At 35.7% G+C, this 72,089-nt stretch overlaps 1 protein-coding gene, 1 long non-coding RNA gene and 1 pseudogene across 2 annotated transcripts; all 3 read left to right on the forward strand.

Moving 5' to 3' along the window:
- Positions 1 to 5,715: 5,715 nt before the first annotated feature.
- LOC134246700 (uncharacterized) lies at positions 5,716 to 31,780 on the forward strand (the record flags this gene model as incomplete). Its single annotated transcript, XM_062729061.1, has 4 exons — positions 5,716 to 6,373; positions 7,646 to 7,684; positions 28,420 to 29,953; positions 30,026 to 31,780. Coding segments are annotated over 4 exons (3,678 nt in total), but the record flags the coding sequence as incomplete, so codon positions are not given.
- Positions 31,781 to 51,801: 20,021 nt separating this feature from the next.
- On the forward strand, positions 51,802 to 52,563 carry LOC134246702 (uncharacterized). The gene is made up of 3 exons (XR_009987682.1): positions 51,802 to 51,981; positions 52,279 to 52,331; positions 52,474 to 52,563. It is a non-coding gene; the product is annotated as an uncharacterized LOC134246702 (long non-coding RNA).
- A 10,601-nt stretch (positions 52,564 to 63,164) lies between these two features.
- Positions 63,165 to 65,717, forward strand: LOC134246701 (uncharacterized; annotated as a pseudogene).
- Positions 65,718 to 72,089: the final 6,372 nt, after the last annotated feature.

Below are 72,089 nucleotides of genomic sequence, written 5' to 3' on the forward strand. Positions count from 1 at the left end.
CATTCTGATTTAATATAATTATACACGACGAGAATTAAGATCTATTCAATACCTATAGAAAATTATTTAATTTCTAAAGAGGATAGTTTTATTTTAAATCAGTAATGAAAATTGAAATAAAAATTCTAAATAGTTTGTTCTTTCATTGAACTTCTTAAATGAAGGTTATTTTATAAATATGTTCTCTTGTATAACTTTATTTATGGAATATACAATTTTTTAAATGATGAAAGAAACACGAATCATCGTCTTAATTCAAAGGAATTTTCGGTCGGAGACTGTGTGTGTACATGCTCGACAACAGCCCATTGTTCCCTTTAGGTACAAAACCGTCTCAATTCACAATTTACTTTTTTTCTATTCCACTTCACGCATTCTATACGAGTTTACCAAAACTTATGTGATAAATCAAATTCAAAATTAAATTAAATTAAATAAAATTCAGTTAAATAAAATAAAATTAAAATTGAATTGCGTTCACGGTGCTGAAATATTAAATTAATCACACAGAAATACACATCTAGTTATTTTAACTGTTTGAAGTTAATTATTTTGATATACAGCATGTAAACACTTTTGAAATATTTCTATATATATATAGGAACACATATAGGAAACGGATTAGTATAAGTTTTTGAAACTTGTTTCCGAATCCTTTTTGATCTTTGTAACTACTTGCCTGTATTTCTTGCTCGTCATGTTCAAATAAAATATGGTTTAAACTAAATATTTCTATAATTGGTAAAAATATGGTAACATAATTAAATATTTGACTTTTTGTAAAATAAAAGGTAGGTGGTTAGTATTGAGATATACTTTCAAAGTTTCCCTGCCTGGGAAACATGGGGAAAACTACACATTGGTGGCTTCCATTTCGGGAATCTGTATGGAAACCACTGAGGCATATTAACATGGTTTCCTATCTTGGGAAACTTACGGGAAACCACAGGTTGGTTGTTTCCATATCGGGAATCTACATGGAAACCACCGGGGCATGTTTCCATGGTTTCCTGTCTTGGGAAACTTACGGGAAACCACAGGTTGATTGTTTCCATGTCGGGAATCTATGTGGAAACCACCGGGGTATGTTTCCATGGTTTCCTATCTTGGGAAACTTACGGGAAACCACAGGTTGATTGTTTCCATGTCGGGAATCTATGTGGAAACCACTATGTGGTTTCCATAAAATGGAAACTATATGGAAACTACTGATGTCACGATTCCCATATGTTTCCATCGGGTTTCCAAATTTGGGAAACCTGGCTTTTCATCCTGTGATGATTATTGATAAAATTTTGAGTCTGTTTATTAAAAGGTAGTACACACTTCATTAAATTTCAAGCCCCCATGGCAAACCAATTCAATAAGGCTTTACGCCCTATTTCGATTAAATGAGTTCGCTTAGCGGGGTCCCGTTCCCGCTGTTAACGTCGTAAGGTTCTCACTAATTTACTCTTGGCAGATGGAGCCATGATGATTGTTCAATGATAAATGACTAAAATGAGAGTGATACACTTTTATTTATACTCTTGAGGCATGTGTACAGTCAACATTTCAAACATTCGACTTTTCAATCTGTATTCGTCTGGGGTCTGAGGACTCAAGTCGACCAGTAAATATTCATGAGGACGACTAGTAGCCTCTTGATAAGCTGACATTAAATAAGGCAGGGCTAGCTGACTACTCAAGACACTGATCTGAGATTTATCTCTGGGATTTTTAAACAGGACTAAATAATGAGCATTCAAACTAATAGTGCGATGGGAGGCTGCCCGATCAAATAAATTCTGAGTGATGTAAATCACACTGGTATTCCGATGATGGGCTTTACGGGTAAACCAATCCACAATGGATTCGATGGCTTTTCCTCCCATCATGTCGTCAAAAATGAGTAAGTGAGGAAGATTTAAATTGGCCACTAATTTCTCATCGTCTTCATCGTCATCCGGATTGAAGAAAGCTGCCGATGGATAAGGCCCCACGTAATTCTGGTTCTGTTCCGTATTAAACATGTGAGGGAAATATCCTTTCTTCAGTTCTGTGAATCCGAAAGCAGAGGGCATCTTGGCCAAAGCAAAGGGTAAAAATTATAGGAGTTGATGAATTTCAGTCCACAGATTTGCATGCATAAGATCTTACTGCCGTTCATGATGACTGTAGGTTTCAGGCACTAGAAATGGGCTCTAAGATGAGTCTAGAAGAGGTGGCCTTGAACTGAAATATCTTCAGTCGATAGCGAGGGGCTAACACTTGTTGTAATTTCCCCCATTCTGCGGGTCCACAAGACTGATTGATATCACAGCCGGCTTGTTCCATGAGGGTTAGTGCTTCTCGTTTCTTGTCTAAGTATTTATCTCCTTTCCTCATACGCAACCTTTGTTTTTCCCATTCGGGATCGGGATGTTCTGGTTTCTGACTGTGTAGGCGGGTGACGACGATCGCTCTTGCTAAACAAAACTTATCCCAGGGATTGTCGATCTGAAGGATAGATTGTTTCCTCTTCTTAAAAGTGTCCTTATTGACCATTAGGTGCTTGGTTCTGTCTCCACCACTCCCTTCAGGATATTTGACCCGAAACATGTCAAATTTCAGCCCCCGTCCCCAAGTTTGAACTCCTTTTTGGATTGTTGCACGGCTTCTATTTTGTCTAGAATGAGGTCCTGATTTAAATGTTTACACTGGGTAAACTCAAACAAAATGTCTGAATCCACAGAATCGTGGCGTATGTTCAGGCGTAGGTAATCGTTAGGATTACACTGCATTTTAGATTTGACAGTTTGCAGCACGTCTCTAAATAATCGCCGAACAAATCCTCTGTTTTCTTTCTGTAGAAACTCCTTAAAATTTACAGTGTAAAAATCCTCTTGAGCTTTAATTTTTTTAGAGTGCATAGTATCATTCAGTCTGACTCGATAATACTGGGATATGGCTTTGGGTTTCGGGGATGGATGAGAAGGTGAGTTTGGTCCCTCATGCGCCCTAGTCCTTTGTTGTTCTTGATTCGCTTGGGCTCTCTGCACTTGATTATACTGGGATATGGCCTTGGATTTCCGAGATGATTGAGGAGGTGAGTTTGGTCTCACATGCGCCCTAGTCCTTTGTTGTTCTTGATTAACTTGGGCTCTCTGCATTCTTTCCAACAGTCTTGCATTTTTTTTTCTGAGAGCCAATTCTCTGTGTCTGTTATAGATAATTTGTTCTAACTCTTTTGTTCGTCTTCTCCGTCTCAACAGTTGTTGTGCATGTAGTAATTTCTTCTTAGCGGAATCCATGTAATCAGCTGATTGATCTGACAACAGAATGAGTTTCAAGCCAGAAACATGTCATATTTATACATTGTATGACGTCATAATGCATAGGTAGCTGTGATTCGCATCGCTACCAAGTCTGTGTATTCATAGTCTTGGGTTTTCCCAGATTTCAGACCTAAACGGCCTGAGGTCTCAAATTGGTTCCAGATTTCAAGCCTGAGATCTCAACCAAGTCTGTATATTCATAGTCTTGGGTTTTTCCAGATTTCAGGCCTGAGATTCACATGTGTGCCAGTTTTTCTAAAGCGACTATACATAGTGGGATCTAAAGGTATTTAAAACTGCGATTTTTGTAAAAATTTCACCACACTTCATCTGAAAGCTTCCAGGCTCATTTTATTAATCATGAATTTTAGTTGGAGAATATTGTATTGGCTTAATGTAGAAAAGAAAATATGTCAACATTGTGAAAGGGAGGTAAAAGAAATAAGGAGAATATCTTTAACTGTGCCGGAGAAGCTGTCCAATCTTATTGGGGGTGCAGTGAATGTGAAAGTCCCATACCTGACTGGGTGGTAGAATACCCCCCTTCTTTGGAGAATTGTGGCTGTAATATTGGTGTGGGAAATATTTCCTGTGGAAATAGGAAAGAAATCACTCTCAAGAAAACACAAGGACGAGCTCAAGAAGTCCCTGAAACTACAGAAGAAGAATTGATTTTGTATCTTACTTGAATAAAAGTTTAAATTTTAACCTTTTGTTTTTCTTTCAATCAGCTGGCGATCAGCTGTGTTTAAAAGTGTCAAAATTGAGCAGTCAGCGAGACTGTGAATGAGTAAGATGACGTCACAATAGGCAGCTCGACGATCTTGAATCGCTGCCAAGTCTGTGTATTCATAGTCTTGGGTTTTTCCAAATTTCAGGCCTCCGCTGAAGGGATTGAGATCTCCTATCTCAAATCGGGTTTTCCAAGCCTGAGATCTCACAAAATGTGTTTTTCCAGATCTCAGCCCTAAAACTACACTCCGTTGACTCACCTATCCCCCCAGGGCTAAAAAGTGCACTCAGTTGACCACCCTATTCTCCCTAAGGCTAAAAGTGCACTCAGTTGACCACCCTATTCCCCCCCAGGGCCAAAAGTGCACTCAGTTGACCCCCCCGGCTAGGTTGCTTATACTACTTTGAATGGTTCATTAGTTAAAAACTCTCAAATTAAATGAAATGCATTGGCAATCATTGATTAATACACGGGTGGACCCAAGGTGAAAAATGACTTACCACATACCGGTACAACCAAACTTGTTTTTTTTTTAAATAAATATCGCTGTAACATTTTATAATAATTAGTTGTGGTATTAATTCAATTCAACACGATGTGCAAATGTAAAAGCAGTGGGTTTCCTTAGAAAGAAATTATATAAAATATAATTTGTCTTATGAATTTAAAAAAAAAAACCCAATGCTTTTCCATATGCATATAGTGCCACTTTTCATTCCAACAGACTTAAAAACATAATTAAACCTTCTAGAAGAAATAAATAGTTCAGTTGAACACGGATTGGGGTAAAATTGGATTTTGTTTTGGTAACAAAACATTAAAACACCCTTTTTAAAAATACTTCTCAATCGGATTTCGTGTGACAAGATCTTTATTTGGGTACCACCAAATTTGACCTTCGACGTTGACCTTGGCGTTTGACCAAATTTTACACAAAAATTCCAAACTTTTACTTTGGCCATATCTTTTGAACAGTAAAACCAGGACATTAATACTTCACATTTGTATTGTTTGTGGCAAGACCATTCATTAAATACCAACAAATATGACCTGTTGACCTTGACCTTGGAGATTTCCATACTCATAAAAAAACCTTGGGCATAACTTTTTAAAGGTAAAGATAAGGCTTTCATACCTCACCTATATGATCCTTGTGAGAAGATCCTTCATTGGATAGAATGAACTTTGACACTTTGACCTTGGAGTTGACATACTTTTAAAAAGCAAAAACTGACCATTACTTTTAAAGGGTTAGGGCTAGTGCGTCATACTTTACATATTTAATCCTTGTGACTAGACCTTTCATTTGATAGCAAGAACTTTGACCGGGTTAGGGACTTTGACCCTTTGACATTGAGCTTGGAGTTTGACCTGCTTTTCAAAATATTTAACCTTGACCATAACATCTGAACGGTTGGGGCCAGGGCTTCAATACTTTACAAATGTATTCTTCTTGGCAAGACCCTTAATTTGATTACCATGACTTTTTGACCTTGGAGAATTTCGTACTTATGAAAACCTTTAACTTGGCCTTCTTTCATATTTCATAATTGTATTTTCAGTGTGAATACCCTAATTTTGGTACTAATATATTAAATTTACATTTAAGAAAAATTTAATCTTTTGTATGTTGCCGTACCGGGGCATCAGTGTTTCACAAACACGTCCTGTTTTATTTTGCAGTTATTTCCAACAATAAAAAAATTCAGCATTAAAACTTCATCATCAAAATACAAATCTACTCCAGAAACCACAAATCTTGCACGAGTAGCAAGATTAATCCTCGGTCCTCTTCAAGACCTGCTGCGTGATATTCTTAGGAGACACATCACACCTTCTAACTTATCAAATAAAGTTAGAAAGTGGATCAATGATCCAAAAAATAAAAAAATGAAAAATCATCTAAATAGACAACAGGCTGATCTCATCTTTCCTCTGCCAACCAAACAATATGCTAGGGATTATACTGACTTTGATGTTAGTTTGCTGTATATTCTTCTACGTAATGTGTGTAATATACCTCCTCACGTTAAAGGATGGGGGGAAATTCCTGATTCAGTAGACAGAAGTGTATCTGCCAATATAGAGAGGATAAGGCTGACGAGAAACAAGTACTATGGACACGCATCAGATTTCTCTCTCTCGGATTCAGATTTTAAGCAGGAATGGCAAAGTATTTACGATATTACTTTGGAATTAGAAGGACACTTTGGGCTTTCTACTCTTTACCAAGATGCTGTCAACGATATTAAATCAAGTTCTATGGATCCAGAAATAGAGAAAAAATACATTGATAAACTTTTGCTTCTTGATGAAGTCTACCATACTATTAAAAAGCATTCAGGTTTGTTTGATATATTTTACAATATAATGTATCGTGTAAAGAGATAAAACTCTTATCTTGAAGTTATCTATGAGTTGTATAAAACTGTTTAAAGCAATATGAGCTGCATTTTTGGGAATTTTATTTTGCTTGTAAAATGTTTTCATGATTAATCTGTATGTAATTTAAACCCTTGTGATCAATAAAACTAAAAAATAGTTTTAAAATGTTTAAAAAAAAATGTTTCTGTACAATAGAATATACAGTATTCACTCTAAAAAAAGTTTTACTTGTTGCTTTTAAAATAAGATGTATGATTAAGAAAAACTAGTAATTATTAGTAATCCATTTAGTCAGAATACCAAGTAAATGACTACCATTGTTAGTAATTGTAAACATAATAAGTTATAAGGATTGATTCATTTACTAATAAAATAATTTACTAAGTATCAATACATAATAGGAATTATATTACTTAGTAAATGAACTACTCATTTTTAGTAAATCATTATTACTTAATTAAGAGATAATTTGCTTTCTATTTACTAGGTTTGATAAATTATTACTATGTAAATGTAATTCTAAAATTACTTAAAATCTAGAATATTATTACTTAGGAGAATACTTACTAAATGAAATACTTATCATATTTACTAAAATCGACATTATTTCTTTTTAATTGTTTTATTATATTTAGCACTAAAACATTTAGTTCAAACATCAAAAGCCTTCTAAATTAAATATTTGTATATTTTTAAGGACCGTTTTAAAAATGGTTTAAAGTTTCAAGTACTTAACACAGCATTTTAATTTGTATAACTTTTTTTACATGAAGGAATATTTAGAAGAAAGATAACTCCTCCTCACAGACAATATGACAATCTAAGAATTCAATCCTGATAGTAATTAGACTACCTTTTTAAGTAATTATTTGTATTGGAACTATTATGAATTCTCCTTGATTCAGTAAATAAATTATTGTTTTAAGTAAATCAATTAAATACAATTTTAACAAGATGTGTTTTTGAAACACTAATGCCCCCCGTATGGCAACATAGCAAAGGTTTAACTAGCAAAGGTTTAACTTTTCTTATATGCAAATTTAATATATTGGTATTTCTTGATATCTCAAAGATTTATTTTCTTCTACTGAGAATCAGTATATATAACTCGTAGTTTTAAATATTTCAAATCTTTCAATTGTTTATGAGGGAGTCTTTTTAAATTAATTAGACTATTTCAATACAATGACAAATATATAAATATCCTGACTTTTTTCAGATGAAATCAGAGAACTGCAGAGTCAGAGTGTAATCCCAAAAAATGTTAAGGGTATGTATAAATGTAAACAGCCTACATTAGAATTAATTCTAAAAAACTTATCAGATACTCTTATCACAGTATTTTCTAAACATATTATTTAAAACATTATTTGTTAAAACACTGAACACAATAAACGTTATTGTAACCAATATCGAAGGCGATCCAGAGAGCTGAAATTCAAATAATGCAAAGTGGGATTTCGGTGAAATACTACTCTGATCTCAAAAAAGAACAATTCAGTGATAGAAAGATGAGAATTTTGCGCACTTTTAACGGAGTTAGCAATGAAAAAATGTAGCTTAATTAACAAAGAAGCTTGAAAATTAATTTCTAAAACCTTCTTAATTATTATAGATATGAAATACTTCTAGGGTATAAGGCTTTTGTAAGTTAATGTTTTTTACATTTCCAATTTCTAACTCTAATTACAGATCTTTTTCCGGAATGGAACTTTTTTCAAGTTCCCCATTATTTATTTATGATCATTATATATTAATGATCAAGCTAATACTGAGAAAATGTGCACCTTACTTAAGGAAAAAAGAAAAGAATGCGCTGATCCGGGAGGGAGTTCGAAGGGGACACTTGAAGAGGGGCGGGCAGTGCCTTAGGGAGTTCTGGCACAAAATTTCATTGCAAGAACTCAAAAGCTTATTTAGGTATCGGTTTACACGGAGAATGTTAAGAAATTATGATATTCACCTTTGATCTTTCTCACAATGAATAGTTTTTTTTCATAAACCACAGAGAGTCATGGCATAAAATTTCACTGGGAAAGCTCAAAGGCTTTTCGTGATATCGCATGGAAACGAAAGTGTTACATAAAAATGAAATAGAGACAGACAGACAGACCGAAAGAAAGTTTCCGCTTAAGCATAGTGCTGTGGCCCCTTTTTTGGACCCCCCTAACCTTATCTAATTAATTCAAATCTTGATAATTTTACACCTAACAGATATATTATTATCAGTGTGGTATTTCATTTGCAAAAATTTTCATTGAAAACAGCGCCTTAGTTTTATTTAAGGTATTTAAAAAAGCCCTGTAGTGGATGTCAATTCCGGAATGTTTCGCTTGTCCGAGTCGGGTTTTAATTGAGTCACATTAATATTCGGAATAGGCGCGGCATTTTATCGATAGATTGAAACAAGTTTAGCTTAATTGAGAATATTGGTAAAGGACCCAGTACATTTTCTAGTACTTTTAGAATAGAGAAATTTCATGCAAACAGGTCCTATATGAATATTACATGTAAGCTTTGTTACGCTTAATTTTTGCATAATATTTAGGTATTTTTTTTATACTTAGTTTGTTAATCATCCTAATTTGACGTAGCTAGCTGAATTTTTACTTGAAATTCGGAAAAAGTAGTATTGAGACAAAATTTTAAAAAGTTAGACATACAAATTCATTTATCAGATTTCTAACTATAACTTAACAAAATTATAGATTTCTAAATCTGATTTAGATTTAAATTAGATTTTGACTGGAAATGAAAGTTTTACACACAGTAACAAAAAAAAAAAGAAATAGGGGTCTTTCTTTCGCCATAGGTAGTTGTTGTATAAAATTTTGTTTACAAAAGCTGAAAGGCTTATCGAAATACGCAGTAATGATAAGGCTGTCCGAAGGCCTGAAATGCCTTAAAAATATACATTTTATTTTGAGCTAGATATTAATTTCAATATGTAACCCTTGTTTGAAATTGCAGTCAACTTGAGATGATAGTTTAATCAGGTATTAAAATAAAGTATTTTTGTGATGTCACATGACTGTGTTGATCACGTGACGGAGATTTATGACATTCCTAAATGTTGCACATAAATCGCTTCGGCACAAGTGCAAAACAAAAATATTGTGCAAAGTTTGTTACGTAGAAAGTTCTGGGGACAGATTTAATTTTTACTCGTTAAGAAAATATTTTACGAGAAACATAAGAGGGGGTATTTTCCACGCCTTATCGAAATTTATACAAAAATGGATAAACTACACACAATCCCCCAGCAAAATTCAGTTAGAGGACATACTTCTCTTGTAGATTCACGCAGAATATCTTCAATTTATCCTTGTCTTTCACTTGTGCCAGTCCAATATAAACACGATTCTTAAATTCTAACTCTGTCTACGGACGTGTTAGGGGAGCGTTTCACACATAGTTTTCCTGTATTGTTTAATTATGTGCATATCAAATAAGAATATCTAAATTTCAAATGTTCAACTTCATAATAACACATCGGAGCTTAAAAACAATCATAACACTTAAATTAAACAACAAGGTCCGAAATAAATCTACATGCCATGTACAAATTATGACACTTTCCCCGTCATATCAGCTCAAGTATGCAGTGACTTGACGTCATATTCTATTATGACGTCATATCTAGGTAGTTCAGAGAAGTTACTACAGTCTGAACAGTTTGATATTTTACGGACAGCCTTATCCTAGCTGCGTATTGCGCGAAAACAAAGTTTTTAATCAGATAGAATTTTGAAATTATAACCTTGACATTTTGACCTCAAAATCAATAGGAGTCGTCCAAAGGCCATAGTGAGTTGTGTAAAATTTCACTGCAAAATCTCAAAGGCTTCTAGACATATTGCAGGGAAATGAAAATGTTGCGACAGAAAGAACTACAGACAGACGAATGAAATGAGAGACAGACCGAAGTTAATATCCATTCTTCCACTTTCAGCGGGGGACAATAAACGAGCAAGTTCAGTCAGTTGTGTCTCTTTCCGAGGTATCCATTGTATGCATTAACAAATCAGTTCGCTAATTTGCATCGGGATCGACATGATTTAATACAAGTTTATCTTTTAAAAAGATAGGTGAGCTAGCGCCGTAGCAATTTTTAAACACAGAAAGGAAGATCCGTGATCAAGTGATTTATTTTGCCGAATTCTTTAATTTTTTATCGAGGCTGGAGAGTGATAAAGTTATTATTATTTTGTGAAGCGTATTTTATAGACACATAGGTAAAGAAACAAGGGGGGGTTGACCTATTGGAGTTTTGGTGCAACGGAACACATATGACCTTTACTGCAGAGGGGAGGGGGCTCTATATAATATGAATAAGAAGGCGATTGAGACATTGCATGTTGAGCTGATTTAAAGAAGAGAATTTAAATCTTGGCAATTTAGCAAATAAAATTCAAGGGAGTTGAAAGGAATATAGAAAATAACTCATTTAGTGTATGTTGTGTAAAGAGTCCAGAGAATTTGGAACGCATGTGAAGTAGCTTGGTCCTTTGGGTCATCTTTGTCAAGATATGTTAGGTTAAAAGCCATACACATCAGATTTTTTTAAACACAAAGAGTGGATTTATTCGTTATTTTTAGTGTAAAATCTTGCTTCTGTTTCTGGAATTTGTAATATTGGCTGAACTGACCAATCAGAAATTAGAATCTATATTTGGTTGTGCTTAGATTAAAAAAAATCCCTTGACATTAATTGATTAGAACAATCAGATAGTGACTCAGGCTTTCCCATCAGCAAAAAAACCCCCAGAATTTAAAATATTATAAATATGAAGTTATCTTTAAAGTGTAAGCTACACAATAAATGAACAGTATTTCATGCTACAACAAGATACAGCGAAATTGTTATCGTACGGTCTATCTGTAGTAGTTTTCACAGTTTTCCCAGAATGCACCACCATGGCGGCCGAGCATGCGTATTCAAGGAATTTGGACTAACGTAGTTGCTAGCGCTCGAGAGCGCTAGCAAAAAACGAAAGTAAAACCAGTAAAAACTGATTAACTTCAAAATTTGTAATAAACCAAAGCTTATTTTTGTAGATTTTAATACATAAATAAATTGCCTTCAAAATACTTTACAAAAGACCTTCAATTGACGCGTCAAACACTTCGTTAAATAAATTCATACAACTGTATGCTTCGCTGCGTAGATCCGATGAGAACCCTCAAATTTCTGCGAGCCAGATTTAAAAAAAAAATGTTTGGAACTGTTTACATGTATATAGGGCTTTCTGTTTGAGTTGAAATTAAATTTACATATAACCATGGTGTCAAATAGGGATTTCTTGGTGTACTGATGTTTACTGAAATGAAATTAGAAAGAGTGATTTACTGCAGAACTACCCCCCAGAATTCTTTCGTATCTTCGAAATTCTTCGTATCATAACTAGTCAGCCCGCGGGCTGACTAAACATGTAATAGCCAGTTATAATGACTACAAAATATACATATAAGTAAACACAAGGAACTTCTCAAGATTTACGCCAGTTTTTTGTTGTTTGGAATTTTCTTTTGGGGGGTGGGGCGCTGGGGATCTTGCGCGGGGATGTACATGTATGATTTTCCCCTCAATTCTTAGTCGTTTCTAGGTGAGAATTTCACACTTAAAATAGATTGATAAAGGAAGCCTATAAGTTTGTAAACAAGAGGCTCATGGGCCTTATAGGTCACCTGAGCATTATGCAACAACTTTCCAGTGATTGAATTTGATACATGATTTAAGCCAGATGCTATGGCATTCACAATTTTGAAAGAGGCATCATTGATCATCATAACTATACACTTAGAAGTTGCTTAGTTTGGTTACTTAATACCCGTAGGCGAGGCAGAGGAACAAAAAATGCATTTCAACTAATCAGTAATATTCAGCTATAATCAGTAGTGCTTCTACGACACATGAACCCCTGACCATATGGCCTACATCCACACATTGCACAATTTTTAAAAAAGGCATCCTTGCTTTTCAAAAATATTTGATTAATACCAAGGAGCAGATTTCAAACAATTAATTCATTTTCAGTTTATAAGTACAGTCCTCCCTCTGTAGTACCCCTGACCCAGGGGCCTTTAAATTCACAATTCTGAAAGATTAGGGTCCTTGTTCATAAATATATAGGTAGTTTAACTGCTTTATACCCAGGAACAGAGAAGACAATTTTCAAAGAATTCTTGAATTTTTACTATAATCAACAGAGCCCCCCCCCCCCCCCTCACACCAGAACCCCTGACCCTGGGGCCCTAAGATTAACAATTTTGGTAGAGGCACTCTTGCTCATTTTAACTATGCACTTAGTTAGTTTATTTATTACCTAGGAGCAGAGAAGAAGATTTTCAAAGAATTCATGAATTTTCACTATATAATCAATAAAGCCCCGCCCTAACACCAGAACCCCTGACCCTGAGGTCCTAATTTCACAATTTTGGTAGAGGCACTCTTGCTCATTAAAACTATGCACTCAGTAAGTTTATTTAATACCTAGGAGCAAAGAAGAAGATTTTCAAAGAAATAATGCATTTTCACTATATATTTATTTAGCCACGCCCTAGCACTAGAACCCGTGACCCCAGGGCCATGAAATTCACAATTTTGGTAGAGGACTCAATGCTGATTACATCATGCAAATACTTTGACTGCTTGATTCTCCAGGAGTAAAGAAGATTTTTAAAGATTGCATTAATTTAAGTGGTTTTGGCCCCACCCTTCAGGCCCCAGGGGGGGGGGGGGGCAAGGATAAAGAAATTCACAATTTTTGTTCCCCTTCACCCATAGATGCTTTCGGGGGCCCTTGAACAGCCTCTACTGAGACCTTCTCGGCAACGTGGAGGTTGTCGAGATCTGACCACTTTAACTTGTTCAATCCTGGTTCAAAGTTTTTAAGACTTTTGTACATTCTCACGTCTGAAACCACTGAACCAATTTGGTTGAAATTGGGGTTCAGTGGTTTCAGAGAAGAAGCTGAAAATGTTCAAATGATAACGCACAATGCACAACGCACGATGCACGACGCACGACGACGGACGAAAACATATAGCAATAGGTCACCTGAGTTTACTCAGGTGACCTAATAAAAACGGAATAAAATCCCATTAAAGAATTTGTTTTGTATTTTTTAAAAGATTAGTCCTGTATCGAATTTATTAAATCTCTCTCTCTCTCTCTCTCCCTTCTCTCTCTCTCTCTCTCTCTCTCTCTCTCTCTCTCTCTCTCTCTCTCTCTCTCTCTCTCTCTCTCTCGGTCTGTGTGTGTGTGTGTGTACTTTTAAAAGTATGGTAAATACTTAGTACATATTATGGTTTACAGAATGTTTTTTGTTTGCTGCGATGATGCGTGCGGTGATATTTTATAGCTAAAACAATTTATAAATTATTGTATATGTGATAGGATTTTGTTTGTTTGTTTGTTTGTTTTTTAGGGGGGGGGGGGTCCCAAGAAAGCATTCAAGTGTTAAACCATCTACATACTTCAATGCCCTGTTTGCATATATTTTTACAGTAAAAACACTTTTAGGAATGATGGTTTAGTGAAATTCCTTTGATCGAGTTAATATTTATATAATCAGGTTTTAAAATAGTCTTAGCAATTAAAAGTTATCTCCTATGCCCAGTCAAAGTTTCAAACATTCAAAAGATCAAGCTCTGACTCAGCAGGTTTTGGGAAAGTATGTAAGCGGGCTCATTCAAGTCCCGGTGTTCTGTTATGGAGAAGCCATCATAAGAAGAGGACGTCTCATTAGTAAGGTATTTGTTTTCTCATTTGCGGTGTCTCAAATTTATGCAGACGGACCATTTGAGTTACATAAATCCTTACAGGCTACTAATACAGAGTAAATTACTATATTATAAACGGGCGTTTGAACCCGGTGTTTGAAACTATAGGTCTGCGAGCTAGTACTCAAACATAGTGTCAGACCAGGGGCTTATTACGTAGGCTAGGATATAACAAGCTAAGGAAAATTAGAATAATATAGAGAATCAGTTTAAATCATTGGGTTGTTGATTATTATAGATTGTGTTTGTTCTTTTATTTAATCCAAATATGTCAAGTAACGTAAAGGAAAATTCTTTATCTATACTTCATCCGTGGTGGAACCCACAAAACTTATTACAAATTTTTGGTGGCAGCGGAGGGAGAAATTGATCTGAAACGCACTTGTGATTTTTATAATAAGAGGATTTTTTTGTTAATAACTTTGTCTGAGAAAAATTAGGTTTAGGTCTTGAACCATGGATGACGTTGATAAAGAGATAAGTTATATTGAAGAGAAAATTAAAGAGTTCTCAAATGAGAGTATGCCTTTAAGAGAAAAAGAAAGACAGAAAGCCTCAACACCAATAACAAAAAGAGATTCTGGCATTGGTGCCTCGGTACAAGCGAGTTCGTAACCAAGACGAGAGTTGTGAGGAGCGAAACCTAAAATAAAGCTTGAGGCCGAGGCAGAAACGGATTTTGACAACATCAGTGACAGAACACGTAGACCAGCTTCAGACCATGCGTTGTATTTTGAAACACCTAGAAATGTTCCAAGCAATGTTACATCACGGAGGTTTAGAGACAATAGATTTGAAGCACATGATGTTCGGCACCGCTTAGGAAAAGATGAAAAATCCAGTAAGCTGAAACCTGCAACTTATGATGGAACGACGTCGTGGTTGGACTATAAGTCGCATTTCAATGCACGCACTTGCTTGAACCACTGGTCTGAAGAAGAGAAGGGGATGTTTCTGGCCGTGTCCTGAAAAGGTCTACCACAAGGTGTGCTTGGAAACCTACCGGAATATCTGCAAATGGATTTTAAAGAGTTGTCCAAGTCCCTGTAAGAACGTGTTTCCCGTGCTAATCATACGGAACTGTATAGGGCGCAACTTAGGGACAGACGACAAAAAGCATCAGAAACAATACCGCAGCTAGGCCAAGACATTAGACGGCTTACACGCCTAGCATATCCAACAGTTCCAGATGTGTGTGAAACATTGGGGGAAAAGTATTTTATTGATTCGTTTGTTAGTTTTGACATGCGTTTGAGAATTAAACAGTCACGAATCCAGAATCTGAATGATGCCATTCGACACGCTGTTAAACACAGTGCATTAGTTGGGGCAGAACGCAGAAGAAATGAAGATAGTGTTTTGTTCGTGAAGCAGGAGGCGATAATACTCGTCATGAGACTAACAGTGGTATAAAGTCTATCAAGGAGATGCTGCTGAGCCTACAGACAGATGTAAATAAGATGAAATCTGAGCAAGAGAAGTCTCGTACTAACCAAACTAAACTACTTACAACACGACTCGGAGGTTTGACAAGAAAAAGCAGACAGCAGGTACTTCCAAAAAGTGTTTCAAGTGCGGTAAGCCTGGACACTTCAAGAGGGATTGTAGATCCGTAAGTCGAAATAATAGTTAGACTTATGCTGAGCCAAGATCATTTGACTCCTTTGGCAAAAGAAAATCTGTCAGAAATACCGAGACCAATAAAGAGAGATCTGGACAATTTAAAATGGCTACTGATAATATAGGCAAGTCAGAAGAGAAATCTAAGGGTTCCATTGAAATCCACAAAAAGTCTAATGAAACAGGCATGTACATTCGTAGTACCATCAATGATGTGTCTGCCGTGATATTAGTTGACACTGATGCCACAGTTACACTTATTTCACGTAAGGTGTTCGATGCAATCCGCTTGAAGCATGACGTGGAATTGAATGAGATGAGTCAGAAGATTTTATCAGCTTCAGGCACTTCTCTTAATGTACATGGAAAAACAGTTTTGGGGCTTAAATTCGCCAAAAAAGTGATATTTCAAACAGTATTTGTTGCAGACATGACTATTGATGCAGTTTTAGGCTTAGACTGCTTGAAAGTGCGAAAAGTTGAATACCTCGGATATGTAGTGTCTAAACAGGAAATATCAACTGACCTGAAAAAGACAGAAGTCATTTGGAAATGGACTTGTCAGAACAATGCTCTATTAGTTAACCACTCCATGTGCTATCACAGAAAGGCAAAGGATTTTTATGGTCTGAGGAATGTCAGGAAACCTTTGAGATTTTGCGCGAAAAACTAATGAAAGCACCCATGCTTTAAAACCCTGAATTTTCCAAACCATATATACTTGATAAGATGCCATTGATTTGGCTGTTGGAGCTATTTTGTCCAAAGTACATGACGGAGAAGAAAGGGTTATAAGCTATGCAAGTCGATGCTTGACAAAGGCTGAACGTAAATATTGTGTGACACGAAAAGAGCTATTGGCCAAAGTGAACTTTGTCAAGTACTTCAGACATTATCTGTACAGGAAGCCTTTTCTTGTTCCAACAGATCATAGTTCATTAAGATGGCTGTTGAACAAGAAAGATGCAGAAGGTCAGCTAGCAAGGTGGATAGAAACGCTATTTACATATGAGATTGAAGTACAACATAGGCCAGGAAGATTACATAAAAACGCTGATGCACTCCTTAGAATTCCATTTAAACAGTGTGGGAACGATTCATGTTCAAGCAAGATGACGAAAACAAGAACTGGAGACCAACTTCGATCTGTATTTGAGAAAAAAAAAACACTAGCAATATGACGTTTTTGGAAATACAAGAACGGGACAAAGATATATCTCTTGTCAAGTCATGGCTTGAGAACAACAGGAGGCCTGTGTTAGAAGACATAAGAAGTGTAGGTTACTTTCTTCGATCACTTTGGAGCCAGTGGCACAGACTAGCTCTAATGAACGGTATACTTTCAAGGCGCTGGACGGTGTTGGAAACAAATGAAGATATGTTACAACAAGTTATACCTCTATTTGAGAGGCGCAATATTCTAAGACATTGTCATGATGATAGAACGTCTGGACACCTAGGAGTTCACAAAACGTTAGCTCGAGTTCTCCAAAGATATAATTGGCAGGGCTTGCTACAAGATGTAAGGCAATATGTTACAGGCTGTGATGCTTGTACCATGCGGAAAAACCCTAATAAGAAGAAGGTGTCACCCATGGAAATTGTACCCTCTGGCATGCCTATGGACCGCATAGCAACTGATATTCTTGGTGAGTTGCCCATGACAGCGAATGGGAAAAGATATGGTTGGGTAATTTCTGATTACTTCTCAAAATGGACAGAGGCGTTCCCAATGCCTTACATGGAGGCTAAAACTGTTGCAGAATTGATCGTAGAAGAAGTAGTTGTAAGATTCGGTACACCCAGAATAATTCATTCAGATCAAGGTAGACAATACGAAAGTGAGCTCTTTACGGAGATATGCAGACTTCTGAACATACAAAAGACAAGAACCACTCCCTACCATCCACAGAGATTGGGATACAAATATTCCCTATGTCGTGATGGCATACCGATCTGCTGAACATAAGTCTACAGGTTTCACACCAAACATGCTCATGCTCGGTAGGAAAACATCGCTTCCAGTAGACTTGATGTATGAAATGGCTGAGACTATGAAAGAGGAAAGTCCTAATCATTGGGCCTAGACTCTTCGAGAGAAATTAGAAAGAGCACACAGTTTCGTGCGGGAGAATTTAGAAACTGCGATGAACAGACAAAAAAGGTACCACGATATGAAATTGTCATGGGAGAAGTTTAAGCCTGGAGATAAAGTTTTTGTATTCTTTCCTCAGAAAATGGTTGGCTGTTTTCCAAAAATTACTTCGTTTTGAGAAAGAATGATTGCACTTAGTGTACAAAAAGTGGCCCCCGGCAAATTGACCAAAATTCTCCTTTAAAGTGTATGTTATATTTGTTGTTTTTTACTGTAAATATGTATATACACAGGGTATAGAAGTCTGTAGATGATTTAACACAAAAATGCTTTATGGGACCCCCCCCCCCCATAAAAAAACAAACAAACAAAAAAGCAATCACATATACATTAATTAATAAATTGTTTTAGTATTAAAATTTCACCACACGCAACATCGAAACAAATAAATCGTACACCATTACATGTACTAAGTATTTACTATACTTTTAAAAGTACTCACGCACACACACACACACACACACACACACACACACACACACACACACACACACACACAGAGAGAGAGAGAGAGAGACTTAATAAATTTGATACGGCACTTATCTTTTAGAAAATTTAAAAGATATTTTTTTAATGGGATTTTATTCCGTTTTTATTTACATCCTTGTAGGCTTACTTTATCAGTTTTTAAAGTGTGAAATTTTCACCTAGAATTTATGAAGTATTGAGGGGAAAATCATACATGTACATCCCCGCGCAAGATCCCCCAGTGCCCCTCCCCCCCAAAAAAACAAACAACAAAAAACTGGCGTAAATCTTGAGAAGTTTGTTGTGTCTACTTTTCTGTAGATTTTGTAGCCATTATAACTGTCTATTACATGTTTTCAATCTATCAACAAAATGCCGCGCCTTCTCCGAATATAAATGTGACACAATTAAAACCCAACTCGGATAAGCGAAAGATTGCGGAATTAGCATCCACTAGAGGGGTTTTTAATTACTTTTAATAAAACTAAAGCGCTGTTTTCAATGAAATTTTTTGCAAATATTATACCACACTGATAAATAAATATCGGTTATGTGTAAAATTATCAAGATTTGAGTTAATTAGATAAAGTGAGGGGGGTCCAAAAAAGGGGCCACTGCACTATGCTTAAGTGAAAACATTCTTTGGGCAAGAATGCACTCACCATGTATTTAAGCTTTAAAGATCTGAATAACTTTGAATAAAAATGGAAATTCATGAATTGCAGTGACCCCTCTTACAAAACACAGCTTCGTTCTCTATCTTTATTTACTTTTAATTCCTATAATTTTGCAAGTTGAGATTAAGACCTAGAAGAAATTGCTTTATTAATCTCATTGATTCTTAATCCTAAAATGAACAATGATAATAAAATTCTAAAGCGTTAAACTTGTGAATAAAGACTTTACACATCTGATTCACACCACGTCTTAAATATTTTGTTGTACAGATCTCTTCACAAACAATATTAAAACAACATTAACTGGTCTATACAACTAAATGCTACTCCTTTGCTAAGCACTCAGACCTTTGAAGTGAAAGTTGCGACTGTTTCGAATCATGGTCTTAATATGAAGCCCTTCACCAGTATATAGTGACATATTTGTTTGGTTGAAAAAAAAAAGTTTGATCGCACATTTTTGCCAGCATTTATTTTGAAATATGGTCCGTTTTTCCTCTATGAGGAGAACGTAAAATCTTACATTTGACGTGTGAATGTGTATTATTTAAAAATGAAAATTTAATCTTTTAAAAAATTTTGTGATGCTGTAGGTAAACTTATATGTATAACTTTCTGTTTTTAAAAATCAGTTAAATATATTGATATTGGTATATTTGAGTACAATGTCATTTTAAAAAAGAACATAAATAGCCAACGCATTTGAAATTCACGAGTTTACAAGTTTTTACATTCAAATTATATTTTGAGAGAAAGTTTATTATTCAATTTTTACAGAATATTTTGAGAATGATTGAATTAGAACTCACATCAAAATATATTGAAATGAGGAAAATTAAACCCAACTGATATTTAATCCGCAGATATTTTTGACGGGAGGTTGCCTCGAAGGGATTGATCATATATTTAATAACAAATCATTGAGTCACTTCCTTGATATTAATAATCTGCTTCTCCTTCCGAGTCTTACATCTGCTTATTGGATACATTGGTGGCCCCAGCTACATAGACATTGACAATGTGTACATTAACATTGTTCATTTAATAATATTGTAGCAGCTTTGCACAAAGTATGAGTGGAAAGTATCAACAACACAATGTAAAACAAACTGTCTGTTAAAAAACAAGCCCTTCTTTTTATATTATTCTTTTATGTGAATAAATTTATCATGAAACGTTTGTTTTTAAATACTATTACTATTTGAGTAATGAAACCATGCTCATGCTCTCTAGCTTAATAGATAAAGCAACTATCAAAAAAACTTGACGAGTGGGGATATTACAAAATAAATACTGACTTGGAACAATTCAGGGTCTTATACGTACCTCACTATGATTTGTAATTGTATAAAACATTCAGTTGGCAGGGGATGCTCACTCCTCCATGGCACCTGATCACACCTCTAATGATTTAAAGGCACGTGTTTGCTTTGCTCCTCTTTTGTATTGCTTTTTGGACTTGAATATTGTGGTGAAAATGGACTAGTTTTATAGACTTCTTTTATTTCTATTTTTACAGTGTTCTTTTTTAGTAATCTCCCGTGACATTACGCGGGCTATACTGTACACAGAATACAAGTACATTTTGTGGCCAGCTCGCGTTTGTTGTTTATTCGCTATATATTGGCAATATTTGTGGTGCCGACAGCTAAAAGCACTACAACTGGTGTCACATAAGTGGGATTCGTCCAGGATTGTTCCACATTAGGACGGATTTTTGTTTATTTTGACGATTTACAGATTGTCACAGCGAAGCGCACGTGTTTCACGGAAAATGTATGGGGGTGCCGATTGGGAATATCTCGAGGTACTCAGTAACTAAACACTGCCGTGTTCAGAAAGATCTTGTTTCTTTAATTTTATGTTCAACAAGTGTTAATTTTTATTGAATTTATCCTGCAAATTGAATGTTTGTTGATGTAATCTATTTATAGAATTAAAGTTCTAGAGGTACAGGGTGTTTACAAATTAAAGAACATACTCGCACCAATTTTTTAGGAAAAGAAAAAACCGAAGTTTAACAATTAAAGTTTTCGAGTAAATTACAAGTAAATTCATGAATATTTGTTGAAATAAAACAAAATTCATTTATATTTAGGAGGATTAGATAATTATAAGTAACCAAATTAAGGGGAAAAATTAATTGAATAAAATTACTGTCAACAAATTTGCATGCCCTTGGTGCTCACTGCGATCACTTTGGACATCAAATAATTTTCATTGTTCACTGCGAACAAAGTTTATTGTAGCGGTCAGAAAAGGATTTGGTACATTTCCTAGAGTCACGACCATTGGTAGTTCCACAGGAAGAGGCACGAAGCGTAGCAGTCTTGGTCTCCGACAGTAAAGGCATTCGATTGGAGCAGATAAGACAGGACACATCCTTACCACTCGTCTTCCTGTATTAGAAGGGGGCAACGACCAAGGAGCTCGTAGACCTATTGATACAGGAGTTCCCTCATCTTACTAAAGGACACAAGCCAGTAACAGTCTACTTTTGGGGTGGAACTTGTGACATAACAGAAAAACAAGGAAAATATATAAACATTCGTGGTCAAGTGACTGATACAGTATCATCTGTTGTGAAAGAGCTACACAGGGCCAAAGATTTTATTCTTGGTAATAACTGCCGCATTAAGTTTATTGGCATACCAATTTATTTAGTTTCCCTGTACAACGATATCAAGGGGCATCAGAATCCAACAGTATTCCTCGACTCGGACAAAGAAGTTGAGATACAGGTAGATCTCCTCAATACACATATTGAACAGATAAATCAAGGCCTAGGTCGAAACACACTTAAGTTCAACGCTGACTTGCGGGACTGCAGACGGGGAAAAAAGAGATACTTCTTTGAGTTGCTATCAGACGGTTTGCACCCAGGCCATCTATTGTCCCAGAAGTGGTTACGGCGACTCGAGCTTGACATTATCAGGGAGTGTTACACCCCATGTGATGCACTTGAGGTAGATGAACAAGAGTTCCTCTCATTCCAACATGGCGAACAAGGCCGAAAACACTGATGATGAAATGATAAAGAATACTGACTTTACACAAAGTGACAGTGGAGTAGTGACTGACAATAAAAATGAGGAAGACAATGTTTGGCTGCACAAGACACTTGAGTCTTTCAGTTCTTCTTTTGACAGACAGCAGCCATATAATCAAGAATTATTTGCACAGACTATGCAAGAAATAAAAGAATCTTCCACAAAACAGATCGCTATTCAACAAACCATGTTTCAGAAATTTCTTGAGGAATCGAAGGAGGAGATAAGTCATTCTCTTCGAATACCACCATTTGCTTCAACCCCGAGGCCACACGCGGCTTCAGGATTAATGCATACTGGACAGTATCCGCCAGTTAGTTCACAGATTTCGGATGTTGCACCAACGCCAAGGTCACAAGGTCATGCAACTTCTTGGTGGACACCATCATCTCAGCCACCCTCATTTGCTGGTTATGCACCCGACTTCCCCTCAGACAGAAGGGGAACAGACCGACCATTTGATGAAACCTTGCGTGTCATTGAAGCTAGGGAAGGACAACGACCCTCTCCTTATCAACCTAGCTCCCGAGGTGGATCTAGATCCTCGGAGAACAACCAAGCTGCACCAAGAGGTCCTCAGACTAAACTCCCGACTTATGAAGGCAAGGAAGAAATTGAAGTTTTCCTTGTTCCATTTGAAAGACTAGCCGAGCGGTATAACTGGATGGAAACCGAGAAAATAGACCGCCTCTATGAAAGTCTGAAGGGTAAGGCAATGTGGTATGTTTGCTCCTTGCCTAAAGCGATGACAGCCAACTACATCTCAATACGTGACAGCCTAACTAAACGCTTCGGGCGGAAGGACCCTCCAGCCACTGTTCGCAGGAAACTGGCCGAGATCCGACAAAAGGGAGAGTCAAATGATGAGTTTGGTGAAGAAGTGCGTCGCTTAATTACCCAAGCTTATCCTGGTACTGACTTGGAAATGCAAGATCAACTTGCTGCAGAATCTTTCTTGAGAGGATACCGTAATTCCCGGATTGCATATGATGTGCTAAACAGAAACCCTAAGACACTTAATGAAGCGATAGAGCTTGTCACATATCAAGAGCACAATTACAGAGCCACTGTTGGACGAGATAATGACTATCAGAGGCGAGAAAGGACTAGGAGGGTAACCTGGACAGATGATTCTGATGATGACAGTCCTCCTGATGACGAGGCAGAAATTCTTGGAGTGCAGCGGATTCAAAAACCCACATATATTACCATGGAGCAGCTAGACCACCGTCTTAAGCAAATAGAGACGCAACTGAAACGTAACCAGGAGAAAGAGAGAATGAAACGAGACCACCTACTTAAGGATATAGAAAGTAGATGTTTTCAATGTGGATAGACGGGGCAGTTCAAAAGTGACTGCAAATCTCGACCCCAAACAATCAAAAAATTGCAGGAACAGAAAATGCCAACAGTAAAGGAAGAGACATCAAAGACAGCAGAACAAATCAAGTGCACAAGGCTTCATGGAGCTGGGAAAGGAATCGTAGTCCCTGTCTTTGTGAATGATGTCCAGACCAAAGGTGTTGTGGATACTGGTGCGGATGCTACTATTGTCTCTTCAGCCATTGCCCAAGAGGCAGGGATTGTTACGAGTAACTGCAAGCAAGTTCGACTCATGAATGCGGAAGATGGTGCAGAGATGACTGCATTTGGAGGTGTCACTGCGACAATCCAAACTGGCAGCCAATCAACCCACTGGCCAGTATATGTTGCACCAATACGGGATTCTGTTTTGATTGGAATGGATATTCTCAACTCCCTAGAAGCTGTTATATTCACAGGTCAAGGTAACCTTCGCATTGGAAAAGAAATAATATCTGGAACCCTGAGCTGTGATAACAGTTACCCAGCTTGCAGCTCTGTAATGGTCGATGAAAGCTGTTGGATACCTCCTCAGAGTGAGAAGATTATTGTTGGAAGAGTACAAGTACCCCAAAGTGGTCTATTGTCTGTCTTAGACAGTTGCAATGATAATCTTCCTAATGGTGTTTTGGTTGGATCTTGCTTAGTCAATATGAAGGACAAAGTACCTGTTCGGGTTTTAAATGTCAGAGATAAGAAAATTCGCTTTGCTAAGGGAACCCATTTGGGGAAGTTGACAGAAGTCAGTGAGGATGCTGATGCAGTAAGTGTAGATGCAGTACATCAAAGTGAAGTCACTGTTGAAGAAACGATAAGCAGACAAGCTGAAGATGGAACTGTACCAGCCCATCTAGTAGAGCTGGCAGAGAAATCATCTAAGAATATGACTAAATCGGATCAACAAGCACTTGTCAGCTTACTGTCTGAATTTGAGGATATTTTCTCGAGAGAGGACTATGATCTTGGCACTTTTACTGCAATTAAGCACCAAATCAACACCGATGGAGCAAAACCTATCAGACAACCTGCGAGACGAACACCTCTAAGTTTCCAGAGTGAAGAAGCTGAATATTTGAAAAAAACAGTTGGAAAATGGCGTGGTAGTTCCCTCAAGCTCTGCATGGGCATCTCCTGTAGTGTTAGTCCGCAAAAAGGATGGTGGAGTACGCTGGTGCGTGGACTATCGGAAACTAAACGAAGTCACACAGAAAGATGCATATCCCCTACCTAAGATTGAGGAGTGTCTGGACACTTTAGGGGGTTCCAAACTGTTCTCCACACTTGACCTTATGAGTGGGTATCACCAGTTTGAAGTTCTTGAAAGTGACAGACCTAAGACTGCATTTATTACCAGGCATGGCTTGTTTGAGTACACACGAATGCCTTTCGGGCTCTGCAATGCGCCCTCTACCTTCCAACGAGGAATGGAATTGGTTTTAAGAGGACTTCAATGGATCATCCTTCTTATCTACCTAGATGATGTAATCATCACGGGGAGTACATTTCATGAGCACCTAAGTAATCTGAGAAAAGTGTTCCTCCGATTTCGAGAATTTGGACTTAAGTTAAAGCCTAAAAAATGCAGCTTATTCCAAGAGGAGGTCATATTTTTGGGTCACGTTGTAAGTAAAGATGGGATTCGAGCAAATCCCTCGCTGATTCAAGATGTGCAGAGATGGCCTATTCCAGGAAGTCTTAAGGAGATCCAAGCTTTTTTAGGGTTGACGAACTACTATCGCAGATTTGTGAAAGGGTACGCTGATATAGCTCGTCCATTACACAGCCTCACACGCAAAGGTGTACCATACCAATGAGGTGAAGAACAGGCGACAGCGTTTGAGGAGCTAAAAATTGCACTTACTTCAGCTCCAGTCCTTGCTTACCCACTTGCTAAGGGTACAATGATTCTAGACACAGATGCCTCCAATTTCAGCATTGGAGCGGTCCTCTCTCAGGAACAGGATGGTGTTGAAAAGGTGATTTCTTTCTCCAGCAGACGCCTAGGACCTGTACAGGAGCGGTACTGTGTCACTCGACGAGAATTACTGGCAGTGGTTGCCTTTTGTCACCAGTACAAGCATTATCTTTTAGGCAGAAAATTCCTCCTCAGGACTGACCACAGCAGTTTGGCATGGCTATTCCGCTTCAAATCACCTCAAGGTCAACTGGCTCGGTGGCTCGAGGAATTGAGTCAGTATTCTTTTGTCATTCAGCACCGAGCAGGAAAATCTCATGGCAATGCAGACGCCTTATCTCGGCTAGATACGACAACTTGTGATTGTTACAGTGCTGGGACTTGCTCTAAGTCGTTACCTTGTGGTGGGTGTGCATACTGCCAGAGAGTTGAAGAGCAGTGGGAGAGATTTACAGAGGACGTTGATTATATTGTACCGTTGACAGTTCGTGAAGTAACACCCTCTGAACCTGCTACCTGTAACTGGTTGGAAAAGGAGGATTTAAAAACCGCACAATCTGAGGACAAAGAAGCGCAACTAGTATCCAGTTGGTTGTTACATGACAAACCGGAGTCCTGCGACTTAAGAATCCTTGGCCCAGCAGCTAGGAGTTATTTCCTCAATCTTCAGCAGTTTTGTCTTGTCAATGGTATACTCCACTACGAATGGTTGCATGATTCAGACACACGGTCACTGCGACTGTTTGTGCCAAAATCACTCAGGAGGAAAGTAATAGAGAGTTGTCATGATCCACCATACTCTTGACACCAAGGTGAAAGAAGAACTCTGGACAGGGTAAAACGCAGCTTCTATTGGTATGGTCTGACAGCAGATGCCCTGCACTATGTATCAAGTTGTGCCACATGTGGTATGGAAAAGAGAGCTCGTAAAAGCAAAGCAGCAATGCAGTCCTTCATTTATGGTGCTCCACTAGATCGTTTGCATATTGATGTACTTGGCCCATTCCCTGCAAGTTCAAGTGGCAATAAGTACATTCTGGTAATAACTGACCAGTTCACAAAATGGGTTGAGGCGTATGCTTTCCCTGACCAGTGCAGTGAGACAACAGCAAGAAAGCTTGTGGAGGAGTTCATAGCTAGGTTTGGCGCCCCTCTTGAGATCCATACTGATCAGGGCAGAAATTTCCAAAGTGACCTGTTCAGGACTGTGTGCAAATTACTAGGAGTTGCTCAAACAAGGACCACACCTTATCATCCTTCCTCTAATGGTCAGGTTGAACGCTTCAATAGGACAGTTTTGCAAATGATCCGCTGTTATGTCGACAAAGAGCAGAAAACTTGGGATGAACAGTTGCCTCTCTTACTTTCTGCATACCGAAGCACTCCACACAAAGCCATAGGAATATCCCCAAACTTTATGATGTTGGGTAGAGAGGTACACCAACCGGCCGAACTAGTTTTTAAGGATCCAGAGACAATTCGAGACCCACCGATACCCCAACATACATCGAGAAGCTTAAACATGCTCTGAGCACAGCTCATGATGTTGCGCGGAAATCACTTCAGCAGGCGCAGATAAAGCAAAAGCGTCTTTATGATCTGCGCATTTCCAGTAAGCAATACGGAGTAGGTGATTTGGTGTATGTCAACAAAATGGCAAAACAGGTGGGTAAGTCGCCCAAGTTGCAATCTGTTTGGGAGGGGCCTTTTATCGTCAAAAAGAAATACGGGCCTGTTTTGTACGAGGTACAAGGACGCAAAAAGTCGGCTGTGATTCATCATGATCGTCTTAAGGCATATACCTCTGATTTCGTACCCGGCTGGGTCAACAGGTTTAATCTCCCAGAAGAGAACGACTTGGAAACCATACAGGAATGTCAAGATGAAGTGAACAGTAAAACAGACAGAGCGCCCAACCAAGAAATCATGGACTCGGGTGATTCCCTGGAGGCACCAGAGGAGATTATTGCTGGACAAGAATCGAGGCCACTGCGGACTCGAGCTGGCCGTGAAATACGTCGCCCAAGTCGGCTTAACCTTTAGTGGACTTAAAGGAGCCTAGAGGGGGGCAGTGTGGTGAAAATGGACTAGTTTTATAGACTTCTTTTATTTCTATTTTTACAGTGTTCTTTTTTAGTAATCTCCCGTGACATTACGCGGGCTATACTGTACACAGAATACAAGCACATTTTGTGGCCAGCTCGTGTTTGTTGTTTATTCGCTATATATTGGCGATATTTGTGGTGCCGACAGCTAAAAGCACTACAATATTGTTCGTTACCTCCATACCCTTCAGTATAATAACAAAAATATTGTATGATTGATTGATTGATTGTATATTGTTTAACGTCCCTCTCGAGAATTTTTCACTCATATGGAGACGTCACCGTATGCCGGTGAAGGCCTTGTTGTATGAAGTTCAGGGAAACATCGAAAATTCTACCCCTTGTAAACCTTTGTGGTACCTTGGTTGGCATTGGTTTTCTTCGGGTAAAATTTTTCAATGCCATTCACAACAGCATGCAATATATAAATAAAATCCAATTTCCATCAGTTTGCGATTAAATTCGGATTTAAAAGTACTGTACTGATAATTAATTGTAATTCAAACAAAATATTGAAACATTAATAAGTCCAAACTAAAAATGTAACTATAATTTATATGCTCAGTATGTTACTCCACCTTAAACATATTGATATCTGTTTACTGAAATACATGAGCAACTACATGTGTCAACAAAAATTGAAACTTTTTTTAAAAAATCTACGTCTTCTATATTTAACATTTTACTTTAACATTCAAAATCTAACATTTAAAATACATGGTACCTGTATAGTTTTTATATGCCTTTCTATATCCTTTCATAGATAGACTAAGTTGTCATTCACTCAACAATACCATGGTTTGTAACTTCAGAAACCGAAATATGTTACATTGATTCAACCTAAAAGTTTATTTTCTTTCGATTGCAGTTATTCATAAAAATGAAGTGTCACAGTGGGAAGAAGATGATAAAGTTTTCCACGAATGCCATAACTTCCCTGCTATGCTGGAAAAGGTGAAAAATCAGACTCATGTGACGTTTGTTGGTGTCCCAGGATCTGGAAAAACAGCGACATCTCGTCACATTGCCCTGATGTTACAACATGAAGGATATGAGGTTGTACCTATGAATGAAATAAGAGAGATAAAGCAATACTGTGATCCTTGTAATCCACAGGTTTTTGTCATTGATGATGTGGTAGGTGTATTTGGACTTCAAGAGACAAAATTTAACCTTTTCTACGATTACCAGCATAGAATATCGAATCCGTTTATGTCAAAGTCAAAAACTCTCATGACATGCAGAGAAGCTGTGTACAGGAAAGCAATTGAATCACAATCATTTTTTAAGGATGAAAACAATATTGTTCTGTTACATAGTGAAGCTAATGCATTAACTAACTCTGACAAAGAAAATATTCTGAAAAAATACAACATCGACGTAAATCTGTTGTGTCCTGCAAATTTGAAATCTGCATCAAAAATGTTTCCTTATCTTTGCAAACTGTTTTCAACGGAAAAGAAATTCCAGTTGTATGGATCTGTATTTTTTGAAAATCCAGTTCCGTGTCTTTTAAAGGAACTGGAAAAAGTGAAAAAGCAAAATAGAATCCATTATGTTTCTTTGGTTTTGTGCATGATGAATGACAACAAAATATCGAAAAATATCCTTGAAGGAACAGAAAAGAAAGAGGTTATTAAAAACTTCAATGAAATGAAAGAAAACATTCTTCGGAAATGTAAAGTCAGTTGTCAAACGGAAAACTTTGAATTTGTTGATGCATTAATAGAAATGGAGAGGACATACACAAAGCTTTGTGGCTCTGAGTATACCTTTATTCACGACTCTATGTTTGAAATCATTGCTTATCATTTTGGTTGTCAGTGTCCAGATCTGATTTTGCAGTATATTAGCAGTAGTTACATTGCTAACAAAATGAAAGTCTGTGGGGGTGAAAAACCAAGTGGCGAAGAGCAAAAAGTTTCTGGTAGTGCTAGAACTGTGTCATTTGATCTCTGTATAAGGTTAAGAGAAGGTCATTATCCGATATTAGCAAAGCGCTTATATAGCGATATAGAAAATATGGAACTGTATGATGTTTTTATGAATAATGTTTTAAAACATCCTAAGGTATGCGAGGCTTTTATAGAGGTGTTAAAAACAAAGACTTACACAGAGTTGAAATCTTTATTTCTGTCAGAACAGGAAGATGTGTCTAATGTGGTGAGTAAAGGATTTCATGTAGCAAAAGAGAGTATTCAGAGGGATAAGAGGAGCAAAGAGTGGTGCAGACAGGAGGTGTTGGTGAATGAAAGAGGTATAATAGAAAATACATACAGTGTGAGAGTTATTATGTGGGTGGTTTGCTACGGTCACAGTCAGATCCTTCGATATATTTTGGAACAAACCGATTTACACAAAGAAACATTTATTGATCTTTTTTTGAATTCCTTTAGCCCCAAGTCAATCTATGGAGCAAAAGAGAAAGAGAATGACATTGAACGAGATAAATTATATTTATTTGACTCCAATAGTAATGCAAGAAATCAAAAACAGGACAATGAGCTGTCTGTTTCTGAACATGGTCGTCTATTTTTATTGAGTTGCTATAGTGGAGATTTAGAGACTGTAAGAATGTTAATCAAGTATGTTGATATACAAACAACAAACAAGAAAAGGCAATATATGTTTTATGATTCACCACTGACAGCTGCATGTGGGGCTGGACATATTAGTATAGTGAAGGAGCTTATGGAGAGAGGAGCTGACATCAATCAACAAAGTGAGGATGATACACCACTCTCAGCAGCATCTGGGGGTGGACATATGAGTGTAGTGAAGGAGTTAATAGAAGCCGGGGCTGATATCAATCTGCAAGGGACGTTTGATACACCACTAACAGCAGCATGTGAAGGTGGACACATGAGTGTAGTGAAGGAGCTACTAGAAGCCGGAGCTAATATCAATCAGCAAGGTCAGTATGATACACCACTGACAGCAGCATATAAGGGCGGTCATTTAAGCATAGTAGAGCACATACTGAAAGCCGGAGGTGATATCAATCCACAAGATAAATTTAACACACCATTGACAGCAGCATGTGAGGGAGGGCAAATAAGTGTAGTGAAGGAACTACTAAAAGCCGGAGCTGATATCAATCAGCAAGGTAAAAATGAAACACCATTGACAGCAGCATGTAAGGGGGGACATGTGAGTGTAGTGAAGGAGCTTATAAAAGCCGGAGCTGATGTCAATCAGCAAGGTAAGTTTTATACACCACTGACAGCAGCATGTGAGGAGGGACATATGAGTTTAATGAAGGAACTTATAAAAGCCGGAGCTGATGTCAATCCACAAGGTAAGTGTTATACACCACTGACAGCAGCATGTGAGGAGGGACATATGAGTGTAGTGAAGGAACTTATAAAAGCCGGAGCTGATGTCAATCAGCAAGGTACGCTTAATACACCACTGACAGCAGCATGTGAGCGTGGACATTTGAGTGTAGTGAAGGAACTTATAAAAGCCGGAGCTGATGTCAATCAGCAAGGTACGCTTAATACACCACTGACAGCAGCATGTAAGGAGGGACATATGAGTGTTGTGAAGGAGCTTATAAAAGCCGGAGCTGATGTCAATCAGAAAGGTATCTTTTATAAACCACTGACAGCAGCATGTAAAGGTGGACACATGAGTGTAGTTAAGGTGCTACTAGAAGCCGGAGCTTATATCAATCAGCAAGGTAAGTTTAATACACCACTGACAACAGCATGTAAGGATGGACATATGAGTGTTGTGAAAGAGCTACTAGAGTTGGGAACTGATATCAATCAGCAAGGTCAGTATGATACCCTACTGACTTCAGCAAGTAAGGATGGACATATGAGTGTTATGAAGGAGCTAATAGAAGTCGGAGCGGATGTCAATCAGAAAGGTGAGAATGATACACCACTGACTGCAGCATGTGGGGGTGAAATATGAGTGTAGTGAAGGAGAAGCAGCTACTAGAAGCCGAAGCTGATATCAATCAGCAAGATGAGTTTGATACACCACTAACTGTAGCAAGTAAGGGTGGACATATGAGTGTAGTGAAGAAGCTAATAGAAGCCGAAGCTGCTATCAATCAGCAAGGTGAGAATGATACATCACTGACTGCAGCATGTGGGGGTGGACATATAAAACTAAAAGACGCAGGATCAGATATTTATTTTAACAAAGCATTTATCATACACCAATGACAATCGCATTTGAGGATAAACACAGTTTCTACAAACATCAATGTAAGTCAGATATGCACACAACTGGCAACACTATGTAACGATGAACGGGAATGAAAAATAGTATATTTTTCATTTTTCTGTGTACTGAATGAGCTGCTATAAAGGGGGATAGTTTTTATTTTCAAGAATTCCTTGGTGCACATCTGAGGGTGGAAAAATGCGTATCGCAAAAGATCTGCTAGATTCATCTTGCATGGCTTAATTTTATGATATATATACATGGGAATTATTTTTCTACTTGCAATCATTCTTATAGAATCGAAAATTTACACGAGGTATCAATTACTATTCTGAAGATCCACCTATGCTTGAGTGTTCATTATTTTTATAATGCATTAGTAGAAAAATAAGGCTGGGATAATTAATAAAAACTTAAAGTGTCAAAATTCACAACGCAAGTGACATAAGAGCTGATAGTAAAGTTGATTTTGCAAGGTAACAGAGACACGTGTGGTTTTTAAAGAAATGAGATGAAATGAAATTTGATAGAGATAATGAAAGGTAATGAACCTGACATACTGAAAAATTGCATGGGTCTGGATTCCGTCATGTTAATTTGTCAAATTTGTCAGAGGATTATAATCATATTGGAAATATGAATAAACCTTTAAACAAGAAGCGATTTGTTGAAAATGAAAATATAAGTAGGATGAAGTAAAAAAAATCCCTCTCGAGAATAATTAGGCAAATTCATACAAAACTTATCTATAAATATCATATTAGGATGAGTGCATGTTGTAGATGTGAAAAAAAAAACATCACCATAGGGCAAAGGACAAAGGGCCTATTCTCAAGATAACTTCAATATTGACCTTACCTTCTGTTCAAAGCTTTGATATTTTGCCATTTTTAAGTATTAGGATCATTTCAAGGACTAGGATAATAAAATTTTGTTAGTTGATGAATCTTAGGATCTCAAATCGCATTGTCTGAAAAAAAGATCAGTTTGACTGTTTACAGGTATTGATAATTTTTATGCATATCTTGTTCACTCTGTAGCCAATGATCATAAAAACCCTTGTCAGTTTAAGGATTATGGAGTCTTAAAGTCTGCCATTAAAAGAGATGGTCATGGTCGATTTCTTTTTGAATTTAATGGGTTTATTCTTTATTTCGTATACTAATTACTGGTATCTTAGATTATCAACTTTATCAGTTGATGCATATTTGGTCATCGAAAGGTGTCAGCCAATAATTAGGCCACCATGGCATATTTTTGAACTTAAACGCTACATCTAAATTATTTTTTAAGTGATAAGAGGTTTAGAATCATATATCGACTCACACCACTGTTGAAATGTACAATCATTTCAGTTTTAGGCCATGGTTCAATGAGAACAAGGTTATGAACATATTGGTCAATGCAAGAAATTTTTAAATTTTTCTCTCGCAGTTAACGGAACGTATATTTGTTTACTGATGATGGCAATTTCTCATTTCTTAGAAATATATCCATGGATGCAATATAGTTTTAAGAGTTTTGAAGAAACATGTTGGATGAAGAATTTTCGAGGCAGTAGAAGGGAGAATGGTGATTCGGGAGTAAGAGAAATTGTTGACACGGTGATGGCTTTAATTTCAATATGTTCACGAATCATCATTATAACGTAAAATTAAACCAATCTGAGTGTTATTATTCAAGAAACGTTTTTGAGTTTTGTGTGCATTAGTGGTGTTTATATAGTATAAAGATTTGTCATGAAGGCATGTTTCATGAAAAGCTGTAGCGCCCCAAGAAAATATGCATTTGTGTACGCCTATGTGATTTACACATCAATTTTTCTTTTCTGATAAAGCTATGTTAGTATTGGTTTCATGGATAAGTATTGTTCATTTGTTTTAGTGTTGCACATCATGTTAGTATTGCTTATCAAGTTCTAATGTTGAATATTATGGGTTTTTTTTTCAGAAATATGTTGTACAAAGTTTAAAATTACGTTTGAAATACAATATGATGCAGTATAATTTCAGAAAACCATCGGATAACTCCTTTACTATATTCATTTTATTTTTAACTTGAGTAACTAATAAAGGTAATATACTGTCGAGGTTTAATTTTTTAGGTTATTAGTTATCTCCGTAAAACTGATCTGCATGATTTGCAAAGAATACCAGATGTAGCCGAGCAGAAGGACAACACCAGGCCACGTATCTTTATTATATAACAGTAAACAAACGGCGATGGTGTGATTTCTTAGAAAATAATATGCATAAATTAATCCACCTATTAAAAAAAATATAACGTCAAATTGATAGAAAATGAAAATAACATAAGCAATAAATAAGAAATATATTACAAAAAGCAAATACCATTTTGAAAAGCACGGCCTTGAGGAGTTGATACTGGCTGGCGGGACATGAGTAAAGTAAAAACTGTTTAATCCGACACATGAATAACCCAACACACTGTGAATTCCGACGTTACTTTTTTCACATTTTAGTATTTTCCTTGTTTTCAACACTGAGCAATCCGACACTCTGTCTAGTTTGACACATTTGTCTCCCAGTGAATGTCGAATTAGACAGGTTTCATTGTATTTATACACAAATCTTCTTTGCAATTGGATTGAGTTTTTTAAAAATACGCCAACCAGGAATACGAAATACAAAAGAGTGCTCAACAAAAGCCTTTTCAAAACATTAGAACCATACTCATTTGATTGAAATAATCTAATAAGAAATAAGTTTACAAAGTGAGCATGGTATTCGCCTAGATAAATATATAAAATAAAATATATGTCATTACTTGGTAAAACAGCGCAAACGAGCAGCATCTCTTAGGCATTTAAATGAAGTAATTTTAACATTACAAAATCAAGTTAACAGATGTCTCCTTTAGTCATTTGCCAAAAAAAGAAGTTCTGAGAAATGTGTAATTAAATATTAACCCCTTAGCGGAAATTATTGAGTGTGATATCATTGGAAAGATCAGAAAAATATACACATACTGTGATGTCACATTTTAATTTATGTGATATAATTACTCCGACAATGAAGTCAGAATTCTGTATGTTTATAAAACTCACCATAGAAATGACGTAACAAAAGAAAAAATTTGAGCAAACTAAACTTTTAAAGACCATTTCTACTCACCAATCGGCTGCAAGTTAACAGACGCAATGCCAGTAAGTGGAATGTTTACATAGAGTACAGTCTTTCATATTATTTCGGAGATCTAGTTCTGAAATGGTTTCAGCGAGTGTCATACAGCATGTTTTTATCGACTTTTGATCAATATATTGCGTAAAAAAGATTGAGGAAAAAAGACAGAGTTGACAATCGAAGATGATAAAGGGATTGTGTTATAAAATTTGATGACATAAATTTGTCAGGTGTTTTAACTTAATTTGTGGGTTCGACTAGGGCTCAAGAGAAGTTAAGTTTATGGTGCCCAACATTTTTTCGTAAAATCAAAAATGGCGCCGGTGTATGGACGAAAAATGACCTCCGTAGAATTTTGATTGGGGGTCATTTTTCTACGTTGAAATGTGACCCCCTGGTCAATATTCTACATTGAAAAATGACCCACTTTTTGTATGGCCATGGGGTCGTTTTTCTCCGTGTGCGTTGTAGAAAAATGACGCCGTAGAAAAATGACCCCTTGTCAATTTTTGATGCAAAAACATTTGTTTTGGTAGGAATATCTTTGATCGGCGAATGCATACGGTAAAGCTTATGATCTTAACTGTTCATTTCTAAAAGCCTTTAAGTTTAAGAAAGGTCCATACTTTTTCGAATCTTGTTTGATTTTTCACACCAATTAAATTCTGATCACTTAATTATCACTTGTCGATTGAAATAAAGTCTCTTTGGATGATTGAAAAAACAATAGCAAGTATAAACAAAACATTTTACAGTATCTGCATCATTATTCTTTACAAATCTATCGTGTCCTATCGTGCGTGTATCCTATCGTATCCTATCGTATCGTGTTTTCCGTTTATCGTGTTTTGCGTTTTCTATCGTGTTTTCCGTTTATCGTGTAGATCGTTTATCAGGTTCTATCGTGTTTTGCGTTTATCGTGTATATTCGGAAACCCTCGCTTTTTATCTTTACTACAGGAAGAAACTACCGAGGTATTCCGAGTTTCTTTTTCGTTTTGTTAACTTGAATAAGATTATTTTAACCAAGAAAGATAAAAGAAAGTCTTATCCCTTAGTTTTTCATCATCAAAAGAAATATTAAATAGTCGTAGGAAAAGAATAAATCTATAAATAATATAACTAATAAATTAAATAATTAATAATACATTAAATTAAGAAAATAATCATATCATAGTCAAGCAGAGAATCAAAATTGATTTTTGCAAATGAAATATCGATTCCCTGGGTTTTCATCGAATTGTATGATTCTTTGGTCAAAATTAAATATTAAAAAGATTTTCTTGAATTAGTCAGAGTCGCTTGAGGATGATTTTCGGTAAGCCACGGTGAATACGTACCCAGTCCCCCTAAAAAATAATAATAAAAAGCAAGGGATTTATATGCATCTTTTATGAATGCAATATTCATTTTGTCCCAATCAATCGTCTGGTACTATGAGGAATGTGTTTCGCCTCTGATCTGTATGTATTCACAATTATTTAAAATTTTGATTTTTAAAAAAAATAATAACGAAGATAACTTTAACACTGATTTTGTCCGTATAGACTCAATTTTGAAAATTAATTTTTATCCCTATCTAATTAGTTAAATTCCTTAATACGTCTGAATTAAAAAAAATCAAAATTATAAAATGTATCGCATGAAAATGCTCTACCCGATTTATCACACCATGGAAGTTACTATAAAATAGAAGTTTTTCATTTATTTCATCTGGCGTTAAATAATCTAAAAATAATAAAAAGGAAAAGCATGATCACTTTTAACAGCTTACCTTTTCGGCGTGGAAATAAACTGAAAATATAAGGCACCTGAGTGTCAAATCGAAGAGCTTTCTTTGCCATATGTGTACCTCTCTAATCAGCACACTGCCTTCCTGTGCGGTCAACACCCCTCCCTCTTCTCCCCTATCCCCATAAATGACAGCTCGGCCCGTGTGTTTTCCATCAACATACCTTAACTACTCTCTCACCCTGTGTCAAACAGTATCTATTTTCGGGATTCTGTTCATACCTTATGTGAACTATATGACTGTACACTCATAAAAGATTTTTTTCTAAGTCAATTAAATAATTGTGCAATTTATGGATTAAAAAAAAATCATTTCCTTGCTTGAATTTGAATTTAAAAAATCATATAAATCAATTCAATAAAACAAAGTCCCCTAACTCAATCAGCTAATTTATTTAATTTGCACGATGTTTCCATAATGTTTGTGTAAATAAGTCTTTATATAAACCTAAAAAAAAAAATACTGCACATATGGTACATCAACTTTCCGATTATCGGGTTTTCTTTCGGATCACCGGGTTTTCATCGGGTTAAGACAAAGTTAATTCTAGGAAACAATTTCTTTGATCAAACAAAAGATTGAAATAGTTTAAACATTCTAAACTATGAAAAGTTGCTCGCATTATTTTTTTTTCTACGGTATTTTACTATTATAATAAAAAAATAAGTCTGATTCCGCCGTGACCATGCAAGACGAGCAAATGTATTGCACCAAATCAATTTATAGTATTAATCGATTTTATTCCATACGTATATAACTTTATTTAAGAAGTCATTATAATTATTTTAGGCTATTTGGTAAGATCATGTTCATCTAATTTTAAATTGGGTACGGACTTTCAACATTCCACCCTTCGGATATGCCGTATATGAGATTACCGGGTAAGTCGCATTTCACCCCTTTAATATTTGTTTATAATTTTTTGTTTTTTGTATTGTTAAGAAAAAAAAGTATTTCATCATTCAATGTTCGTTGATTAATACGAGGTTTTAATTATCGGATATATAAATGTTTACATGCGCATAAGTGAGAGCTTAGCGTAAACGTACATGTACATGTGCAGTTGTAGCTGATTCATATTCTGTTGACACAGTTTATATGTATTAATGTAGGGCGCCATTATATTAACAATTATTTAGAATTCTAGCCAGGAAATTAATTTTCTTTAACTATATAGTTCTTTAAAGCCGATTTCTTTGACCTTTCTTTCAGTCGGTCTTCTACATATATTATTTCCCTAAGATTTTAATATTTAATTGTGATTTTCGGATACACCGCAAATTGTACGCTTTAGACATTAAATAAAAGTATTTATTGCGTAAATTTTTTCCGTGAAATAATTTAGTACTTGTAGATAAATTTATTAGGTACAAATATATATATATATATATTTTTTAAAAAAATCTATCTACAGAGTTTCATAAATTTATAATAGTACCCGTGAGAAACGGCATATATTTATGTAAGGGATTTTTGTGCAACAATTACATGTATTTTAAAATATCCATAATTAAAGGAGTTATAGTTCAATCTTAAGATGAGAATTTCAACATTTATACAAATATTCGTAAATCCACACCCTTGAGTAGAAATTTAAATAAAAATTACAGTCTCCATTTCATAATAATCCATTTAGTTATTGTCAAAAAATATACATAAATAAACAACTTTTGTAAAATTACCAGTGTTCTTAATCTTATTTATTATAATAATTAAATATACTTTATAATTTAGATTTGAAGCTTTGCAAGTATTAAAATTAAAATATTGCAGTAACTTAACAAAATAATCTTTTCGTCTTGTCAGAATATGTTCCTCATTTTGAAACAATCCTATCAGGTTTTGCGTTTATCCTATCGTGAAGATCGTTTATAAGGTCTATCGTGTTTTGCGTTTGTCGTGTTTTGCGTGTATCGTGTTTTGCGTTTATCGTGTTTTGCGTTTATCCTATCGTGCGTGTATCCTGTCCTATCGTGCGTGTATCCTATCGTATCGTGCGTGTATCATATCGTATCATGTATCCTGTCAAGAATAACGATGCTGGTACTGTATATACATTATTTATGGAAATAAAAACCGTCCATTGGATCTGTATGTAATTTAGTACATACACTAACAAAAAATCTTTATTGCCTTTATTGACCAATATCTTTTTATTATTTTTTTTAACAAACTAATTTTAGAACTATTTTTATCAATTTTAAGGGTTAATCATCTTTTTAAATTTTAGTTTTTTTAAGGGGACGAAGGATGTATGGTCACATGACTCAATTTAATTACGTCATAATCTCTGATAAAATATGTACAAAACAAGATTAACACTACATTACTTGTATAATTTTTTGACTGTTTGTTTGAGTTCACCATCTTGTATAAAAATATTTAAAAACATTCAAACCTTCTTGCAATTATTATCAAATTACGGAATAGATTGATCCACTCTTCTGTTTCCCTAGAATGCGCGTCCTATGAGTCGTTGAAGGTATAGTGGATCTCTAAGTACAGTAAGATTATTCACGGTTTGGTTTAAACATATTTTATTGTTAAGATGTTACAACGAAAGGATTATACACGGTAAAACACGGGTAGTATTAATACAATAAAAGCGGGTCAGGATCAGTACGTGGTGAGATATTTTGTGAATTAGTGAACACAAAAAAATGTTTTTTACATAGTTGTTGACGGAAATATTTTGTAGGTACTGTAAACCAACTTTTATTCGCGTGCGAGAAATTTTCTCGATGTTCGCGAGAGCTCTGTCGTCGCGAATATTTCTCGCCGCGAACCGGTTCTTAAGGTTTATATGCCAATAACAACAGGTCCAAAATAGGCTTGATCGCGAAAAATAAATCGTCGCGAAATAGTTTATCCTTGGTAATTCGCAAAATAAAGTCGTCACGAATAAAAGTTGGTTTACAGTATATCTTATGTCTTATTTCGCTTATTTCGTAAATGTGTGACATCATAGTTGGGTTTTCCCGTACTCGAGAAATGTAAACGCGACACGTTTTTGTCCCCCGCTTTCGCGAAAGCGAGGGGACATTAAATCTCATTCGTCTGTCCGTCGGTCCGTCTGTCTGTCCGTCGGTCCGTCAGTCTGTCCGTCCATCACAAAAACTTTAACCTTGCCCATAACTTTTGATTCAGTGGAACTATAATTTTCATATTTCATATGTGTATTCCTTGTGATAAGACCTTTCTTTGGGTACCACCAAATTTGACCTTTTGACCTTGGAGTTTCAACTACTTTTACTAAAAAATTCCAAACTTTTACTTTGGCCATAACTTTTGAATGGTAGGTACTAGGACTTTCATATTTCATAATTTTATTCTTTGTGACAAGACCTTTCAAAGAATACCAACAACTTTGACCTTTTGACCTTGACCTTGGAAATTTACGTACTTATGAAAAAACTATATCCTTGACCATAATTTTTGAACGGTAAGGGCTACGGCTTTTATACTTCACATATTTTATTTTGTAAGAAGTCCTTACATTGGATAACAAGAACTTTGACCTTTTGACCTTGACCTTGGAGTTTTAACTACTTTTTAAAAATTATAACCTTGTTCACAACTTTTGAACAGTAGATACAAGGACTTTTATATTTCACACATGTATTCTTTGAGGCAACACCTTTCATTGGATACCAACAACTTTGACCTAAGGACCTTGACCTTTGAGATTTACGTACTTCTGAAAAAACTTTAACCTTGACCATAACTTTCAAACGGTAAAGGCTATGGCTTTCGTACTTCACGTATGTAATTCTTGTGAGAAGACCTTTCATTACATGCCAAGAACTTTGACCCGTTGACTTTGACCTTCGAGTTTTAACTACTTTTTAAAAACGTTAACCTTGGTCACAACTTTTGAACGGTAGAAAATAGGACTTTCATATTTTAAATATATGTATTCTTTATGGCAAGACCTTTTATGGGATACCAAAAACTTTGACCAATTGCCCTTGACCCTAAAAATGATATCTTGCCCACAAAGATACTGAAAGCGGGGGACCACAATTCTTTGAATTTGCTTGTTCTCATTCTCTTGTCTTGTTTAACTTTGCCGTGTGCAATATTTAGCTCAGCTTCACCAATCGATATTTTTTACAGTTAGTCAATAACATGACAAACTTGCATTTCAAAGTAATTTTTCAAATATTGAATGATAGAATTTTCTGCAAATTAATTTTTTTTGTTTAAGTTGTCTTAAAAAGTACGTAATTTTCCGTCTCCAGATGTGGTGTGACAAAAGAATCTTGCTTTTTTTTTTTTAACTCTATTCATACTCTGAAATATTTTAAAAGACACATGTTCGCCGACACATTTTTTATTTAAGCTGAAAAAATTCCATTATGTACCGAGTAATGGGCTCAGAAACACAGAGAATCAAAACTTAACTTCTAAAGACACTGTGTGACTGACTGACAGAGTATTTTTCACCCAATATCTCAAAATAAATCTAGAAACCTAATGATATATCTGCTTTAAGGTATGTGGGACATACTAAATTAGAGATATACAAAATATGAAAAAATTGAACGACAGGTATTCTTAATGCTAAAGGTGATTCTTCCCCTTCAGTTTGCAAAGAATAATTGAAAAAAAAAGATATTCCAAGAATGGGGTGTATACGTTTTCAAACGCTGGTTTGTTAGATTTATCTGGTCGACCATAATAAACCCTGTTTTGTGAACTTCAAATATAACCCTTCATAGTTTTAAAGAAAACTAATTGCATATAATCAGTTTAGATTTTGAAATTATCAAAATTAAAGAAATTTTGATTTTTTTTCTGAAAGATCCAACATCACTTTGTCAATGTTTTTAATAAAGATTTCAAATATTCTCTTGGCAAATGAATGAATTCAAGAGCATGCTCTATGTATGAATAATTTCTAAAACGAGGTAAATTATTGAAAAACAAGTTGAAGAAAGAATTGTCAGCAATCTCGTTTAAAGTCATCATTTCGTAAGTTGTATGGTCGATATAATGACCTTTTCAGCAAATTCAATTTATCATTGAGTCAAATGCTGACTAACGTTTTTCATACTAATTGTTAGTCCATTATCTTTACTTTGAATTGACAAAGGAATTTTACGTTATTTCCCATTCATGACGAGGGGCTCACGGCGAGTGTGACCGGTCGGCAGGGGATGTTCACCCCTCCATGGCATCTGATTCTATCTCTAATGTTTTGGAGGACCGTGTTTACTCAGCTCCTGTTTTGTATTGTTCTATTAACTTTTGATCTTGAATATTGTTCGTTATCGCCATATAATTTATTGATTTTTATAGGTTTTAACATAAATATGATGTAATTTGGGGCATAGCTAATTAAAATATATCACACTTCTTTATGTTCAATTTTGACTGTTGAATTTTAGAGATATGTACTCTGAGACATTTTATGTGAAAACTAACTTGCAAAGATGTGTCTTCTATGGATATTTCAGCCACAGGCACTTTGGGGCTTGTCCTCCCCCTTTTTTCCTTGAAAATTTGGGGTCGCCACATCTTTTTCCTATTTTGGAAGTCTAAAATGCACTACTTGCATATACTCTCTTTAAATGTATCAGTCGGAAACGATATTCTAAAAACGGCTTAAATGACTACATGTTACTACAATGGTTACATTATCGATACCAAGAAGTGTATATTAGACTACCAAAATTGAAAATATTACAGTCGCTACCAGGACTCAAAACCATGACCTTCCGATCAAGCTCTAACAAATTCTCATGAATGGGTGTAAGGTAATTTAAAAGAGGCTTCTAAAATAATCATTTCACTGATCTGTTCTTTGCATTATCAATCTTTCTGCATTTGTATTAAATATTTTCATCGAATAAGGGAACCATGGGTAATAACAAGAATTTGTATCTTGGTAATTTTTATCTACAGTAAAAGGATAATTTCTGATACTTTACAAATTTACAGAAATGGAAAATGACATTAGATATAGAAGTAATGGCATGATAGACTAAGAGTTCATTTTCATCTGCAAAGTTATTGTCTAAGAAAACCTAAAAGAATAATTTCTGATTCTTTACAAATCAACAGAAATGGAAAATGACATTAGATATTGAAGTAATGGCATGATAGACCAAGAGTTCATTCTTATTTGCAAAATCTCAGAATAAAGGGGGATAGCAACCATTTGTCGGGTGTTTGTGAGCTAAAAGTGTTGAAAAAGAAAGTTTTTTAATGAAATTTATAGATATCTGTGAAAGTTGAACTATTATTGACTCCGATGTAAATATTTGCCCGTCGTGGGGAATTTTTTTTTATAATTATCAGAACTTTCTCGATATCTCGAGTTTCCGTATATACATGTAGTTAAAAGTATGTATTTTATAGCAGACAGCAATACAGATTCTACAAGTGGAAATCCTACTTATACTTCTTTTTCTAAGGAAGAAATTCTTTAAAATCAAATGTCCGTTTTAAATATTTTTAATATTCCACAGAGCCAAAAGGAATTTGAACTACCGTATTTTATATATTGTATTCCGAAACTTCATAGAAATCCTTACATGCAAAGATACATTGCAGGTTCCAGTAAATGTTCAACCAAGCCTCTTTTGTTCATTCTCACTAAAATATTTACAGTAGTGAAGAAAAAAATTCAGGAGTACTGTGCAACAGTATATTCAAGAAGTGGTGTGAATCAGATGTGGATACTAAAAAATTGAAATCAAAAAATTTTACCAAAATCAACAGTTTAAAAACTTACGACTTTTCAACTTTATATACAACCATTTCCCACGATAAATTATAGTCCAGGCTTTTTGATATCATTGACAGCTGCTTCTCCAATAAAAATGTAACTCGTAGATTTACGTACTTATCTGGTCATTGGTCAATTGCAAAATTATTTTGTTAAAACGCATTCTGATTGCACACAAAAGTACTCTGAAGTTGACATCAAAGAAATGCTTGAGTTAGTTATAGGGTTAAGGGTTAGGGTTTGGAGTTAGGTATAGACACTTCACGGTTAAGGTTAGGGATCGGGCTAAAAACGGAGATGCCGGAGTTAGTTCAAATAAAAATAAAAGTAATCATGGATAGAAGTAATAGTTAAAGAAAATGTAGAATGCCTTTAGAAATGAAAACGGACAACATGACTAAGTCAAAGTCAAAAAACCTAATTGTCAAGAAAAGGGAGAAAAGTGGCTTCTTATTTACACCGCAGATTGTGCTTAGAAATTGACAAATTGAGAATTTGTGACCATTTTCAACCTCCCAGATCTTGAGAATGGTATGCAATTGACACCCTCACTTATGAGACACCCCAAAAGGGACTCCTGGTAGCTGCAAAGAGCTGGCAAAACTACTTTCTCTCTCTAAAGATATGAATCACTAAACTTGCGGAAAATGTACAAAAGTCCTAAAAACTTTGAAACAGGGATTGGACAAGTTAAAGTGGTCAGGTCTCGACAACCTGCACGTGCTGAGGCGGTCTTATTAGGAGCTGTTCAAGTGCTTTTAAAACCGGTTATGCTCAGAGACGAGGAAAGTTTGCGTTCCGCGCTAAGTTCTTTTTTCCGGCCGATAGAGCTTAAACGGTGCGAGATAGAGGCCCTAAACTCGTACATCAAAGGTTAAGAAGACTTCAAGAAATCACATACCAAGCTTAGCCTCTTAGTTCCAAGGGGGTGCGACCTAACGGCATTTGAAGAAAAGGTGCTGTAATTCCGGTTGGACCAGAAGGCGACGTCCTAGGTAGTCGAAAATTGGGACGAAAGGAAACTCTTTATTTCATTGAAGGTTTCGTAGGCCTCACTAAACTGACCTGAACCCCTCTCGCTTAAATGACCCACCTCTTCCTCAGAAGGGGTGTCAAATGGACGCCAAATTGAAAGGTCCGAATCTCTCTTAGTTCTCAAGCAATTTTTAAAATCTTGGTGTCATTTAAAAGACCTTGGCAAGTTCTGTCTACGATCCGAAGATGATTTTGAAAGGTCAAAAGTGGAAAATTTGCGAGGGTTGATAAACGTCTGTGTAAGCATCGTGGATACACCTGGGCAATATTTGCTCTAAAAAGCCTCAAAAATGGCTTGATCTTTTTACCCTTTACGGCATTTTAGAAACCGTGTCAAGAGCTCTCTGACAAGCCCAAGAACCGTTACGAAATAAAAAAAAATTTCTGCCGTTTGCAAGCCTTTTGAGAATATCACTTGTTATTCAACTTTCTGCTCTCTGGACTGATAATATCCTGACGCGAAGGTAAGGAGCTTTTCAGGATCTTTCCAAAGACACCAAGAACGTTGACATCGGAGCAGTCAGTCAAAAGATATGAGCAAAAAACGAAAAGTGTTTGCAGGGGTTAAATTCAGGGTTAGGGTTACCGGGGATTAGGTTAATGGGGGTAAGGGTTAGTGGGGGTTAGGGTAAGGGATAGAGCTGAAAACAGGGTTAGAGTTTGTGTTAGGGTTAGGGTATAGGCACTTTGACGTGATGCGGGTGCGGGAATGCGGAACTCCGCCTATTTTATAAGGTGATTGTAAATCATTTCATTGTGAAAGTACGTGTTTCGTTGCAGGATTTCTTTCGATTTGGACGTTTATATACTGTTGTTTTTTTAATGGGTGATTTTCTTCATCGAAGGTAATATTTATTTGATTTTTTTAAATTGCTAATTATGATGTATTCTTTGAATAAGCAACGAAATTTTTTTTATGGAAGTAATGCATAACATTGCCTTATTTTTGCATTTAAAATATACTGAAGTATAATGATTTATTTGTGTTTAAGAGAATAAAGTTTATGTATATTTTTTGTGTTCAACAATAGTAATTATACTCGCACTTTCTAAAGAAAATTCAGGTATATTGTTGTTACTCATGTCCGTCCGTCCGTCCCTCTGTCCGTCCGTCTGTCACACAGTTCTTCCCTGAACTCCGCCTACATTGTACACAGGAGCCTAAACATCCTTTTGGGAGATGGTTGGTGGTATCATGTAGATGTTCATTAAGGTTTCAAAATTTTGATTTTGCCCTGGGGGGGGGGGGGTCAAATGGGGGTCAAAAATGACTTTTTAATGCAAAAAGCCCAGTCTTCTCTGAACTCCTCTTACATTTTACACAGTAGCCTAATCATCTTTTGGGAGATGGTTAGTGGTGTAATGTAGATGTGCAGTAAGGTTTAGGAATTTTGATTTTGGCCCGTCAAATATTAAAGTTATAAGGAAATATAATACATTTGAAAAGTAGGTTAAACTTCTAGGTCAAGGTCACAGAGTCAAATGTCATGATATATTTAACAAAGTCATTTCACATGTAATATACATGTATAATTTGAATGCCTTATCTTTTCTCTTTCAAAATAATCAATTTAAATTAATGTTATTTTTTGGAAAGTAGGTAACACTTTAAGGTCAAGGTCTCACTTGGGTAAAAAAATCATAGTATATTTAGAAAGTTTTGTGATAATGTACATGTGAAATATGAAAGCCCTTTCTCTGATTATTCACAATTTATGACCAAAGTTAAATTCATTGTGACAGATGCACATACTGTCAATAAGATGCACAAACTGACAGACAAATGAGATTTAATGTCCCTTCCCTTTCCCGAAAACGGGGGAAAATAATGCCTCTGCTGTGTTTTTTTATGTCATTTGTTTGTTCGTTTGTTGTTAAACATCCCTCTCAGTAATTTTTCACTCATATGGAGACAACACCACTTGAAAAATAATTAGGACAAGGCAGATTTGAGGTCAAAATTTATTTTAGGAGTTTTCATTAAGATGTAAAGAGATTTCAACTCCTTCCTTCCCCCCGTCCTTCCCAGACCCCTGTTTGTTCATGTATGCAAAATATACTACTTGTTTTTACATTAAACATTAAAAAAAAAATAATATACAAATAGTTAAATGAGGTCCATCTCCTTGAATGATTTTCATCCCTAATTCTAGGAGGATAGGTTGACAAAAATTCATGAATAAAATGCCAAGCAATCTTATTTAATATCAATGATGCACTTTTATTTGTTTTAATGCAGTTCATTAGGAGAGTGGGGATGACCTCCAGTGGTTCATAACCTTTAAACCATAAAATTTACATAACATAAAACAAGAAACAAAATTATTTATACAATTAGTCAATGGAAAAAGTTTCCTACTATTTAGGAGTCGCATGATCATTTGTCATTACAGGGACAGGGAGTGGATTGGGAGCCCCCCCCCCCCCCGGAATTTGCAGGACGATAATATATACACTGTACTGAAGCAAATGAAAATGACTCTGGATGCCCTCCATCCTAGAAAACAGACTCCATCATAACTTCTTTTTTTCCTTCTCTGGAAATTCTGGTCTGGAAATCTCTCTCAGAAAAAATTCTGGATCTTGTTACTGAATGTACCGTCGACGACAGGGGATAACTCTTCTGAATGTGAAATTCGTCTATTGTAGCATCCAATGACATTTGATCCTTTAAACTTTAACCTAACCATTTCCATTTCAGACAATTTTACCCAAATCTATATCAAAACTTGTACTTACCGACTGTGATAGGTTCTTCCAACTTTATGAAATATAATCCAATTAAAACACAATATGAAATAATTCCGTCAGATATACATGCAATGATGTGTACACCACACTGCACGTGCAGTGCAATCTAAAAACGATAATGGTAAAACTAGTACTAAGTTGAGTACGTGACGCAAGCCCACTGTGATGCAGGTGTTCAGATACATGTATATTACAAGAACATTTTTAAAATTATCATTTAAAAAGGTGTTTTATCTTAACTTTGCCATCTAGGCATATTTCCAAAAACAGGCAAATAGGGTGTGTTTGTGTGTGTGTTGATGGGAGAGGGGTGGGGGTTGACAAAATTGATTGGGTATATGGCAGGAGTTTCTGTCTAAAGTTTCCACATTTTGAAAAATTCACCAAAAGCGTTTTACACTAGTTTGAATAATATTATTTGTTGTTGGTCTTTATGAGAAAATAGATATAATTAAAAGTTCCAATTATTGGTCAAACAATTTATATCCCCCCTTAAACAAATCTAATTTACATCATTATTTAAATTATGTTGTTTAATTTCAGACTGGTAATTAATGAAGAATATGAAATACCTATAAGAGGCTTATGGGTCACATGGTCACATTATATGCTCGATTTGATGAATACATGTATTATGTAAATTATTGAATTATATAGACTTTTTTCCTTGGTAAAGCCCAATTTGAAGGAGTGTGCATTTAGAGGCAAGCACCTTAGTGCGGGTATTACTGTCTCATGACAGCATCTTGTTTAAAGTGTATTTTCAATGATTAATTAGGATATTCCTTTTAAGTACACAATTAGAACATATTGATTGAGATTAAGGTAAAAAAAGTAAACTTATAATGATGCTGATAATGCACAACAGTGAACCCGAGTATACCCTTGGGTATACCAGGGTATACCTTGGTATTTTTCAGGGTATACCTATTCATACCCTACAGTATACCCGGGTTAACCCGGGATAAACCCGGATTTAACCTAGGGTATACCAGGGTATAAAACAGGGTATACACGGGTATAACCCAGGATATACCCGGGTTTAATCAAAGATATACCCGGGTTTAGCCCAAGATATACCTGTGTTTAACCCAGGATAAACCCGGGTATAAACCATGGTAAACACGTGTATAACCCAGGTATAACCCAGGATATACCCAGGTTTAACCCAAGATATACCCGGGTTTAACCCAAGATATATCCAAGTTTAACCCAGGATATATACGGGTTTAACCCAGGGAAAACTTGGTCAAGCTACAAGGTGTACCTTATTGCGAAACCCTGGTATATCATGGTTTTACTTTTGACTCTACAGGATTTTACTCTGAGAAAAAAATTATATTTATTTTACTAAATGATTATGAGAGCATATATTTTTTTGCTTTCAAACATTTGGGTGCGTTCAAAAGTCTCCCATTGGTTGATATTGGTGGTGTAATTTACCAATGGCAAAACATTGGTACCAATGTTTACTATTGGTAACTTTTATTTGTAACCAATTCTGCAGGCCAACCACATCTCTGGCAGATTGGTAACCCAGCTTTTTTCGTTTATTAGTGTCATCCCCAAGATGGCTACCTGGACCGTTCCTGGTAGCATGAGTGAAGTTTCCTCACTACTAATAACACTTCAAATGAATTCTACTACAATATAAGGGAATAAAATGTTATCTCTACATAGTATTCCAAATTTCAAACAAATGATCACTTGTTTTGGAAAAAGAATATCACCTGAAGACAAGTTTTCATATAGGTCTGGTACAATCACTAGATTTAGCTACGTAGCTTGATGGGTTTACCTACATAGCTTTATTAACCTACCTGAGGAAGCTTTATTTAGCTACCAAATTGATCTATTTTTATTAAAAAGCATTTTTCTCAGGGCGTGCAGACAATATCATTTTGATGCAGTGATCTTTGAACCAAAAAATAAGAATTTCAACCCGGACTTTTTTGCGCAGTCTCGTTCAAATATTTGACAAAATCGTCACCTATGTAAACAAGTGTAACGTTTCTGAGATTTAACTTAAGAAGAAAAAGTCCCTCCATCTCGCCCGTAGTTGCACCTATCAATCGTGTTTATCACTAAATATTTCTGTCATCCGGGCAACCAATCAATTATCTTAACCAATTAAAAATGACGATCTTTTCCGAACTTGGGTCAAAAGACTGATTTAACCACGGAGGCTCATTAGTGTTAATTTTCAAAAAGTAAAATAAGAGGAAGGGTAAGAATTCGCTTGTATTTTGTTTATTTCGTATGCAATGGCTTTAATTTTTACAAAAATACGATACGCAGTGAATTCATGATAAAATAATCGCTCGGAAATTATAATCTTGGAATAAAAACAAGAAAAATTGCAAATGTCACTTTGTAAATCTTTTATTTAGAAATGTTTAATAAATATGGTAGATACTTCATAGATATGTATACTAATCCACAAAGGGTGGTATAGAAATCGTAACTTCATTCTTAAAGAAAGTAAAAAATAAATGTTACATTCAAATGTAGGAAAAATGAATATTATAGTGCTAATAAGTGCCCACCATACGAATAAGATACGAGGAGCTCGTGTTTAACGGGATTTTATACAGATTTATATAGAATCAGATCGACAAATCGTTTGAAAAGTTACTTCTCTAGACTAACACCTCTTATCTAAATATATTTTTTACCGAACTATACACAACAACTTATTTTTTTGTATTGCTTGAGCAAATAGTTCGGCCGTCACGAACAAATGTGGGTGTCGTTTTTACGAAGTTCCAAGGAAATTCCACATGGAAAATTGATTAAATTGTATTAAATGTGCGAGGAATATGTAAATTAAAATTCCCCAATGCCTAAGTAAATGCGCTTTTGCTTTATTTTAATAAAAATTGGATTTGAATAAAAAAGACCACCATTTGGTAGGTAAATTAAGACTCCGATATGGGCGATTGACCACCAAACGGGGGTTAAATGACTATTTGGGGGTGTGTGCTTATTTGAAAACAACTCATGAAAAAATCCTCTTGAAAAAATGTCTTTTTCTGCGCAATTGCAATCAAAGTTCTGAAAGTTTTTGGGTTATGTTTGACAGTTAGAACAGTTACTCCTTGAATGAAATGACAAAGGAGTCCATTTCCGTTTAACACGATAATAGGTCGGTAATTATTCAGCACAATTTGAAGTAGTCATACTCAGTCATGCCTCTCTGCACCTCACCGTATGGTCAGATAATCAAACAATGGAATAACATGTTTTGCTATGGAACGCTGCCTTATGTGGAGAACTTTCATTATATGCTGGTACTTTGTCATTATATGATGGTATTTTGTCATTATATGCTGGTACTTTGTCATTATATGATGGTATTTTGTCATAAAATGATGGTATTTTGTCATTATATGATGGTATTTTGTCATTATATGATAGTATTTTGTCATTATATGATAGTATTTTGTCATTATATGATGGTATTTTGTCTTTATATGATGGTATTTTGTCATTATATGACGGTATTTTGTCATTATATGCTGGTACTTTGTCATTATATGATGGTGTATTGTCATTATATAATGGTATTTTGTCATGATATGATGGTATTTTGTCATTATATGATGGTATTTTGTCATTATATGATGGTATTTTGTCTTTATATGATGGTATTTTGTCTTTATATGACACTGCATGAAAAGTCGCGTTTAATATAATTTAATAAATTCGTTTACTCCAGTAAATTTCTTGTATTAAATTTAATTTATGTATAACGGTACATTTTACATGAGATATATTGTGATAAAATTAAGAACAGTTTTCAAATAAGTATAATCGTATTTAATGCAAAATACGTCGAGAATAATAAAGTTTAATTGAGAAAATTATACGTTTCGTTTTAGAATATCGACATGTAAAAGTAAATATGCTTATACTTAAAGTTTAAGTACATTTTTGGTATTTTGAATATGTCATAAATAATTCTTTATACCTAATGTAAACTTATGTTGAAACATTTATGAAAAAAAAATATTTAGGCACCCTATTTATTTTAATTTATTCATTTCTCATATTTATTTATTTAACCCTTATGTAGATTTTTCAAAACTGTGGAATATAACTTAGTTTTTTTCGCTATCGACTACTACTGTAGTACAATTACATCGGGATCGAAGTCGGGCTCGAAAAGCAATTAATTTAAACACAACACACCGCGCCGAAATTCAATTTTTTGGAGGGTTCCACGCAGCCATGTTGAACTTGATCATGATGCTGTAGGGGAGGAAGGGGCGAAAGAGAGTGTCGCGAAAAGAAGCATGATTAAGTTTGCATGGAGTTTCTGTTTTAACAGAAGATGAAGACATTTACATGTACCGTCAAAGTACGACCCTGTTTAGCGGTAGGAACAATGTACAAAATTTTATCACGTGTCCTTGAATGAATAATTGCCTCTGCTACTGATAATGTTACTGTTCTTAGTCTGGGCTCTACACATAAAATGCCTGGCAGTAAAAACGTATGGTCAAGCGCTATTTAAATTTTGTAATAATTATTTAACACTTTTAATCATCTCTCTTAAAGATGGATTTTAACCAGAATTTTCTCGTTTGGGATTGGTTTCAGAATTTTAGTCACTAAAGTGTTCCTCTGTTCAGCATTTACAGGGTGTGTTGTACAATGTAATAAAATATTTATTTATTTCTTAATGCATACTCAAGAATATATTCAGCACTTATTTTGATTATTTAAATAGTTGCGGTGTGGACTGTGCCTAAGAATTCCCCACAGCGCCGGCTATGTAGACAGCGTGTGAAAATGGTGAGAACCATGCAGCTCAAATTTTCAATTAAAACAAATAAACTAACAATGTTTTTATCAACTTGTATCTTTTAGCATAGCGAAGAGTCAAGACTATAAAAAATATTGCAACAACTTGAAATGCTATATACCAAGTAAACAAGACGAGGTTTATGTTCTTATTTTCCTTATCCTAAAAATACAATAGCAATGGATTCTGAGCTATGCATAATTTTTTTACGTTAAATACTTAAGCACAAATTATTAAAAATAGCTATCATATTCTATGATGCACAATTATGCATGCATTATTTACAGGAATCCAAATGCTCACAAGAAATGACAAAAGCAGCATGAAGATTAACACAAAGGTGAGATTTCTTAAATTTTCTGATAAGATCAATAAAATCACATGAATTTTTCTTGGCTCACCTGAGCCATTTTAAGACCCGAGCGAGTTTTTTGATCTGCGTCTGGTATTCGTCTGTCTGCAAGATACATCTTTTCTTTCAGAAATTGTGCCAGAAAAGTTTGAAGTAGCTATGGGAATGATCAACATTGAACTTGCTGAGCCTTCCTTCTGAAAGTGACTTGACCAGATATTTGGTACCTAGTATGAGGTATGAACTAATTATTTGTTGTACGACTTATTGTGTATGAGATTGCCACCATTTAATGGAACTTTGCATTTGCTGTCCACTTGAAAAACCTGCTCTCTACAGTGTAAGTTGTTAATATATTTTACTTCATGTTAAAATAACTTGCTCATTATCCCAATAACTTGCATGTTTTAACATTTAAAAATGCTGTAGATTGCTAACCTTTGCATTTTTTTTTACTCTTAAATTCCATGCGTTCCGAGTATGTACATCCATTTTATATCATGTTTTGTCTTCTCTAAATTTAATCTAATACATATCATAATATGTACTAGATCACAAAGTTTAAGGATTTTATTATTGTATGAATGTTATCTACTTGCTCTAATCATAAATACATCTGTTTGTATGTTTTTTCTATGAGATGCCATACCTGCTTTTAATTTTTCATATTTTTTTTATCCATAGTATCTTTCTGCTACATTAAATAAAATATTGTGGAGGAAGACGAAGAAAAGGGCTGCGCATCTCGGCATATTCAATGTCAAGCAGGTAAATACATTGGTAAATTGCTAAAAAAAAAGATGACAAAAAGTCACCAGTCCCCAATTTACATGTACTTCCACAAAATCTGTAGCTTGCTGCTGTGAAACTATATATACGTGTGTCTTAATATGTTAAATGCTGTACATGCTATTCTTTGCATTTTCGTAAACTTTGTAAATCTTCAAATTCCATGTGCTCGGACTACGGTAACATTATGTATGTTTCATATTATATTTTGTCGTCTATAGATTTGATCTATACATATAATTATATGTTTTTTTAAATGCAATTCACTTAACTAGATGACACAGAGAATTTTTTTCATTGTGTAAAATGTTATCTTCTTGCTTTAGTCATGTTAGTCATAAGTATACCCTGTTTGTATATTTTTTCTCTTTTTTTGTATATTCTTTCTACGGAGAGCCATACCTGTTATTAATTTTTCACATTTTGTTTGTGACAGCTTTTTACCATATCCTTAGTATCTTGCTACTAAATGAAAGAATTATTGTGGAGGAGCAGAGAAAAGGGCACCTCAACATGTTCAAGGTCAAGCAGGTAAGCATAGTGGTAAAATGCTTCAAAAAAAAAAGATGGCGAAAAAATCATTAGTCCCCAATTTACATGTATAACAACATTAGCTTCAAAATCTGTAGCTTGCTGTCCTGAAATTATAGATAATTATAGATAATTATCTGTCTTTATTACCCAGACTTGAAAAAAATGATTAAGCAAAATTGAGCTGTGTTTCCTCTATGTCAATTGATAATTTAACAATCAACTCAGATTTTGTGTACTATTTAATATATGCAATTGCATAAATTTGGAAGCACACATACAATATGTATATATAGGCAAATGGGTATTTATTTTTATGTTTGTTGTAGAAATTAGGAGCTAGATGTGCTTCTCCAGAGCTGAAAACTTCTTGGCATGAAGAGAAGAAAAAGCAAAAAGAAGCAGTTTTAAATATTGGTTACGTCTTCATAGTACAAAAAATGATTCTAAAGATAATACTATCTATGAAATTAGAAAACTGAAGTTGCGTTCTGATGACTGTGAGAAATAAAGTCTTCAAAGAACAGGACACCAAAAGTGCCACTTTCAAATCAAAGCACTCTAAAAGGCAGAGCATAAGAAGAACTAGGACAAATAAAGAATCTAAAAGAGTCAAACCTTTGGATGTAGTAATTGAACAGAGATGGGCTATTAGAGATGAAATATCTAAGTTGTTACTGTTTTACACAAATGTGATGCATTTTTTACTTATCTTTAATTGACACATTCAATGTTAGATAAGAAAAATATACCTAGTGATGTATTTTTGACAGTGAAAGTTTTTTCTGATGCTTGATTACAGATTAAAACTGTTATGTTTTTATTGTTTAAACATTTATTGGTTTGTTATGTAATCTGCAATCACATACATTTTAATCTTGATTTATATATTACATATATGTACAAGTCTAACTTAAATAATAAGTGCATGGACATTATTGTGGGAAAAAATAAGACAATCAAGGGTAGTCTGAAAGAGCTGTGCTGGCAGTAAGTTGCAGATCTTGAAACCCAAGTAAGAGAAGGGTGGTGTCTCTGACCGATCCTTTTGCTGTTGCTTGTGGGCGAGTGAGGCTTCTCTGTCAGTGGTTTAGTGAGTCATAGATGTAAAAAGTAGACTAAGCAGATGAGGTAGAGACATTTCTGAGTAAAAAAGGGGTGAATTGCAAGAGTAAAATATTAATTTGTTTCCTTCCATTTGAAGTAAGAGAGTTTAAGAGTTATGGAATTGTAATTCAGGCTTAAAAAATTTGTTAAATATACTTGTACATATGTTTATACAGGACTTTTATATGTGCATGTTTCAGAGCTCATTCTTGATATTTTAAGGCAAAGTTAAAAATATCACTATTGAAATGTCTTGCATTCCAATGTAAAGTTGATTTAATGAGGATGTGTTAAATTACAATCATCAAGCAATAAACCTAGCAATTGGAGCAGAAATGAGCTACATGTATTGTAAGCAAATTTAAGCTGCTATTGTTTTGTGTAATTGTGATACTTTTTTCTTAATTTGAATTGGCATAACCAAATGATATAAAAGATTTTTTGGGGTGTTGTATTTTTCATAGTCAACATTAAGTATTTTACAAGTTGAACTTGAATGATTAGTGCATGGACATCTATTGTGGAAATACTTGGGAAACAATATAAGGGTGGTCTGAAAGAGCGTAAATTTACTGGCAGTAAGTTGCAGATCTTGATACCCAAGTAAGAGAAGGGTGGTGTCTCTGACCGATCCTTTTGCTGTTGCTTGTGGGCGAGTGAGGCTTCTCTGTCAGTGGCTTAGTGTGTCTTATTAAATGTACATGTAAAAAGAATGGACAACTTTTATTGGCAACTTTTATTCTTTTTATGCAAAGTATGATATAATTTATTGTGGGAAATTAAAAAGCCATTTACAACCCATACAGCAGTTTTAATAGGGGCAGTTTCAGTCAGATTTTGCAGTCTTTTGGACTCCAGAATGACCACATTTTTGACCTGTTGTGTTCTGATTTATTGCGGATTTGAATTTTACATTCAATTCTATTCTTATATTAAATTATTTTTAATAACTTCAGTATATTACTTACAACTAGTATGTAAAAATTTATTCCATTATAATTGAGGTACAATCATGATTGTAAACTTTTAAATTCTGACTTTTAGGCAAAAATTTGAAATATCTTGTACTTTGTTAGAACTCATTGTTTGTACGCTATTGAGATAACATCTAATAAAATTGAATGAGAAATGGATTTGTGTATGATTGTAAAATACTTGCCAAAACCCCACAATTGTAAACGGTACAAATTATTGATGGAATAAATATAAAATAAAAATATTATGCAATAATATAATAATATCAAATTTCATCAAATACAACCTTAAATCTTAATGATATGGGAAGGTTTAATCCGTACATTTTCATCACATATATAGCGGAGCGAATAGTGGGGAAAATATTTCACTTGCGGATACAAGCACCAAATTTTGCATGAAGGTTCTTTGACTATTACTGAAATAAGAAATGTCGTTGGCCATTCAAGTTTCGGCCATTTTCAAGATGGCCGCCACTTATTTCAAAATGGCGCCTTTTTTCATAATTTTTCCTAATATTTTTATCCTTCCTCGGTAATACTTTTATTTTTTTCTAAAATAATAAAAGGGAGCTTGGTATATGATATAATTTGAGCTCCATTTTATATATACATACACTGCGCATGCGCTTAAATGCAAAGAAAAGCTGTTTAAGGACATAACTGAATTAATCTTCTGAAACGTGTATAGCTGCATAAAGCAATGCAAGGTAATCCGGACCTGAAGCAGTTGAAGTTGTATTACACAACATTTTAGTAGTTCTTGACATGATGCAGCAATTGCTGGCAAGAATGTACTGAGTGGGGGCACAAAATCCGCGTTCTTTTTACTCAAACTTTACTGGAAGATGAGGGTAAAGTTAGCCACTTGCATGACTGACCCTATAAATTACGAACCTGGAATTCACTTCTCCTATTATCCTCTACTCGAGCAGCTCTTTAGGGAGGGGATCAAGGCGAGCGTCATTAACGCTATTCGCATTGCTGATTGTACATGATGACAACAAATTCTTCCAGTGCATTGATTAAAGGTTTGACAAATTGTCACAAGGGGTGCTTCAGAATTGGATTTGGATATTTTTTGGCGTTCTCAAACATATTCATGACCTGTCATGCTGTCTTTTACCTTTCCAGACAAAGGCCGACACTGTATCACAACCTGTGAATGCATGAAAGAATTGTAATGCATTTGATATGGTTCCAGTGATCTAACAACATCATAAATTGTTATTCATCTCAAATCCTTGCCCTTTCAAAATGTCATCCATTACTGATTACACAACAAATTCTGTATCCGAACTAACCATGTAGATTGATCTGCGCTGCTACCACCCGGTGCAGCATGTTTTGCGTGTAGGAACATACGGGTGTCGTGCAGCTTCTTCATTGTTACAAAGTGGTATAAAGATGGTATTTATAGCTTTGCTTATACTATACTGACATTTTTCCCTTTACTACAATGATAGTTGCCTCTGTGATCGAGATTATAATTGTGTCTGCTAACCCCCCCTCCCCAATTCAGTTTTGTTCTTGTCACACTGAAGGAAAGTGGTCCATGACCTTTGGTGGTCTAGTGTTCCCAGTTACTTTTCGTCTAGACCCACGCCACATTTCTTTTCAGTTTCTGCCTTAAAATTATCCTCTTTCTGAACACGGAAGATAGTGTCTACCCTCAATTTACCTTTTACAAGAGAATTAATGTGCAGAAGGATAATGACATTGGCATATTGGTTAAACTTTCATGTTGTTTTAAATTGACTAATGACGCACTGTCAATTACAAAAGCTGTTTCAATGATATAACTGACTTAATCTTCTGTCAGTACATTATTTGGCAACTCTTTTCCTACTTCCAAAATAGGCATCAATTGAGATTTAAAACGTTATTAAAAACATTTTGTGAAAGAGAGAGAGAGAGGTGTCCTGGTTTTCATGATCAGAAAGTTCTTGTACATCGCATTGACTACTGTGACAGAAAATAAATAACATAGAAAAACTGCTATAGTCATCTTCAAAATTTGCCAACTTTGATTTTAAAGAATCAGAATTTATTTGGAATTAAATATGCGAACTTTATCCTTCTGAACAAGTTCATGAGACCTTGATTATCATATTCACATACTCTTAAAAGGAATACCCGATATTGTTCTTTCCCAATGTATCCCTTTTTTTAATATTTCATCCTGCAGTTTCAGTTTCGACAACAACTATAAAAATCCTGCAGTTTCAGTTTCGACAACAACTATAAAGATCCAGCAACTCTTCCTCAATGGATTTCCCATTTCCAAAGATATACATGTAGGCATAGTCCGATTTACTTGTGAAAAAAAAACTTTCTTGAGCAGCATGAGTTTCTTCGTGATGTTTTCCTTCTTCTCGTGAACATATCAACATATTCATGTGAACTCTTCAAAAAGTAGCTGATTTCTGGACAAGCTACAACCTCTAATGCAGCTGGATCTTCTGTTACATGTAACCATCACCTTTTACAATAGCATTGTTCTGCTCATGGTTTGACCAATGGCAATGTTTGAAAACTATTATTTTTTCTAAGTAAATTCCTCTTTTTCATTTATCACTAAGCATATGTCCGGGTGATTTGACATTGCACCCAAAGGGGAAATGGTACCCATCGAACATATTTAATGTGACCAACGGCAATTACCAGTGTTCTTTGTAAAGCCTAAAATCTGATTCTCTGCAAGACCTTACAAAAGAAAGAAAACGAGTTCCAACAGAATTCTTTACCAAAATTTAAATTGTGAACTCTTTTTTCTTGTTCTGAACTCCAAGAAAAATAGATCATCTTTTTCAATTTCATCACAATTATTGAGTTCCTTTGCATTTTGGTCTGCCTTTTTATCAAGTCATACAGACAACAGGCAGTCAATTTGACTATCTTTTCTTGTTTTAGAAAGAATAAAAAATGTTAGGAAAGACTCAGCAGTTCAAGAATATGCAACTTCTGCTTGAATTAATGCTGTCATCCAGCCACTTCCTTTAACAAATTATCAAGCAGTTTTTAAGCTGCCATTTCAATATGCAACCCATTGAACATATTGACAACATATCTATCTTCACCATAAATTTCCAGTCATTCTTATCGTATCTGCTGGTTACAAGCCATCACAGACGTTTGTCTTGGATTTTAAAAGGATGGTGCTGACTTCACAGTCCATGGCATTCTTCTTTATGGATACTGGATAGCGAATGGTTACCTGTTGTTTTATGTCATAAATACAACATTGATTTATTTCCTTTTTTCAACGTTGACTTCCTTAAAGGATTATTTCACTCATTAAAATTAAAGGTTGTTTGAAAGAATACTAAGTATTTCACTCAGTCCTATTTTATGTTCTCAGAAGGATTATTTCATTTATTGAGATTTTACGTTCGTTGGAGGAATGTTTCACTCAATGATATTTTATGTTTCCTGAGAAATTATTTTACTTATTGAGGGTTTCAAATACAAAATTTTACTTGGTATTCAGGCCTATGATAGTGAGGGAAGCCTGCAAGGCTTTTTGTAAAACGCCTGTTACAAGTTTTTAAAAAATGGCTTCATGCTACTGTTAAAATGTCATTAATTTCTACAATAGGAAACGATATTTTGCATTATAAGAAAATCATTTTGTCTTCATATTTAAAGCATTTAAGTTATAATATAATATTTTATAGTCTTTTAAAACTTTTAAGGTATTTTTAAGCTGCCAAAGTATAATAAATTTGGTTGTAAGAGAATGTATGTGAGGCGAAACTGCCTGAAAATGTCGCCATTTTGTTTTAGAGGCGGCCATCTTGAAAATGGCGGAAATCGCGGTGGCCAACGATGTTTTTGGATTTAGTAGTATCAGATAGACATTTGCACCAAATTTCATGCTTGTATCCACGAGTGAACTATTTTGCTGAAATTTTGATCTAAGCCGCTATACTAATACAAGAGATTTAATATTAGTTTATGAAAGATTAAAATTTGAACGTATTAGTAAGTTTACAATTTTCCGTATATAACTTAATTTTTGGAAGTATTATAAAGTAAAGTGTGAATTTAACAAAAAATAATGAGTTAAAGATCTACGTTAAATTTTATTAAACGAACAAATTTAATATGACCATAAAACTTTATTTTATGGGCATGTTTAATAATAATTATACGTTTTGTATATTAGAGGTATAATATTTGTTTACGGCAGACTTAAATCCGAACGTATTAGTAAGTTTACAATTTTCCAAACTTTATTAAATTTGTTCTTTTAATTTTTCATTAAACTCGTATTAAATGCTAATTATTTTCTAACATTTACGATCCCACAATATGTTATATTATGCATTTAAACATTAAATAATCGCAGCATTTAAATCGCATTTAAGGTAAAATTAAACCCGACTTTTCATGCAGTGTGATGGAACTTTGTCATTATATGATGGTATTTTGTCATTATATGCTGGTACTTTGTCATTATATGATGGTATTTTGTCAATATATGCTGGTACTTTGTCATTATACTACTTTTCATTATATGTTACTACTTTTCATTATATGCTTCTACTTTTTCGTCATTATTTGTGGTCATCCATAATACAAATGGCTAATTGTATTCGGTGCGTCGGCGCGCTCGCGCAACAGATTTTGTTTATAAAATTTATCGCTTATACAGCATCGGGCTCGATATCCTCTACTAATCAAAGTACTGAAAGTACTGATAGTTGTTGATTTTAATGACGATTTCAATCAAATTTAATGTTTCACACTTTGTTCACAACTATTTCAAGTTATGTTCATCTATGCTCCATTAGGTAGTTTGTTAGAATTAAATTAAAAAGAAAATGACACGATTATACAGAGTCAAAAAGGTAAGGTTTGTTTTGATCACACCATTGCCTCAGAATGATATGCCAAAAAGTGTAAGACTTTTTCTCTGTTTTCAATTTTTTTTTTCAATAAATCAATAAGGTATTTTTCTGACCAAAAGTTTGTTTAAAAGGGCTATCAATAGCAAAGTCATTTCTGTAACTGAAGTTTCTCCCCATCCTCAGACCTCTAATAAAGACGTACAAGTTATAATTCTTAGTAGTACAATTATTTTAAAACGTAACAAGGACTATTTTTAAACACTGATGTATGGCAGCTTATAGCCATGATAATCAAGTCTTTAGAAAGGAGTTTAAACTCTCGAGTCTAGGGTCATAACGTAATACTGGTTAATTTTAATTTGTAACATTGGCGTCGAAAGCATGTTGAAGGGGGTGGGGGGTACGTGAAAGAAAAAAATTGAACCTGAAAAATCTTAACAAGCAAAACAAAAAAAGGATAAATGTATATATGTCCAAACACGAAAATCCTATTTCGTAGGGGGGGATCGAACTTCTTTATATACCAATTTTTGTTGAAAGTGGGGGCTAAAGTCGCTCAACATACGCCTCAATGTTTAATATGATGTCTATCTGTGTAAGCCTCCTCTCCCAGTTCCCAGGCCTATGATTGAAACATAAAACATATTTATAAAAACCAAAGCACTCAATATTTTAAAATGCTATAGTTAAAGTTTGGAGATATATTATACATAGGCGTCGGAACCGGGGGGGGGGGGGGCTTAGACCCCCCCCCCCAACTTTTTTTGCAAAAATAGACGTTATATAGGCATTGAAAATTGGGCTCTAGCTTTTTTGTTGGTTTAGCCCCCCCCTTTCAAATTGCTTCCGACACCCAAGATATATACGAGAGAGAGAGAGAGAGAGAGAAAGGGAGAGAGAGAGAGAGAGAGAGAGAGAGAGAGAGAGAGAGAAATCGAAAAGTAGGCCAATTCCAAAACTTGGGTAAATTTCGGATTACTCTAGCACAAATTGTTGTTAGGCATTCAAGGATGAAAAGGGATACGGATCGCTGGAAAATTAAAATTCATTAAAACTGACATAGTAAAATTACTAAAGCTATGCCTCGGACCTCTTCCCTTGCGATTTGATCCACCACCTCCTAGGATTTTTTTTTGCTGGATCCACCTATCAAAGAAATACAGTCGGAAATTAGGGTTAGGGTTAGGGGTTAGGGGTTAGGGGTTAGGGATTAGGGTTATGGGTTAGGGTTAGGGTTAGGGTAAGGGTATTTTGACGTGTTGCGTTTGCGGGATTGCGGGACTTCGACTATTTTATCAGGTGATTGTCAATCATTTCATTGTGAAAGTAGGTGTTTTCTTGCAGGATTTCTTTCGATTTGGACGTTTATATGCTGTTGTGTTTTTATTCGGTGATTTTTTGATGTAAGGTAATATTTCATTTGATTTATTTTTTGCTAATTATCATGTATTGTTTGAGTAAGCAACGACATCTTTTTTAAGGAAGTTATGCATAATCTTGCCTTATTTGTGCATTAAAAATTTACGGAAGTATAATGAATTATTTGTGTTTAAGAGGACAAAGTTTATGCATATTTTTTGTGTTCTGCAATAGTACCTGGTAATTTAAAGTGTATTTTCAATGGTTAATTAGGATATATTCCTTTTAATTACACAATAAGAACATAGTGAATGAAATTAAGGACATTTAAGTAAACATAAAATGATGCTGAGTATGCACACCGGTGTACTCGGGTATACTCTAGGTATACCCTAGGTAAACCCGGGTTTAACCCAGGGTATACCCGGGTTTAACCCGGATATACCTGGGTTTAACAAAAGATATACCCGGGTTTAACCCAGGATAATCAAGGGTTAAACCCAGGATATACCCGGGTATTACCCAGGTATAATCAAGGATATACCTGGGTTCAACCCAGGATAAACTCGAGTTTTACCCAAGATATACACGGGTTTAAGCCAGGTTAAACCCGGGTATAACCCAGGGAAAACTTGGCCGTGCTACAGGGTGAATATTATTGTGAAACCCAGGTATACGATGGGTTTACTTTGGTTTTCTACAGTTTTTTTTACTCTTTATTCATATTTATTTTATTTAATGAGTATGAGAGCATATATGTTTTTGCTTTCCAACATTGTGAAGTAGGATTTTTTAATATTGTTAGTACAATTTTCAGCATATAAATTTTTTTTCTGGATTTTACATCTTCTGCAAAGGGTACCATTTTAATATAAATGATGAAAGAGACCTTCTATTATGTTAGATAAGTAAAGTTAGCTTTATTTAAATGTATATAAAATTGAATCAATATGACTGGAACTTTTTTTTATTTAAAGATGAATACCGAGGAAGATGAGCAGACTTTTGCGGAAACTGTGATGGAGAACATAAACTTAGCGAATAGGTATTATCCTGTGAGCGAGTCACCCATGTTATTCTTAAAAAGAGATAAACGGGTATTCGTAAGAAGCGTGACAGTTGACGAAGCAGAAAGAGATCTTTGGCTTCAGTGTACTTTTGAAATTGATGGTTGTGTTATTGAACTGAAGAATTTAAATGGAATACGAATGCCAGTTAGACATATAACACTCTTTCCGAATGACAATGGCAGTTTACATGAGATTAGAAGCACTTTAAAGAAACATGTCAATTTAACAGAATATTCTAAAAGCGAGCTTATGAATTTCAGCAGCTCTTTAGGGTTTCAATTGTTTTACGAAAGAGGATGGGAGTGCTGGATAGCCATGATACCCGTACACAAGAAAGGTTCTGTAGCTTTTCCGAAACAGATAATCAGACAGCAAACATTCAATACTTTCCTTGCATTGAGAACAAGATTCAAAGATATACTAGCAGATTATGCCATGAATGGAATTGCTTCAAAAACACTTATGAAAAACGATATCAGGGATGTCCGTAAAATGTTCGTGTTACCTGATGACTGTTCTACAATACTTTCTGCTTTACAGAATCCTCTGAGCAACATCTCTTTTACAGGATTTAGGTCAATAATATTTTGTTTTCGTTTTGGAGAAAAAATGACGGATGGACTACCATTATCTGATTTTAATAGGGAAGAGATATGTAGGCCAACTGTTCATGTAGCTGTCTACCTTTCCACGGATGGTGAGGTGGATCTCTTGTGGTCCACCTCCGGTTTGCAGGAAATAATCGGCTTAAGAGGTGTATTAAGCACATGTTTATCACATACAGACTGTGGAAATTTTCAGAGCAATCTAGATGGAAGGCCAATGGATATTAAGAATGGTTTACGAAAGGTTTGTCGCTTTCCAGACCAGTTACAGTTTGTTCAACTTTATGCCGATATTCCACACCGTCAGCCCAATTGTCGATTTCATCCAGTGTCGGCTTGCATTGGTGGAGGTATGTGTTTTCCAAGGCCGACAGCAGAAGCTTTCCTCCGAGACGCGGAACATTACATATCAACTCTAGAGAGCAATTGGGTGCTAATGAGAAAAAGTGCTTGTAGACTAGAATTTGTTGTGGCGCAGGATACCGCATTATCTGAAAATCTGCATGCTCTTGACTTCATAGATCTAATAAACTTAGAGCAAATCTGGAAAATGTGCCTTTGTTGGCTCCCTTGCCACCCCAAACACTCAGTTGTATCAGACATGTGGGCTTGTGGATGTGTAAAGAACTTCGAGAATTGTTGGAGGGTTTTCAGAAAACGGGAAATGTGCTAACCACCTGGCAATCTTATCAATTAGAATTAGCCAATGAAAAAATGCTCTGGGGAAAACCACTCTGTTCAAGGAGTACAACATATTCAGTTAATCTTGGACCTGGAGCTTTGGGACCGAGTCGAAGTTTCACGGACCAGTTTGGTTTCTTGCCGCTAGACGTCTACTCAACTTGCATGCAAAACGGTCGAAGCATCCCTCCACTTGAAATATGGACGAACTCGGAAATGATCCGTAAAATGATTGCAAGATCAGTGGGTTTGCACGATCATTTGGATGCCAGCTATGGCGTCATTGGTAGACATTTGGTAGTTGCATTGCTTCACGACTTACACGAAACTGGAAAGGCTGCTACTTACGTTCTCTTTGATGATTTCTTAGCAGAGGTGAAATCTGACAAAACCAGGTTTAAGACATTTGGTGCAGTGACTCTGAAATCGCTAATAAAACTGTTTACAACAAAGAGGAGAACCGAAACACAGATAGTATTTCCAAGCCTCTGCAGACTTTTGGAGAAAAACACCCTTCCAGTTGAGGATATTGTACAGGCTGGATTTCATGAGCTCAACTTAAAACACTTTCCAGCAGTGAGTACATATGACCGTCATGGAAACATGATTCTGACTTGGTCTTTTCATGGAAACTTTTGGAACATTGTCATTGATCAACAGACTACCGAAATACAAGAAAGTACGCAACAAATGATGTCTGACCTAGTTAGAGGTGATCTGGAAAAACGCGGACTAGTTTATCCAAACAAGCTGAAAAAAACTCCAAAGGTACTTCCTTGGGTGTCTATATGTTTACGCAGGCTCCAAAGAGAAAAACTCGAGTTGGAACCAACTGTGACGGTATTGACATATATCAGCTGCATTGCCTTCTTGATGCAGGGCTTTTATGTAGAATATGAAAGGCTGGCTGCTCTCACGATCGATCTTCCTTTGGACAAGAACCGATTGATCGCGTTGGAAATATTATCTTAACTACAGTTGACCAATTTGAGGTTTCGCAATCTACACTTGAAACGTTTGCACTTTACCGTCCCACATAAAGTCGACCTGGAAATGGGAGAGCAAAAGAAGAATAAAGGAGAAGAAGAAACTAGGGATACGGAAGTTAGTTCCAGAGGAGAGCGAATGGAAGAGATGTCAAAGAAAATAGGTGACGATGATGCACTTGTATTTGATAAAGATATTGGACATAAGAGGACATAAGAGGACTTCAACTTGTAGACCGGTAACTAAAATTACCCAAAGTACATGGTCAAGCCAAGAAATTGAATTCTTACATGAAGTACGAAGTCTTGATGGGATAAACTTTCCAGAGAAATATGAACGCTTGAAATCAAAGTGCTTGAAGTCAAACATTCCTTTCCGAACATTTCGGGCCTTTGAGTCAAAATTACGAAGACTTTAAACACAGGAATGCAAATTGGATACATACTTTGTACATTTGATATGTTTTGTAAAAAATTTGGTTTTCAACATCAATAAAATTATATAAGAGTGTCATTTGACTGTTTATCTGTTCTTTTAATTCAGTGCTTTTCATTCTTTTCATGAGAGTATAATATACATACACATTTTATGCAAAGCTGAAAACCAAATACCCTAAAAATCAGGGTTAACTCATGGTTGACCCTTAAACTTCCGGGTTCGGGAAGGGTTGAGGGTTCAATCGATCAACGATCACCTACCTAGCTTACAACCCGAATATGAACACCAGATATGAAGTTTAAAGGGATAACCCTGGATAAACCCTGAAAATCAGGGTTAACTCAGGGTTGACCCTTTAACTTCCGGGTTCGGGAAGGGTTGAGGGTTCATTCGATTTAGCATCATCTCCTTAACCCATATTCCGAATATGAACATGAAATATGAAGTTTAAAGGGATAACCCTGAATAGACCCTAAAAATCAGGGTTAACTCAGGGTTGACCCTTTAACTACCGGGTTTGGGAAGGGTTGAGGGTTCAATCGATCAACCATCACCTACTTAGCTTACAACCCGAATATGAACACCAGATATGAAGTTTAAAGGGATAACCCTGCATAAAACCTGAAAATCAGGGTTAACTCAGGGTTGACCCTTTAACTTCCGGGTTCGGGAAGGGTTGAGGGTTCATTCGATTTAGCATCATCTCCTTAACCTACAACCCGAATATGGACATGAAATATGAAGTTTACAGGGATAACCCTGAATAGACCCTAAAAATCAGGGTAAACCCAGGGTTGACCCTTTACCTTCCGTGTTCGGGAAGAGTGGAGGGTTCAGTCGATCAACCATCACCTACTTAGCTTACAACCCGAATATGACCTCCAGATATGAAGTTTAAAGGGATAACCCTGGATAAACCCTGAAAATCAGGGTTAACTCAGGGTTGACCCTTTAACTTCCGGGTTTGGGAAGGGTTGAGGGTTCATTCAATTTAGCATCATCTCCTTAACCCACAACCCGAATATGAACATGAAATATGAAGTTTAAAGGGATAACCCCGAATAGACCCAAAAAACAGGGTTAACTCAGGGTTGAACCTTTAACTTCCGGGTTCTGGAAGGGTTGAGAGTTCCATCGATCAAGCATCACCTACTTAGCTTACAACCCGAATATGAACACCAGATTTGAAGTTTATAGGGATAACCCTGGATAAACCCTGAAAATCAGGGTTAGGGTTAGGATTAGGGTTAGGGTTAGGGTTAGGGATAGGGCTAAAAGCGAAGATGCCGGAATTAGGTCATGCCGGAATTAGGTCAAACAAAATGAAACTGGAAAGTGAAAGTCACAGATAGAAGCAAAAGTAAAGGAAAATCTGGAATTTTCCAAAGCTCATAACTTTCTTATTCATTATCGGATGAAGACGAGTTTGGTGTCGTTGGAAAGCCAAGAAAACGAACAACACCATGAAATCGAGTCATAAAATCCAGGTGTCAGAAAAAGGGAGAAAATTTGTCTCTTATTTACACCCAAGATTATGTTTAGAAATTGAGAAATTGAGAATTTTTTGACCATTTTCAACCTCCCAGATCTCGAGAATGGTATGCAATTGACACATCCCACTTATGTCACTGAGACAGCCTACAAAGGACTTTTGGTAGCTGCAAAGAGTTGGCAAAACTGCGTTCTCTCTCTAAAGATATGAATGACTAAACATGCGGAAAATGTACAAAAGTCTTAAAAACTTTGAAACAGGGATTTGGACAAGTTAAAGTGGCCAGATCGCAACAACCTGCACGTTGCTGAGGAGGTCTTAGTAAGAGCTGTTCAAGTGCTTTAAAAACCGGTTATGCTCGGAGACGAGTAAAAATTGCCTTCCGCGCAAAGTTCTTTCTCCGGGCGATTGCACGAAAACGGTGAGGTTAGGGTTAGGGTTAGGGTTAGGGTAAGGGTAAGGGTTAGGGTTAGGGTAAGGGTTAGGGTTAGGGTTAGGATTAGGGGCCATAGGTTTTTCGGTAAATGGTAACCTGTCAGCGGTTTCCCAAGCGTGAATGCGGTATTTGGTAACATCCGAAATCGGGATTTGGTAACTCGTGGGTAATTGGTAACTTTGGAGCGAGGTATTTGGTAACTTGGAGCGGTATTTTGTAACGCGGTATTTAGTAACAAAGGGAATTGGTAACTGGGCATTTGGTAACTTGTGCGGTATTTGGTATCTTGTGCGGTATTTGGTAACAAATCTCTTTCTGAAGGGTTTTGGAAATTATGCATGATATTATGTAACTATTTTGATCGTTCTAACCAAGGAATTGGACGAATATCTGGTCTAGCGTGCTGTTTAATATGTTTTCTGAAATCAGGGGTACTCCGCTATTTGGTATCCCCGAAAAAAAACTAAGTCCAACAAACAAAAACATTTTTTGGGGTCGTGTTTTCTATACGATTTGGGTCATTTCCTATCCAAAAAAAGGGGTCAATTTTTGGTGATATTGTATTTGCAAGCGGGAAATGGTAACTTGGAGTTATCGTTCTTTGACCGTCGAGTTTTACCAAAAATCCAAAAATCGAGTTTTGTCTCCGACCGGAGACCCACAAGTTACCAATTAACGCCGGAGTTCAAAATTACCGCTGGTGACTACAAATGGTAATTTATGGATATTTTAGGGCTCTTGCCTATATTCAAGCTATTTACAAGGCTTTTGAGATTGGCCAGAAGTTTTTATGAATATTTATTATCCTTCTGTGCCACAAAGACTGTTGGGAATGCCTTTTCATCTTGTGTAACACTCTGTTTTGTTTTGAATGGCAAGGCTATGAATTTTTATGCAGATGGAGGACAGGTACAATAAATAACAATTCCTGTGGAGGCGGCACGAGTATAGTGCAGGATACTGTCTTTGAGTATATAAAGAGGGCATCGTAGTGCATAGAATTAAATTATCAGTTTTCAATAGGAACTGGTACAGTGTTGGATGTTGTGAATTTTTTTTAAGGTGACAGAAGTATTATTGCCATTTTTATCAACTTATCATCTCGATGTCAACGTATAATAGCTATAGTGGAAAATACATTTGGAATAAGTTTAAGCTTAATGTGGATTAAGTCCTTGTCGTATTGTAATACGACACAATAAGAAAAGAGTAGTGCTTTGTTGAAGCCAGGGTAGAATTTCAATACATAAAATATAGGAATATGAAGTATACCAATGTAAAGGTAATACAAGAGTAGTGGGAGGGTAGATACAGTTGATTTAAGACTGCATATAAAATTAAGGTACAGACAAGCAATCACTATAAATGGAGTGTATGAATTAGGACAAGAGATATCAAGTATATCATTAAGGGATTTTATATTGGATGTGATTTCTAAGGTAAATCAATGTTTTTTTTTTAGAAACAATGGTGCTTGTGGTGTACTCATTATATCAGAGAAGATATGTAATAGGAACGATGGTGTCTGTAGTTCCTTAGTAGATAAATGACTACAACGGTAGAGGAAGTATAAATTGTATATCAATACACGTACAATGTATCAACAGGAGAAAAAAAAACAACCAATAAAGCAGATGGAGGACAGGTACAATAAATGAGGATTTCTGTGGAAGCGGTACGAGTATATTGCAGGATACTGTCTTTGAGTATATATAGAACGGGCGTCGTAGTGCATAGAGTCAATTTATCAGTTTTCAATAGGGACAGGTACAGTGTTGGATGTTGTGATTTTTTTTTCAGGTGAAAAAAGTACTATTGCGATTTTTATCAACTTACCATCTCGATGTCAACGTAATATAGTTGTAGTGGAGAATACATTTGGAATAAGTTTAAGCGGGGAAAATACAGTGCGGATAAAGTCCGTGTTGTAGTAGTTGTTTGTTGAAGCCAGGGTAGAATATCATAAGATGTACAATATAGGAATAGCAGCGGGCTGTAGTTCATGTCTTTGAAGCTGGAAAGTTACAGAGAGATGTATGCAGTTTATGCTGTAGAGAGAGAATGATAGATATTTACTCTTAATCACGAGTTTTGAATCAATTTTAGGTACGGAGGATTACATTTACGTTGCATTTGTGGTATATTAATCTTGATGACGGACGGGTACAATTGATGATTCAGAATAAGTCTTTTTATTATCATATATAACCAATTACCCCTAGCCTAGTATACTGGGACACCTACCCATTGCTCCTTTCCTAGTATACCCTGAACAATTACTCATTTACGTGTATACCTATTACGTGTAACCTTGTTCTAATATACCTTGAAGTTCTATGTGTCCGATGACATTGGAGCCTAGAAAGCGTCTACTATAGTACATAGTAAATTGACAATGGAGACTTATACTGCTTCATGTTCACGGTAGCAAGTACTAACAATACGATCCCTTATAATTAGGAAACAAAATATGGGTAAAAATTTATGATATTTAAAAGAATAAGCCTTCATCAATCGTGTTACAGAGTGTTCCTTTTATCATCAATATAAAACCAATTACACCTAACCTAATATACCTGTACACGTACCCATTGCCCTTTCCTAGTATACCCTGATCAATTACTCATTTACCTTGTATACCCATTACCCCTAACCGTGATCTAATTTACTCTGACTCATTTCTCATTAAGCTGATCTAGTATACCTCCACCCATTACCCAATACACCTAACTTAGCATATCCTTACTAATTATTCCCGATTTTTTTTCAAATTCATTTGATTTTTCGTCTTACTACCTATTACGATCTTCTCATGAAGAATTCAAAGTCTTCATGACATCAAGGGTTTTGGAAGGTATGCAAGATATTATATAAGTATTTTAATCGTTTCAACCAATGTATAGCACTATAATTTCTTTCAGCGTTTTATTAAATGTGTTTTGATGGAAATTTCTTTCCGCTACTTGGAACCAATGAAAAAAAAGTCAAAGAGAAAAAAAAACGTTTTTGGGGGTCGTGTTTTTTATACGTTTTGGGTCATTTCCTATATAATATATTGGGTCAAATTTTGGTGATTTTGTATTATTACTGAACGTGTTCAACGGTATTTGGTAACGTGAAGTGCGGGATATGGTAACCTAAGCTCCTTGAAGCCATTTCAAATGGGCATAACAAATGGAAAAAAGCATTATAGGGTCCATAGGTTCGTAATGTTTCACATGCAGGAAGATAATACCCTTGGCTTCAATAGTTTTAGAAAACAAAGCAAAAGCGTGATTCGGTAACTTAGAGCGGGATTTGGTAACGGTACAGCGGGATTTGGTAACAAAGCGGCATTGGGTAACCTTTGCGGGATTTGGTAACCTAGAGCGGGATTTGGTAAAAGAAATTGACAAATGGAGAATTTTTGACCATTTTCAATCTTCAATATCTGGAGAATGGCATGCAATCGACACACTGCTCTTATGTCAGGGAGACACCCTAAAACAGACTCATGGTAGCTGCAAAGAGTTGGCAAAATTGCGTTCTCCTTCTAAAGATATGAAGGACTAAACATGCGAAAAATATGCAAAAGTCTTATAAACTTTGAAACAGGGATTTGGACAAGTCAAAGTGGTCAGATCTCGACAAACTGCATGCTGCCGAAGAGATCAAACAAGAAGCTGCTCAAGTGGACCAAAAATGGGTTTTGCTCGGAGACGAGTTAGAACTGCGTTCCGCGCTAAGTTCTTTCTCCGGGCGATAGCGCGAAAACGGTGAGAGATAGAGGCCCTAAACTCGTACATTAAAGTTGAAGAAGACCTCAAGGAATCCACATACCAAAGCTCAGCCTGCTAGTCCCAAGGGCGTGTTACCTATAGGCATGTGAAGAAAAGGTGCCGTAATTCCGGTAGGACCGGAAGGCAACGTCCTCCGTAGTCCAAAAATTGGGACGAAAGGGGACTCTTCGTTTCATAAAAGGTTCCATAGGCCTCGATACCCAGACCTGAACCTCTGTCGCTGAAATGCCCAAAAACTGCTCCAAAGGGGTGGAAAACGGACCCCAAATTGAAAGGTCCGTATCTCTCTGAATTTTCAAGCAATTTTCAAAGTCTTGGTGTCATTGGAAAGCTCTTGGCAAGTTCCGTCCACTGTCCGAAGATGGTTGTTAAAGATCAAAAAGGAGAAAAGTTGCGAGAGATGAAAGATGTCTACGTAAGCCGCGTGGGTACACCTAGGCCATATTTGCTCTTAAAAGCCTAAAAAAAAATGGCTTGATCTTTCTACACTTTACGGCATTCGATAGACCTTGTCCAGAGCTCTCTGACAAGCCCAAGAATTTGAAAATCGGTCCAGAAATAAGGATTTTCTGCCGTTTGCAAGCCTTTTGAGCATATCGCTTGTTATTCGACTTTCTGCTCACTGAAACGACAATATCATGACGC

Source organism: Saccostrea cucullata, unplaced genomic scaffold (assembly GCF_032062105.1).
Source record: "Saccostrea cucullata isolate Sc308-1 unplaced genomic scaffold, CSIRO_AGI_Scuc_v1 ctg6514, whole genome shotgun sequence".
NCBI lineage: Eukaryota > Metazoa > Mollusca > Bivalvia > Ostreida > Ostreidae > Saccostrea > Saccostrea cuccullata.